The sequence below is a fragment of the Equus quagga genome, chromosome 11 (genome assembly GCF_021613505.1).
Source record: "Equus quagga isolate Etosha38 chromosome 11, UCLA_HA_Equagga_1.0, whole genome shotgun sequence".
Lineage (NCBI taxonomy): Eukaryota > Metazoa > Chordata > Mammalia > Perissodactyla > Equidae > Equus > Equus quagga.
Genome location: NC_060277.1, coordinates 95,294,922 through 95,352,852, shown reverse-complemented (window position 1 = coordinate 95,352,852; position 57,931 = coordinate 95,294,922). Strand labels below are relative to the sequence as shown.

The following is a 57,931-nucleotide window of genomic DNA, read 5'->3' as shown; positions in this document are numbered from 1 at the left end:
AGTAAATTATTGCGATCTTCGAAGCTCAGCTCAGGCTGTGCCTTTTGCCATAGATCTCCTCTGATCTTCCTCCCACTCCCATTCTCCCCTATCTGTTCCCAGGGCCTCTGTGCTGGCGATCATCGCAGCAATTATTGGAGAGCTGGGCGTGAAGCCCACAGGCTCTGGAGACACGTTGCCCTGGTGTGAGCCTCAGCTTTGTCACTTACTCCATCTGTAACCCTGGCCAATTGACTTAACCCCGTGGGCTCACTTTCCTTGCCTGCTGAGTACCACCTCCCTTGGAGGTCATTCCATACAAGTGCTTGGAACAGTGCCCAGCACACAGTAAGCACTCAGTGAATGCAAGCTTTCCAGTTCTCTTCCCGAACCTGTGAGTTCCTTCAGGGCAGGGAGAGTTCTGGAGTCATCCTCATCCGCATTCTTAGAATGTTACAGAGCTCAACATACGTGTTGAATGCAGGGAGAGAGAATGAACGAAGACCAGCTGTGAGAAATGAGAGGAAGGTCAGACAGCTGACTGCACTGAGGGCAGAAGGGGACGGGGTCTCCCCCAGTCTGAGGGAGGGGCCTGGGTCAGAGGAGGGCCTCAGAGCTGAGCCCCATGGCTGCTTCAAGGGCCTGTGGGGTCCATAGCCCAGGCTTGCTGGGCCTGAGACCCAGGCCAAGGCTATTGAGGGGGCAGCCCCCTCCTTTTCCGAGCTGGCATTGGGGAGCTTGGTGGGGTACGGGGTTAGTCCATGTGGGGCAGTGAAATGAGCTGGACCCCGGGCCTGATGGGGGCTGTGGCCTGGGAGCCTTTCACTCAACCCCAGGGAGGACAATGAGAAGCTGGGCTCCATCCAAGGACCTCTGGGGCCCTATCAGGAACCCTGGGGAAGTTGGCAGCGAAGCCCAGGTGTAGGCATTTCAGTCAAAGCCGACTCAGGAGCCGTCCTGAGCTGGAGGAGAGGTGGTCGCCCCAGCACTCCAGTCTGAGGTGTGGGAGAGGCGGTGTGGGCGTGGGATCTGCACCTTCCATCCAAGGCACAACTGTGTCCCCTCGGTCATCTGCACGGCACAGCCACTCCAGGGAGGGCAGCTGTGTCAGGGCTGCTGGACCACTATTGCCCCTCCCCTGCCCCAGGCTCACACCCCTGCTCCCCAGGGCTGCAGCTACGTGGAAGCAGCCCCGTCCAGTGTCCATCGGTGCCTGACCAAGCTCCATGCCAATGATTGCGAATGAGCACGTGTTAATGCAAGAGATGCCAAGAGAGGGGATTATAATAAAGGGGGAAGTCATAATGTGTCTAGCACTTTCCTCCTTATGGAGCTTCTTTTCATCCTTTATTTCATGTCATCTTTACCCCATGAATTGGTACCATTGTGCCCATTTTACACATCTGAAGAATGAGGCTCAGACTGGTTAAGTGACCTGCCTGGTGTGAGAGCTGGGATCCACACTCCGACATGCTTTCCAAGACCACGACTCACCCTGTGTCAAAGGTCAAGCAGCCAGCCTTGGGAATCAGGAAGCAACGAGGCTCCTTCCTAAGCCCCATCACTTAGGGAACGAAGACTTCAACGGTGGAAGGTTCCCGTGGTGCCCCAGCGCCTCCAAGCTCCGGAGGGCAGCACCTCCACACGGCAGGTGCTGCACACAGTGGCTAACTGCCGTGCTGCCTGTGCGACTCCTGGCTGCTCCCGTCACCCTCCTCCTCATCCTCCGCTCAAGGCGCCTGCCTCTCCCCGCGGCTCCACCCTGGGTGGATGGGCCAGCGCACTTCTGCTCTCCCCTTGGGGCTGTGTGTCCTGCCTGGGCCCTGCAGGGGGCAGACTCACTCCAGAAAGCAGATCAGTGCCTCTTTGGCCACCTGCTGGGACACGGGGTGGAGGGACAGGGCCCCAGACCTGGTCCTACCTGGGCCTGGTCCCAACATGAGGCCCTGTCCAGCCCTCAGCGTTGTGTTGGGCGGCTGGGCGCTCTGGTGAGCAGGGACCAGCTGAGGGCCGAGCTGCAGCCCTGAGAGCCTTTGGGGCCTGTTGTCCCTGTCTTGGGCGGCAGCCTCGAGGGTCCACAGGAGACCCAGAGTATGAGGTGAGGGTATCTGGGGTTTCCTGGCAAGGGAATCCCACTGTCCTGTCCAAGGGAAGCCTGAGGAAGAGAAGGAAGAGCGGTCACAGGAAGGGGGTCGATGGGTTGTGAGGATGCACTGTTCCAGCTTTCCCGTGTCAGCTGCTGGGGCCCTTCTTCCCTCCCTGCCAGCGTCAGCGCTTCTCAGGGCTGCTGGGGACTTGCCCCCTGTGGGACCGTGTTCCTGGGGCTTTTGGTGGCTGGAGCGGAGCAGGGTGTGTGGGTTGCATCCCTTTGATCCGCTCCTCTGGGAGCTGCAGAGATTGGGAGGGAGAAGGTGGGGTGTTGCTGAGACTCGCCTGGCACCTGTTGGGAGTGGGATTTGGGGGCGGGGGTTGGCCAGGAGCTGGCATTTACTCTTCTGGCCCATTTTTATGGACAGCCATAATAACTCTGTGGCTTCTTTCATCCAAAGATCTCAGGCCAGTTTGAAAGCGAATCCGCGGTATAGAGCGTGGTTAATTACAACCTGGAGCCTACAGTCCTTAGCAGGAAGCCAGTGAGGTCAACCCTGCACCAGCCCAGTAAACGCCGGTGGCTGAACCCAATCAAACAGGGAGTTTGGGAAGTTCACTCTGTGGTTCAGTTAAGTGGTACCTGAATCAAGGGGACGCAGAGGCTGAGGTACCAGCTTCCTTCTCCCAGTGGGTCTGGCTGTGCGTCTCCCACAAACCACAGGTTCTCTAAGCGCATCGTGGAGAGCAGGGTCAGCTCTGGAATTCTCCATAAAAGCTGGGTGGGGGGAGTTAGGGACTGAGTGACTCTGAGCAGGAGGCCCAGGACTCTTCCAGACGGGAGCTGTCAGCCAGCACAGCCACGCTGGAAGAGCTGGCCCATAGGCGAGAAGGAAGGGGGCCCTAGGATGCGGAAGGCAGAGCTTGGCACAAGAGAACCGGAGAGGTACGGCTTAAGATGGGGGTCAGGGTGGCTCTCTGGGCCTCCCCCATGGCAAGTGCAGTTTGGAGCAGAACGCTGAAGCCCTGGGAAACCATACTTCAGGGGAGAGAAAGCACCTTTGTATTTTGGGGCACGTGAGAGTTTCAGGGCAGTTCTGGGCCTGGTAAAGTGGGAGTTTCAAGGCCTAATCAGGGTCAGGTCGAGGCCCAGTGGGGATTCAGGACGATGCATGGAGCAGCATGTTGGGAAGATGGATGCCCGGGAGCCTTGTAGACCCAGAGGCTCAGGAGGGGCCCCTGCTCAGGGCCATGGCCAACCTGCCAGCTCCCCCCAGCCCCTGACCTCGGGCTCTGGGCCCTGTGGACGGGCAGCCGGGGAGCGGGGAAAGACCTCGTTGGTCACTCAGTGTGTGTCCAGGCTGTCCTGAGGCTGGCGAAGCCTGGTGACAGCAGGGGGGGGGGGGGCGGGGGTTTGGGGCATAGACTGAGGGGTGGGAAATGGAGCCAAGAAGGACTTGCCAAAGCTCGCCCAGGAAGGGCTGAGTCACTCTGCTCAAGGCAGCTGCCATCAGGGCGGAATGTCACTGAGGTGGCCAGGATAAGAGAGAGGACAACTCAGCACAGTACTTCCGAGTCCTGCTTGCTGGGCGTGTGAGGGCAAAAATGGCAGCCACCGAGAACAGGGGATAAAGGGCAGAAAGGCACGATTTCCCAAGGGGAGCCTGATATACCTGTCCCCATCCAGCTGGTCATGGCGACAGGCCCCAGGGGGAGGAGGGAGGGAGCCGCTCTGACTTGTTTGGCCAAGGCTCTCACCCAGAGAAGCCTCCTGTGGAGGATTACTGGGGAAAATGTAGGACGCCCCGTTAAATCGAATTTGCAGACAGACAATGAACACTTTTTTAGTATAAGGATGCCCCAAATCGTGTGAGTACTTTTGTTTGCTCAATCTGGCAACCCCATCCTTAGCAGGTCTGCAACAGCCCCGAGTCTTCCCATCAAAATAGAGAAAGCGAGACCTTTCTCTGATTCTTCGGACAAATTAAATTGGTGGCTCGAAATGTCTTAATTGAAAACCTTTCTTCCTCCCATAGTGCTTTCTTCAACTTTTTGTACCTGTTACCGCATGTCTGTACTAGAATCTAACGTCAGAGCATTCGATGGAGTTGTCACAAGATACATAGGAACCGTGCTTTTCAGGGAGGGGCCAGGAATCCCCACCACTGTCGCTTGAACAAATTCTTTGTTACAAGGAAAAAGCAGTTGTGCGGGGGAAATGAAGGCGAGCTTGGGTCTCCCGTTTTCTGGGTGGATGCTGGGGAGGGTCTAGAGAGGTTAAGACATGGGATCAGCATTTCTTAGATGCCTCTTAGGGAGGGAAATTCTGAAGGACCTGTGTGCATGGATGTCAAAGCTGGAACGGGCAGCAGAAGAAACCTGGAAGGATGAAGCCTATAGGCCGGCAGGACGCTGTCCGAGAGACAGCCATTGGACTGCTTGAATGATTTTATTCCTGTTGGCGGCCAGTGGTAGGTGACCCGGCAGCCCCGCGGTGCACTGTCTGCTTCCTCTGATGCCTTTGGGGCACTGTGATGGGGTGATGGCTGGCGACCACAGCCCAGAGAAGCAGGGAAGGTGGGAGCCTGCTCTGAGCACTCATCTCCTCCTTGGGCACACTGTCATGGGCTGTGCCTGGTGCCTTCTGTGGAGACTCTGCCCATGGAGAGCCTAGGCTTTCAGATGGAAGCTCATTCGAGGGTGGAGACTTCTTTTTACCGAAGAAGGAGCCACAAACCCAGCAGTTGACTTTGAAGTTGGTGGCCTTCCAAGATGGGCTGGGAGAAGCCACAGTGTTTTCTGTTCCTGCAACAGCATCTCCCCTCTGCCCCCTCCCTCCTAAGCTGGGGTCGTGGGGGACAGAGAGCATCCTTTCTGCACTGTAGCCCCCAAATCAGCACCTGTGCCTGCAGGGAGTAGGGTTTTTGGAAGCTTCTAGAATAAGGGTCAGAGGCCAGAGAATCGTGGTGGAGGGGGCCCCTGCAGCTCTAGACACAGCCCCAGCCATCGCCTTTTTGAGCAGCTGTCTTTTCTAGCACAGCTGGGTTAGGCCTCTGAATCAGTGTCCCTTGAAACCAGGGTGAGTGGTTCGTGCCCCGGAAACAGCGTTCCATGGCGTTCAGACGACACGGCTCGCAGAACAGTTTCAATCTCTTAAATCTGTGAAATGAGTTCCCGTTTATCAAGCATGTTTTAAGGTCGCTCTCACAATCCTGTGAACGTGGCCTATGGTCTCCATTCACCTCTCGGGAAAACTGAAGCTCAGAGGGACTGAGCCGCCTGAACTGAGGTCTCTGCCACCCAGGCCGGCACTCTCTGAGCCCCTTCTCTGCGAAGCCAAGTCCCCGGCTGAGTTGGCCAGAGATGGATGTCCTTTCAGCCTGGATGTGCTGGGATGCCTGCTCAAAGTCCTGGTGACACCTCACCTCTGCGTGGGCCCTTCTGGGGAGCAGCCTTGGGAGGGGGTTAACGCTGCCTCTGCCTGTGGACGGAAGCCCGCATCTGCTCTCTCGTGGTGCGGGTGTGGACGCAAGGGGCGACTGAGGTCTGTGGTGGTTTGTGAAGAAAACAAAACCTAACCGTGTCGTGGGCTGGAACCTCCGTAACTCCTCTTTATTCTGCGGGTCAGGGGCAGAGAAGGGCCAGCGGCTGTTGGGGATGGTGAGGGAGTCATAGACACATCTGGGCGACTCCTGGCCAGCATCATGGGAAATGCTTGGGCCTCAAATCCTGCAATGTCTGAGATGGACAGCCCTCCACCTTGCCTTGTCCAGGCCCTTCCTTGTTCATATTGGGGCTCTGGGGCCCTGGGTGGACAAGGCTCACACAGGGAGTTTGGGGCAGAGCATGGCCTGGAGTCCAGGCCCCCTGACCCTTAGCCCAGTGTATTTTTGATTAATGTTAGAAAGAATGGTCTTAGAATAGGACCCTTATTTGGAAAGAAAACCTGATGAATGAGTACCCCTGGTTTACTCTACACTGAACAGGTGGATTTTTCCAGAGCTGGGCCACCCTGGGGGGTGGGTGGTCACCTGCAGCTGCCCTGGGAGATGAGCAGCTCTGTGAATCCCGGATTCTCTTCTCTGACACAGGCAGAGCATCCTTCCTCTTGGGCCTCACTCCATCCTGTGATGGTCCAGGCTTCCGGGCGGAAGAGCACAGAGGACTTCCTTCCATGAGTGCCTCTCCACCCTTCCTCTGAGAGGTGGCCCTGCAGTCTTCAACACGGAGAAAGTCAGGGGGCTGAGGGCGAGCGAAAGGCCATTTCCTTTGCCCGGCCTGTCACCTGCTCCAGGAGAGGTAGGTGGCTCTCCTCACAGTCCTGGAGACGCCTGCCCGGACTCTGGCCCAGGTGGCCTTCCTGATGCGCCGGCTGAGAGTGCTGGGACCTGTCAGAGCAGCTGACACCTGCTTATTCAGTCACCCTGAGAAAAACCTAGAATCACCTTCAGATACGGATTGCACGGTGGAGGAATTAAAGGAAAGGAGGCCATTAACTTCAGATGTCCGGTGGCCAGAGTTCCCAAACAGAGAAGAACCGTGCCAGGGGCTTGGCCAGGACTGCCCTCAGGACAAGCACGCTGTGTCACAAATGAGGTGAATTGAGGCCTGGGTGTTTTAAGGACTTGCCTGAGTGGGGCCCACAGTGACAGCCAGACTCTGCACTGTTGTCCTAGAGAACAAAGGGGGGCTTATAGAGGTCTGGTCAGAGCCCCAGGCCCATCCTGAGAGTCCAGTGGTTCTCAACTAGGGGCGGTTTTGCCCCCCAAGGGACATTTGGCTAGGTCTGGTGACATTTTTGGTTGTCAGAACTTGGGGGGGGGGTGTTACTGGCATCTGGTGATAGAGTCCGATGCCGCTAACATTTTACAATTCACAGGAGTCCACCACACCAAAGAATTACGGAGTCTACGACATGCGCAGTGGGAATGATGAAAAGCCCTGAGACAGCCCCATCCAGGACAGCAGGGAAGATGGGCAGCTGTGAGGACCGTCGCTGAGGCGGCCGGAGCTCTCTCTGGAGGCCTGATACCTCCACCCCCCATCCCAGGAGGGGCTGCATGGTGGGCGCCCTGGGAGCCCACGGGGCTGCTCTCGGGCATCCTGTCGAGATACCCACTGCACTGGGCGAGGCCTGTGCGCCACAGCCAACCCTCCTGAGTAATTTCAGAGAGAAGCTTATAAAGCATTTTAACAGGCCGGCAAATTACAACTTCAGAAGCACATAAACGCTTCCATAAACGCCAGCCTTGCAAACCAAGTGTGTGTGGGAGAAGAGTGGGCAGGCTGCTCGGGCCTCGGGAAAACCCACGGTGGGAGGCGGAAGCACTGAAGCCACCTTTGCTCCTCGATTCTGAGGTTCCTCTCTCGTGGCTTGCTTAACTCTCTGGCAGTGTTTCATTTGTTCTCCTTGTCCCTTCCCTGTCCAGAGAGTCTGCACTGACCATCTCTGTACCCTGTTCAGGGACTGGGGGGCGCAAGTGGGCTGTCCCGAGGTCCTGATTCTACCTTGCTAGGTTCAGAGACCTGGGGGCCACAAAGAAAATGCCTTCCAAATCAGCCCCACTTGAGGCCTCACACCCATGATCCCTTGCCCAGCACAGCCATGAACCATCATCAGAGACTGTCCTCCTAGCCTAAACAACACCTCTACAGCACCTGATGCTTTTCAAAAACACTTTCATTGTTCTTCTTTTTTCCCCCTTTGGTGAGGAAGACTGGCCCTGAGCTAACATCTGTTGCCAATCTTCCTCTTTTTGCTTGAGGAAGATTGCCCCTGAGCTAATATCTGTGCCAATCTTCCTCTACTTTTTGTATGTGGGATGCTGCTAGAGCATGGCTTGATGAGTGATGTGTAGGTCCATGTCCAGGATCTGAACCTGTGAACCCTGGGCCACCAAAATGGAGGGTGCTAACTTCACCACCACGCCACGGGGATGGCCCCACACTTCTGTTCTTTTTGATCCTTCTCTTATCCATGTGAAGCAGTCAGGGCAGGCTGGTGACCTCTACTGTCTCAATGAGGACGCCGAGGATGCCGGAGAGGGAGTGAGGCACTCAGCGTCACAGGCAGATTATCAGCAGAGACAAGATTTGAATGTAGGTCCCTCGTCCCTAAATTCTGGGTGCCTGCACTTGACCTTGGCAGTGTAGAGAAAGCAGTGGGACAAGGGCATGGGATTTGGTATCTGAGAGCCCTGGTTTCAGATCTAAGCTTTGTTCCTCACAGCCTGTTCACCTTGAGCAAGCTTTTTTTTTTTAAGCATTCTGAGCCTCAGTTTCCACACTGGTAAAATGGAGACAATATTGACCACCTCCCAGGATTGTTGTGGGGTATAAATGAAGCAACTGTCAGCCTGGTACATAAAGAGGTACTCCGTGAATTTTAGTTTACTTTCCCCCCTTTCTCCAGCTCGGGGCCCAGGCATAGGTGAGCAGCTCAGAGGGGTGGGTGTGGTGGATGGGGGTGACAAATGGACAGGCTGGGTTCCTCCAGGGAGGCGTGCAGAGACAGCAGGAACCAAATGTCATTGTGAGGCCACTCCCGATTTATGGGATCTAGAGCAGAGACTTTGAAGAGGCCATAAAATTCATATTCTGCTAGGAAATGACAACAGCTGAGGTCCTGACTTAGCAAACCAAATTCTACAATTATTACGTTTTTTTTTTACAAGTAAGGAATTCCGGATGGGTAGCAAAAATTGCATTCTAATGAGATTAGCTTTCCAGAATGGGAATAGGCTTTCCCGAGACTAACATGCCAACACCCCACGGAGAGTGTATATAAACGCCCAGAGAGGCCTCGAGAGTCCAGAACCAGCGCTCCTTGCTCAGCCGAGACCTCCCTCTGTGAGCATCATGGCCACCCAGATCTGCTCCCCGATCTTCTCCTCCGGCTCTGTCAGGGGCCTCTGTGGCACAGCAGGTGGCATCTCTCGGGTGTCCTCTGTCCACTCTGTGGGCTCCTGCAGGGTCCCCAGTCTTGCTGGGGCTGCGAGGTCGGCCTCCTCTGTCAGGCTGGGCCTCTCCGGTCTTGGGAGCTGCTTGCCCGGCTCCTACCTGTCCACTGGGTGCTACCCCTCTGGCTTTGCTGGGAGTGGCACCTGGTTCTGCGAGGGGTCCTTCAATGGCAACGAGAAGGAGACCATGCAGTTCCTGAACGACCGCCTGGCCAACTACCTGGAAAAGGTGCGCCAGCTGGAGCGGGAGAACGCGGAGCTGGAGAGCCGCATCCGGGAGTGGTACGAGTCTCAGATTCCGTACATCTGCCCAGACTACCAGTCCTACTTCAAGACCATCGAGGATCTCCAGCAGAAGGTAACGGATGACCTGGCCCTCTCCAGCTGGGCAGCCCAACCTCTGGAAGGGCTCTGCCTTATCCCAAGAGACTACAGATGGGACTGTAGCTCTTACGGAATTATCCTATTAGGGCAAGCTTTTCTCTCCAGGGTCTTGGTTTCCTGGGGGACCCAGGCCTCTCTGCTCATCTCTCAACATGCTTGTAACATGTTGTCAGCCATTCCTCCCCTCCCCTTGCTGTCTCAGCTGTAGGAAGGGCAGTAGCATGTACCAAGCCCCTACTGGACACAGGCACTGTGCTGGATGCTCTTCTGTCTGTTGGCTTGTTTATTTCTCATCTGGGAGAGACTTGGGTATTACTGGACCCATTTAACACATGTAGAAGTTGAATTCTAGGGAAGTTCAGCAACTTGCCCATGATTACACAGCCTGTGAGTATTGGATGCCTAGCCTGAACCACATCGGTTGGGTCTCTCCACTCACCCTGCTGTAGCCCTCTGTGCCACTCTGGGGACTGCAGATGCCAGACTGTCGGTCTCTGGCATCCTCGTGATGCCTCTCCCGGGGTCAGTGCTCCCTCTGCACCTGGATTCAGGGCTCAGGGCTGGAAATGCTGAAGGTGCTGGTGGTACTCACAAGCATGGCCTCTGTGAGCTGGGCTGTGTCCTTCCACCCAGCCGCTCAATGCTAGGCCTTCCCCAGCTCATGGGACATCCCTTGCTCCCCAGATCCTGCTGACCAAGGCTGAGAACGCCAGGCTGGTCCTGCAAATTGACAACGCCAAGCTGGCTGCTGACGACTTCCGGACCAAGTGAGTGGGCCTGACCAGGGAAGGTTTCTGTGCGGCTCCCTTGCCTCTGTCCCCTGCCTTTGGGAGCCGGTGAGACGGGATTGAGGCCAGATGGAGCTGTAGGTGGGAAATGTGGCATTGGTTCCAGAACCCTTCCTGGTCGAGGGAAAGGACCACTATGCTGCTGACTCCAAATTAACCACTGCAGCTGAACAGCAGGGCAGGGGTCCGCCTGTGGTGGTCCTTTGCCACAGACTCAGCAGGGTTCTGTGTGTGCAGGTACGAGACGGAGCTGGGCCTGCGGCAGCTGGTGGAAGCCGACACCAACGGCCTGCGCAGGATCCTGGATGAGCTGACCCTGTGCAAGGCCGACCTGGAGATGCAGGTGGAGTCCCTGAAGGAGGAGTTGGTGTGCCTCAAGAAGAACCACGAGGAGGTGAGGCTGGTGCTGGGTGACCTCTCAGTTTCCCCTCCAGAGGAGCCCCTGCTGACCCTTAGGCATAACAGCTGTGACAGCCACCTCCACAGTGACCCCAGCTGACATTTATTGACTGCTTACTGTGTGCCAGGAACTATATGAAGCTCTTTGCATTTCATTATCATTTCATCTTCACAGTAATCCCAGGAGGTATATACTATTACAAGCTCCATTTTACAGATTAGAAAACTGAGGCACAGAGAGGTTAAGTCACTTGCCTAAGGTCACACAGATCCCACACTCCTGCCCATGACACTAAATCTCCATTTGGACTCTAGTGCCTGATAAACAACAATTCAATTTGCCTGGTGTTTGCATTGTCACTCTTTACTCTCTCAAATCCCTGAAGGGGGGGGTACAGGTCCATGAGGAGGCTGGGGCTCAGAAAGGTTAAGCATCCTGTCTAATTTCACACAGCTGGCCACCGAGGGAGGCGGGTTCAAACCCAGCTCACTTAACCCCAATCCAGTATCTTTTCCACAATCTTATGCCAATTCACCTCCTCTGCAGGAAGTCAATACGCTCCGTTGCCAACTTGGGGACCGACTGAATGTGGAGGTGGATGCAGCCCCCACAGTGGATCTCACCAAGATTCTGGATGACATGAGGTGCCAATACGAGGCCCTGGTGGAGAATAACCGTAGAGATGTGGAGTCCTGGTTCAACACCCAGGTGGGCTGGGGCAGCCCAGCAACACAAGCCCCTGGGGTGGGGGGTTACCCTTCACAGGAGCTTCACTGGTGTGACCGTGCTCTGGGCCCTCTCGTGTGCTTCAGACCGAGGAGCTGAACCAGCAGGTGGTGTCCAGCTCGGAGCAGCTGCAGTGCTGCCAGACGGAGATCATCGAGCTGAGACGCACGGTCAACGCCCTGGAGATCGAGCTGCAGGCCCAGCACAGCATGGTGAGTGGCCTCTGCCTGAGTGGCTGGCCACAGTGCGTGGCAGGCCCTCGAGCCCCTCATCTCAGCATGCAGGTTATCATGGGGTGTGATCAAAGCGGCACACAGATTCCCAGGGCTGTGGTCTCTGGGTGGGATCCCCTCTGGTGTCAGCTCTTCCTCTTTCCCATTATAGCGGAATTCCCTGGAATCTACCCTGGCGGAGACCGAGGCGCGCTACAGCTCCCAGCTGGCCCAGATGCAGGGCCTGATCAGCAACGTGGAGGCCCAGCTGGCCGAGATCCGCTGCGACCTGGAGCGGCAGAACCAGGAGTACCAGGTGCTGCTGGACGTCAAGGCCCGGCTGGAGTCGGAGATCGCCACCTACCGCCGCCTGCTGGAGAGCGAGGACTGCAAGTGAGTGGCCCGTGGGCCCTGGAAAGCCGGTGGGAGTGGGGGAGGAATCACCTAGATCGGACCCTCAGTGCTGCACATTAAGGAGTCAGGCCCTGCACGCAGGGAGTCCATCCCTGAAGCAGTTATTGCACAGATGACAGGGGATCGATCCACAGCCTCTCGAGAGAGATTCTTTCTAGCCCCGGGCTTTGGTCATTCCCAGGGGGACAAGCCAGCCCAACACCCAGCGCTCTTCCAGCCATTGTTTTTGGCTGGGACCTTCTAATCTTCATCCCTGCAGCCCCATCCTCCTCCCCTCGGGGATTTCAGAGATGCTGAGGCCCTTCGTTGTCATCACCCACCTGGCTCACTTGATTCCCTGTCTGTTTAACGTGAATGTCAGTCCCATGCCTCGATGCCAAATGCACCTGACACGCTTTCATTTCCTCAGGCTGCCTGCCCACCCTTGTTCCACGGAGTGCAAGCCTGCCGTCAGAGTTCCCTACATCTCCACGGGGCCCTGCGCCCCGGGTTCCCAGGTCAGCGCCCAGATCCGCACCATCACCGAGGAGATCAGAGACGGGAAAATCATTTCTTCCAGGGAACACATGCAGCCCTGCCCGCTGTAACCAGCCTGCCCGGCCCACTGAGGCGGGCCCTGGCCCACAGGAAGGAGGACACCCCTGTGGCTCCTGGCTCTAAATGACCCCCCTTCCCTAGAGGGGCTCCCCGCTCAGCAGGTTTTTCTACCAAAATACTTCTGATGTTGTGTTTCTAGACTTAACTGCTTTTACGCCATGCAAAACTAGGTTTCCCTGGAAATTTCCCCAATAAAGTGTGTTCTCTTGGCATAGCAAACTTGACTCTGTCTATTTTCACCTGCTGACTTAGTGCTTGATCATGGGTTGCAGTAAGCTCGTGGGTTTTGGCTCTGAGTCTTTCCTGGCTCTGAGCAGGAACAATGACAGGGTGATTCAAATATTTAATAACGGGGCAACCCCAGGCCCTGGTTCACAAGAACAGACACTGATCTGATCCAGATGGGCGCTGGCTGTAACCCACAGGCTGGGCCCTGCCCATAGGTGCCCACCTGGGGGTGGCACAGGCCCCCAGGCCCATCCTCCTTGCCAGCCCTGCCTGGATCTGGTGGTCATCTCTGTCTTATTTTCATCTTCTCCTTCCTTGTCCAGCTCCCGTCACCTGCTGGCCCACCCTCAGGCCTGACACTGGGGATAGCTCTGGAGATGGGGTTCCAGGACCAACCGGGGAGAGGCAAACTCTGGGTGGCCAGCCAGGGCCCCCTACCGGAGTCGGGGTGAGCTGAGAGATGGAGGCGGGAGGGCAGGTGAAGCCACGTCTCTGACACTGGAATCAGGGCTGCAGTGAGGGGCAGCAGGGACAGTGAGGTGTGCATGGGTCTCAGGCACAGAGCAGAGCCTGGGGAGCTCGCTGTGGGGCAGCTTCAGAGTGTGTCCTGGATTCTACGGTTGAGCTCAACCATGGCAAGCCCTGGACAGCCCTTTGCTCAGAGAAGTGTGGCCTGTGAGAAGTCCGAGGGCCCTACGTCTCCTTTGTCCCTCTGCCTCAGGTGACTTGCCCCAGGCCACACAGCGGTCAGTGGCAGAGACAGGCCATTGCTCAGCTATTCTGAAGGTAACTCTGGTGCTCTTCCCAGCACACAGTTTCCCACCTCTCTCTTTCAACGTGCGTCTTTAACCACCTGCCAGACAAGCCAGAGGTGCAGCAAACGCATCTCAGACCGTAGGGGAGGATGCGCACAGGCGGAATGGGAGCAGCCCAGGCTGAGCCTGGCTCTGCCCTGGGCGGTGGGTGCCCAGTCATGAGGTCCCTGCTGTTGGCTGGTTCATTTGTGAAATGGGGCTGCCGGGATGCTCCAGTGGGACAATGTGTGTCAGCACCCGGGAAGTCATAGCTATGAGTGTTGGTGTTAAATGAAGACTGCCCAGGCTGAGAGTGGGGAACAGGAGACTTCAGCAGGTGGGCCCAAGCTCTTTGATTTCTTATGTGGCAGGACACCGTGGGGCCTGGTCTGCTTGCCAGCAGCACCCTCGGAGCTGGACAGTGGAGCTGAAGGCCTTGACCCCAGAGGATCTACCGGCTTTGGGGCAAGAGGCCGGGCAGGAGGGCCAGTCCACATGGTCTCACCCTGTCCTGCCCTGCCCCTCTCTGTGCTCCGTACTCCTGCTCTGAGCCTAGGGTCTGCAACTCCTGGCTCACCCGAGGGTCAGGAGATGAGAAGAGGGCGGCCGGCACGCACCGAGCGCATCGCATCCCCGTTTGGGGGACTGTGTCTTCCGTTCTGGCCACGGCTCGAGCTGCCTTGCTACTGCATTGGAGCAGGCACACAGACCACACAGCATCGAGACCTGACAAACAATCAGGCTGCCAACTCCTCACACCGTACAGTGTTCCCTTTTTATGAGCACTCTACAGTTTACAGAGTGCAGTCACAGCCTCATCTCATGCCCTCAGACAGCCCAGTGTGGCTGCAGGCGCTTATGGATGTAGCTTTGCCTAACTTTTATTAAATTGTTCGGAGCGTCTGCATCGGTTAGGGAAGCCCTTCTGCTCTCCACCTCACACACCCCCTTAAGCGAGTTCCAATTTCAGTCACTAACTGATGTGCACATGAATTCCACACTGTTGTGGACTGGGCATCGCACAGCAAGTGGCAGACTCAGGACACCTTCTCAGATCTTTTGACTCCTGTGTCATTGCCCTTTCCTTGACATCAAGAGAGAAAGGATATGAAATATTACATTTTATCAAATTTCCCCAGTGTGAACATAATACTTTATGTCAAGGCGGTCTGATCAGCTAGACCAAATAGTGGACAACAGGCACAGTCCCCAAGGAGCTGATGGCCGAGCTGTGGAGACAACCCCATGCACTACCACCCAGCACCAGGGATGGCCGGCGGGGTGTGGGGCAGGCTGTCCCGTTCTCAGGCGGGGGAGAGATCACTGAGAGCTGAGGAGACCAGGGAGGGTGTTAGGGGAGAAGCGGAACTGATGGAACCCGTGAAGGACGGGCAGAAGGAGGAAGGAGGGCAAAGGGTATTTAAGAGCATGGCCAAGGGTATCCATGGCATGTTCTGGGGACAGCGTGGACCCCATCTGAACAGAGTGCAAAGGCCCTGTAGGATTATGGTTATTATTATTACATATTATTATGTTATGTGTTAAGCTACTTGCTAAACCACGTTAGGTCTTGCTGATAAGAGGGTCTAGGTAACTATTTTGTTCTATTAAAAAGGATGCTAAGAAAGAATGGAAATAGACCAGAACAATTTACATGCTACTTCATAGCTTTAAAAATATTACTTATATGTTTTATAAAATTATCCAAAAAAAACTTATCAAGAATTTGTAGCCACACTTTCAGTGCTGAATTGACTTACGGGCTCTGTCCCCCTTTGGGCAGAATGGCTTTCAGCCCCGGGAACACTTCGTTCTCTGCCGAAGGGGCTGGTTAGTCTGGGCAGGTGCTGGCCGCCTGCAGAGATGCCAGGCTCTCGCCATCACTGAGGCTCGGGTTCCCCATCTCTAAGGGCAGGGACAGTAAGACGGACTTTGGAAGTATCTTCCCTCCCTGCTCCCTGCCCACTTTTCTCTCCTTTCTTCCTCTTGCCCTCCCTTTCTATGCTCCCTTCCTCTCAGAATCCTTTCTTTGCTCCCTTAGCACAACTCACCATGGGTAAAGCAATCATTCATTCATTCGTTCTGAAGCCCAGCACTGTGCTCGACACTACACAGGTTTCAAAAGAAGCACGAGGTCAGTCCTTGCCTCCAAGAGTTTACTGTCTCCCTGGGAAGATGGGGTTGAAACACAGGACAATTTGAGGACGGTTCCAATGAATGGAGGGCCTGCGGATCCACCACCACTCACGGCCATGGGTGTTCAGAGCCAGGACGGCACCACAGGGCTGGAGCAGGGAGCAGGCTCCAGGGAAAAGGCTGGGCTGGGGCTTGGCCCCCAGTGACCATGGGGATGGCCTCAGGCCTGGAGTGGGAAGGCCTGGGCTTCAGGCTCCCTGGGAAGACCATGAGAATGTTGGGTCAAGCACTCACCATCCTGGGAGTTGGCACCCTTCTTTCCCTGGCTGAGTGGCAGGGTGTGTGGGAGCCTTAAAGGAGAGGGTGCACCTTGAACGGCTGCACAGATGCTAGTTCTGCTGGCTCTGCTGCTCACTAGCTGTGTGACCTCGGGCAGGCTCCTGAAACATTCTGAGCCTCAGTTGACTCATCTATTAGATTGGGATATTGGTGACACTGATTTCATGAGGTTGTTGTGAGGGGTGAAGGAGAGAATGCATGGAGAGAGCTCAGCTGCTGTGCAGGGCCTGGCAGGTACTAAGCACTCTGTGAATGAAGGCTATTACCATTAGCCTCATTAATAGGGCTGGGTCAGGGAGAGAAACCCCTTCCGGGCAGCACAAGTGTGGAGCCCTGCCTGGGAACCCATGTGACCCCTGGAGGTATAAACAGCATGGGGCTTCCTAGGCCTTCACTGCTGTGGCTGCTCTGGGCTCTCTGGCTCCTGAGTGGCCCTGTTGAGCCCAGAGAACATTTCTAGGAGGCTGGGGCTCAGAAGGGCTTGGGCGGAGCCCTGTACCCACATGGGTGGGAAACACAAATGCTCAAAGAGGTGCAGCCAGGCTCTCAGCTCAGCTGCGTCTTTGCACTGGGGCATGGATTTCCAGGGAGGAGAGGCCGAGGCAGCCAATGGGGCCCTGGATTGGGCTGGGCGGGTGCCGGTCACACCAGGTCCCTGGGCGTGGGAAGCGCACAGTGACTCATGGGAGATCTATACTGGAGGGCCCCAAACACATGCACCTGGCCCATGTTTGGTTGCCTGTGTGCTCAGAGTCCATCCCCACTCCCTAGCGACAGCTGCTTAGCATCACCAATCTGAGTATAACAAGACCCCACCTGTGTGGGGACTGGCAATCAGCAGCTGCCGTGACTGAGCACTCACGACGAGCAGGTGCTGTTCTAGATGCTCCAAACTCATGTAACCTCGCAGCAGCCCTGGGAGGTAGGTACCATCCTCCTCTTCCCAGTTCACAGGGGAGGAAAGGGAGATGGAGAGAAGCTAAGTCACACAGTTGCTATGTGGTGGGGCTGGGATTTGAACCCAGAGAGTTCACATGTAACCATGATGCTGGGCTGCTTCTCCTGGGACACTGTGGCTGTTGGCCATCCTCTTGTGGAGCCCACCCAACTCCATCCTTTCTGTTCTCCATGGAGCCCAACCACATCCGGCAGCCCTGATGGGATTCTGGAGCAGAGGTGGAGGTGGGTGGTGTAGTGGAGAGGGCCAGGCCAGACTCGGGTTGGCATCTTGGTTCTGCCAGTCAGTAGCTGGTGGCACTTCAGCAAGCTCTTATCGTCCCCGAATCTTGGTTTCCTCAGCTTTGGGGTGGGGATAACAAGCTCGGGCTCAACATGAGGATTAACACGGTGCTCCGCTCACGGTCGTTCTCCGGATGGGAAGATGATGCATGTCTCCAGAAGAAGAAGCAGGACCCCAGACCGCGGGCCAACCAGAAGGGAAGTCCCATGGGGCTCCGTGTGACGAGGCCCCTCCCCAGCGGCACCCGCCCTCTCGCTCAGCTCCCAGGCCCTCTCCCAGGTCTCACTTGCTTGGCAGATTGGATTTGCTGGGAAAATAACCCACCCTTGTCAAGCTTTCTGGGCACCAGTCCAGACAACCTGCATAGCAGGGAGAAACTCTGAAGGTTAGGCTCTCTGTGCCTCCCGAGCAGGCCTGTGAATCAAGGCCACTCCCCTGTCCCCAGGCAACCAGAGGGAAGGCTTGTCCATTTTTCCGCCAGGGCCTGGGAAGACATACCTCCCTATGCATGGGAGGGGTCACCATGGGCAGGTGCTCAGTTAGTCAGCCTCTGGTCATTCTGGCTGGAGCTGAGGCTACACAAGCAGAACAGATTTCCTGGTGAGGGACGGAGTAGGGATGTGTCATCGAGGCTTTGTTGTATCTGGGGTGACCAAGCGTTCCGTTTTGCCTGGGACTAAGGAGTGCTCTGGGGACTAAGGAGTTCTCTGGGATATGGAATTTTATCACTAAAACCAGAACAATCCTGGTGAGACCGGGATAGTTGATCCCCATAGCCATATTTCCTAGGCCATTCTAGAACCTTCTATGTCTCATCAGGTGTGAGGCACCTGCCTTCTTGCAACCACCAGGCTTGGTCTTCCATCACCCAGGTGCCAACCCAGAGGCCTCCTCTACTCTCTTGGGTCCATAAAAGGAGGCAATGCTGGAGAAAGGCAAGACAGTGGCTGGACTCCCACACCTCTTAACAAGGAGTCTGAGGTCTGGGCTCTGATGACAGGCCCCTTTGAAGAACAGACGGAGACTTGGTCTCCCGGGCGACGTGGGACAATGGAGATGAGTCTCGAAGTAGCCGCCAGTCCAACGGGGCTCCTTTTTTACGAGGCCGGGAAATGTTCACGGGGAGCTAAATAACAGGTTAATGAGGGGTTCTGATGGAAAGTGGTATTAACTTTAATGAGGAGAAAACACTTTGAAAAGGCCAACACCCACTGGGGCAGAGATATAAACCCGGATGAGGCGCTGCTTCTCTGCATCGGGGGTGTCTGGCTTTGGTGATCCATCGCTTGTGTCCGGGCTGCTGAAGCCATGGCTTCCAAATGCCTCAAGGCCAGCTTCTCTTCGGGGTCTCTCAAGGTCCCAGGAGGGGCTGGTGGGGGCTCCGCTCGCATGTCCACCATGTACTCCAGCAGCTCTTGCAGGCTCCCGAGCCTCTCCCGGGGGGCCCGGAGCTTCTCTGCCTGCTCAGTCGGGCTGGGCAAGAGCAGCTGCAGGGCCGCTAGCTGCCTCCCTGCTCTCTGCCTCCCCTCCGGAGGCTTTGCCACCAGCCTCAGCATGGGCGGGGGCTGGTTTGGGGAGGGCATCCTCACCGGCAACGAGAAGGAGACCATGCAGTCCCTGAACGACCGCCTGGCCAGCTACCTGGAGAAGGTGCGCCAGCTGGAGCAGGAGAACGCCAGCCTGGAGAGCCGCATCCGCGAGTGGTGTGAGCAGCAGGTGCCTTTCCTGTGCCCTGACTACCAGTCCTACTTCCGGACCATCGAGGAGATCCAGAAGAAGGTAAGGGGTTCAGAGTGGTTTTCGCTGCCCGCCAGCACAGGTGCCACCAGCACTGGAGTGGAACCCAGAACATCTGTGGTGGTAACCCTGCTCCCATGGGGCACTTCAGAGGTCACACAGCATGGTCACATCTGTGGCCTCATTGCTCCTCACGGTAATCCTATGAGGGAGGTACCACCAGCCCACTTACAGATGAGAACACTGAGGCTCAGGCTGGTCAAGTGACTTATTCAAAGTGATCCAGTTGGCAGTTAGTGGAGCCAGGCCTTGAACACAGGCTCTCTGAACTTGTGTGGTCTTTGGTACCACAGCCCCCCTCTCTGCATTTCAATTGCTTCATTTTTTTTTAAGGTGAAGGGACTGGATTTGATGTGTCTGGTGCAGATTGGGTTTCCTATAACCAACTCGGGGAAGGAAAGCCTGCCAGAAGTTTCCTTCTTGCCAAGACTGCATCCCCTGAAAGTCCCAGCTTGCTCCTGAGAGGGACCACGTATGTTCAGGGAAGCACAGAGGATGATGCTCTTGGTCAAGACCTTCCTGAGCCCCTGGCAGCCTGGGAGATAGGAAGACACACCGGGTCTTCCCTGCAGCCTTTCCACGCGGCCCTCTCTCTACCCCAGGTCATGGGTCACAGGCGCACTGCCTTGGAGGGGAACTTAGAGGTTTCCTGGTCTGAACCCGATAGCACGCCTAAGCCTTCGTGGATCCTCAGCTGCCAAGAGCCCAGGGATGGGTGACCCCCTCCCTCCAAAGGCCACCCAGACCAGCGTTGGGGAGCTCAGGAAGCAGAATGTCCTTTCTTTCCCTGAAGTCACTTCTTTATCTCCCCAGACCCTGTGCACCAAGGCAGAGAACGCCAAGCTGGTAGTGCAGATTGACAATGCCAAGCTGGCTGCAGATGACTTCAGGACCAAGTGAGTTGTCCTGCTCGCCCCTTGGTTGGGGGCTGGTAGAACTGGATGTTGGTGATGCCCAGACTCAGGGTTTTGGTTGCACCAAGTCACTGAGGCATTAAGGCAGGACACACAGCACCAGGCCAGTCTAGGGTGGCATCTGACTTAAGTATAAGAAGGAAATGCATCTTCAGGTGCTCTGATGTGTGCCTGCCAGGTATGAGATGGAGGTGTCCATGAGGCAGCTGGTGGAGTCAGACATGAACGGCCTGCGTAGGATTCTGGATGATCTGACCCTGTGCAAGGCTGACCTGGAGGCCCAGGTAGAGTCCCTGAAGGAGGAGCTGCTCTGTCTCAAGAAGAACCACGAGGAGGTGAGCATAGGGGAGGAGGTGAGCAAGGGGGAGGAGGTGAGCATGGGGAAAAGGTGAGCTTGGGGGAGAAGGGTGAATGAGGCAGCCAGCTGGGAAAGTTAGTGTTGACCCTTGTGTGTGCCACAGGAAGTGAACTCACTGCGCTGCCAGCTGGGTGACCGGCTCAACGTCGAGGTGGATGCTGCTCCACCTGTTGACCTGAACCGTGTTCTGGATGAGATGAGGTGTCAGTATGAGACCCTGGTGGAGAATAACCGCCGGGATGCTGAAGATTGGTTCGACACCCAGGTAGGGACCTAGAAACAGTCAGTGCAACAGAAACACGGGGTGGGGAGGGGGGTGATGGGGTCACACAGAGTGACCCTGGGGTTCTGAATCAAGAAACCTGAATTTGTGTCCAGCTCTGTTTCAACCTCACTGCACACCCTGGGCAGGCTGTTGTCCTCTAAGCAACAATGTCCTCAAGTGTGAAATGAATGGTTGGACTGGGTGATCTGGAAGGTCCTTCTTGGCTCATGACTCTAAGTGGCCTCTGTCGACCTCTGAAGCTGAGTCCCCAGTGTTCCTGACCAGGTGCTGTGTGTATGTTTCAGACGGAGGAGCTGAACAGGCAGGTGGTGTCCAGCTCGGAGCAGCTGCAGTCCTGCCAGGCAGAGATCATCGAGCTGAGACGCACGGTCAACGCCCTGGAGATCGAGCTGCAGGCCCAGCACAGCACGGTGAGCCCGAGACTCAAGCAGAGCTGCTGAGAGACCAAGCCTAGCATCACACAGGCCTCCCGACCTCCGTGCTCTGACCTCACAGGCAGGCTCCAGGGATTCAAGTTCTCGAGCATCAAGGATTTTCTGTGTAGAGAAGAGGAAATGAGGACTCAGCCCCCATTCATAAATCTCTCAGTGGTAAAAGACAGGGGACCTGTAGCAACTGACAAGCCCCGGTAGCAGCTCCTGGGTTTGTGTAAACAGACACGTTCAGAGTAATTGCCAGTTACTCAGAGATATCATTAACAGAGGAGATACTCCTCAGATCAAGTTGGTTACAGGGGCTAATTGGCTCATCTCAAATGAGATGTCTGATTGTGGTTCACCCTGACTCAAAGTGATTCTCTGAGCTTTCGTTCTTGGATTCCAAGGCCCTACTGAGACCCAGATGGATCAAGCACATCTTCCTTGCTCCTTCTCTGACCTCTAACCTTTTTTGTCCCTATAATCCCTGCCCTCAGAGAGATGCTTTGGAATCCACCCTGGCGGAGACCGAGGCGCGCTACAGCTCCCAGCTGGCCCAGATGCAGGGCCTGATCAGCAACGTGGAGGAGCAGCTGTCCGAGATCCGGGCGGACCTGGAGCGGCAGAACCAGGAGTACCAGGTGCTGCTGGACGTCAAGGCCCGGCTGGAGTGCGAGATCAACACGTACCGGGGCCTGCTGGAGAGCGAGGACTGCAAGTGAGTGCCCCTGCATGCTTGCTCGCCTTCTGAATGCAATCCACAGAGCCCTGGGAGACAGCACGGTGCCTGGTTAGAACCCAGCATTTGCAGTCAGGTGCCCTGTATTGTAGTTCTGGTCTTGTTACAAATTCATCACGTGACCCTGGCAAGCCTTTTTCTCTCTGGGCCTCCATGTCCCCATTGGTAAAACAAGGAGGCACGACCAGGTGATTTTTAAGGTGCTCTGAGTTATTGAAAACAGCAACTGGAAAATCATAGTAATCTGACCTTTTTCTTTCTCCTAGGCTTCCCTGTAACCCGTGCACCCCTGACCACTCGCCCTCCAAGTCCTGCCTCCCCTGTCTTCCTGCGGCCTCCTGTGGGCCTGGAGCAGCCCGCCCAACCTGCAGCCCCCGGCCCATCTGTGTGCCCTGCCCGGGAGGCCGGTTCTAAGAGTGACTGGCCCAGAAAGCCAAGGCCATGGTCTCCAGGGCTTGCCCTTGGCCTCTATTCAGCCCTAAGCCTAAAGCCCATTCGCCTCTCTCCATGTGGAGCCCAGGGCCTGGCCCTGAGAACGCTCACGGCAATTCACGCCTTAGAGTTTCTCAATGCCTGTCATGAGGCTGGCTGCAGCTGGAGGCCGCAACTCTTATCATTTCAAAGGGTGCCGGGTCTCTGTTCTCAGGCTGCCTCCTGGGTCAGGTTTTCCTTCTGGGTGCCATTTCAGTGGGTTCTGAAGTGCAAGTGAGGGCTTCTATTGGCAGAACAATAAAGCTCACGTGCTCTGGAAGCCCAACTAGCACGTTCTGGTATTGTTGGTTTGTGTCTCTGCTGGGTGAAGAGGGGTGACTCCTGGGCAGAGGCACAGGGGTCATTTGACCATGTATGACCCTGGGGACGACAGGGTCCCTATGCCCCTGTTTGGGTGCAGAGAGGCCTATACTGAGGCTTTTTGCTCAGCTTTCCTGATGAAGATGCTTCTCCAAGATTCCAATGTGGTGACGGGTGTCAGAGACCTCTCTTACTCCCCCTCTTAGTGTCCACGCTCATGGGATCCCAGAGGAGCATGGATAAGGCTGAGACCAGTACGACTGGAGGCATTTCAGGCCACCTTTAGCCTCAGGCCTGCGGTCCTTCTAAGAACAGCAATATGGACTCTCACCCAGGGAAGCCTCAGGAGCGTGTTTGCATCAACTCCCACTTCACTGCAGCCCTTTCACACAGCCCTTCCGGTTCAGCAAAGCCCCTTAAAATCCACACACCATTAAAAGCAGGAGAGTCTTGTCCTTGAGACTCATCACGTTCTTGTGCAGCCTTGGCATCTGGTGAGGCACAAAGTGCCTTTGGGTACCAAAGCATTTCTGTATGGAAGTGGGAGCTCCCAGCATCCTGGTCCAAATGTTCTCATTTGTGTCCAGAATGTCTTCCCCTAACAGACCAGGCAAAGACCAAGCTCCATCTATTCCAGTGTGAAATGGAGAAGGATGAAGGCAAAACTTTCTGAGATAGACAGAAAGGCGGGTTGTCCCCAGATGTCCATGTGCCCTTCATAAGATGCTGAGAGCTCTGCTAAGGAACTTCAGGGATACTGAGAGAGTTGTAACAGCGCCCAAGGTGGAGAACAGATTGGTGAAAGATGCTGACCAAGGTGGGCCTGAGGCCCCCACCCCTCAAGGGTGCCCAGTATAGTTCACCCTGATTCAGTGTAGATTCCCCCGCCTTTCTAAGCCCCTGTAAAGGAGGCCCTGGGCTTTGAGTTCTCCCAGCCTCCTCTCTCCTGGCTCGCTGCACCACCTCAGCTTCAGTCTTCTTGGAACACCTTGGCTGGTTTTGCTGAGGCTCAGCCACCTGAAGAAGATGGCCATCTTGGGATCATTCAGTCATTCAACAAACCCACACCGAGTGCTTCCCTGGGCCAGGCAGTGCGTTAGGTGCCAGGAACAGGATTGACCCTCACTGGAGGGAGGCCTAGGGATGGCACAGGAAGGACGCCCACTCACTGCCTCTTTTCCTTCCAGGAAAAGAGGAGACCAGCTACAGGGGGCCATGGTGTTAGTGTGATGAATGTGGGCTCCAAAAGTGAGTCAGACTGCCCTAGAGTCAAATCCTGGCCCCACCACTTACCGTCTGTGGGAGCTTTAGCAGGTGGCAGTCCCTTCCTGAGTCTCAGTATCCTCATCAAAAAAACAGAGAATGTGACGCTTAACTGTGCTGTAATCCCTAATGCTTTGCTGAGCACATGCTGGGCTTGTGAAAGCCGATCAACATTGTTGATTCTGTTCTAGCTGGGTGCCTGGATCGCTCTGAGAGTGGGCACCCACCTTTTCCTTGTCCAGGGTTTCATTCATTTCTGAGGTTCGTTCTGAGCAGCAATGCCCAGGGTAAAGCAGGCCAGCCAAAGTGGACGTGGAGTTATATGACTTGTTGTCCAATTCTGACTTGGAGCAAAGTCAGTGCGGGAAGCCACGGCAGCAAGCAGCACACGGATGCTCTCTTGAGCATATGGCTCCAGTGAACTCTGTTTTACATAAACCACACGCTTCCTCTTTACGGCATCCTTTGTGGTACAAGCACCTTCCAAGCTCCTCCTGGCTCCCCCCAAGATATGCTACCCAGATCCTGTGTAGCCGTGCCTCTAATTATTATTTACTCCCTTTGCTTGTGCTTTTAAATTATGATGCTCTTTCCATTCGGCCTGAGGTTCTCAGCCTTGGCTGCACTTTGGAATGACCTGAAGAACTTTAAAAAAATATGGATTTCTGGTCTCACCCCCAGAAATCCTGACTTAGTTGGTCTGGAATGTGGCCTGGCGCTGGAGTTTTTCAAAGCTCTTCAAGGGTTCCCCTGTGCGGCCAGGGCCGAGAGCTCCTGCATTAGTGGGGGGCCTCTGGGCAAGGCAGCTGGGGCAACAGGCCTCTCAGTGCAGCCCGGACCCAGACCTTAGTGCCGTCTGATCCCAGATTGTACTTGTGACTCTTCCTTAGTTCTGGCTTTTTTCTCTCCTTTAATTTCAAACAACTGAACTGAATTTTTAATTTCAGTTTCTGTACTTTTAATTCCAAAGAGCTATTTTTTGTTCTCTGTTCCTCTTTTATAACATCCAGTTCTTGTTTCAAGGATGTAACTGCTATACTGATCTCCGAGATTATTAAAAAAATATATTTATCTATCTTAATAGATTGTTGCAGATTCTGCATTGTTTTGTTTTCCCCAATTTCCTCTTTTTCACTGTTTTCTTTGTTTGCTTGTTTTGTTTTGTCTCTGCTTTTCATGTTGGAAATTTCTCTCAAATGTCTGGGATCCTTCTGTTTGTATGTAAGGACGAGACACTAGAAAGCTGATGGAACGTGCCATGTACACGGGCAGGTTGGTAAATTGGCTTTTTGGCTGGTAGAACTACCTAAATTCAGTTTTTGTAAGTCTTTCCTCTGGAGTCATTTTGTTTTTTCAAAGAGCAGAGGGTAGGAGCTGGTCTTGGGCCAGGCCTGGACACGCCTCCTGCCTGCCCTTACTTGAGTAGGCCCTTCATCCTGGACCTATTTAGCCCAAACTCTCACCAGTATTCCTTCCTGTTTTCTCCCACTTGCTTGGCTTTTTCTGCATCACTTTCCCTTCTCTCCCTCTCCTTTTTCTAATAAATGTATTTGCTCAATAGCTCGCTTTGGCCTCAGAGGGGCTGGGCTTCAGTGAGAGCCTTTGGATTCACAGGGACCTAATCTGGACCCACTGTGAGCCTGCCCTGGGGCTGCCTTTGCTGGCCCCCACTTCTTCCACGAAATGTCCCCCAGGTCTGGCACACTGGCCGGAAATCTAGTCTTTGAACACTCTGCTCTCGTTTTTCGTACCACTCTGACGTGAAACTCAGTCCTTCCTTCACAATGTAAAATACTGCTCACGCCAAGCATCTGAATTTGGTGGTCTTTGCTGAAGATCTCTTGGGGACCATGAGGTGGGACTGTGTCACACAGGTCACAGCCTCTCACCACCTTCCTGTTGCCTCTCTTCCTGGCTCCTGCCTCTCTCTCCTCTCACTCCTTCCTGCCACGATTGCCCTGGGAGCTTCAAACTCTTCTCCTTTTTCTCCCTCTGATGTCTTGCTAGCCAGCATCAAGGCACTTGGGGTCCCGCCTTCTACCCCAACAACTTCTTAATGCATTTTTTCAAGTAAAGACAATTCTTTCTGCAAGAGGAATTCTGGCGGCAAGCGTTAAGATACACACACTCCTATACCTCAGCGGTGCTCCAAAGCGCCTGGAGGACTCGTTAGACACAGATGGTGGGGCCCTACCCTCAGGGTTTCTGATTCAGTTGGTCTGGGGTGGACCCAGAAACTGCGTTTCTAACATGGTCCTGAGTGATGTTGATGCTGCGCATCTGGAGACCACACTTTGAGAACCCCTCCTACACCTGCTTACAGTAATTATATTGTAATTTATTTTGGTGAGGATTAAATGGGCAAATTAATGCCAAGCACCCAGCACAGTACCTGGCACTTATGTATGTTACATAAGTACTGGTTATGATTTTAAAGGGTGGTCCGATGAGTCTCATTCCACGTGGTTGCTGTCACAGCTCCTTCTGTCTGATGCCACTGTCTTCTCTAAACAGTTAATCCAGACAAAGGAACTGGAATTTACGATTGTTGCAGGAAATCAAACTGAGAGATAATCTAGTCTAACCCTTTCAATTTGCATGAGGAAACAGAGGCCAAGAGAAGTGACTTTCCCAAGATCACACAGCAAGTTAGAAGTTAGCATCTCTATCTTGACTTTTCTTAAGCAACAAATTTTGGGGACTATGGCTGGGTGGCATTTGCCCTTCCCTGCCGTTTCACCAACACTTCTAGAAATACATGAAAAATAAGAAAGTACTTATACTCCAATATTTTACTGAGAAGATTAATGAATAAAAAGTGTCTATGTAACACACACATCTTAGACAGGAAGTGTGTGAGCCCACAAGTACTACAGGCAGGACTGAGGACTCCTGGTCTTGCCCATTGCTTTCTTAAGGAATGCCCAAGGCTTCTATAATTGGGGACATGCTTCCAGACTTAGCTCATCTTGGGGCTGCATAGTGTGGCTTCTCAAGGGAGCTGGTTCATGCTGCTTCCGGTCTCCGAGGTCCCGGAGTGAGCCCTCCCTGGCCACCACTGCAGAAAGCAAAAGCAGAGTCTGTTCCAGCCTGTCCAAGCTCAGTCTGTTCAACAAACAATCATCGAACTTGTGACAACTCTGCATGTGGAGCAGCAAGAAATGGAGGGGAGGATCCAGAGATGCTCAAGACGGAGCATCTGCCTCAGGGAGATCTTCACGACACTGATCTCCTTTCCCAAGAGTATGGTCCTCCCGTCTCTGTTTCTCAGTCGTGTCCAGTTGGAAGGATGTCCCTGGTTCTTAGGCTCTCTGTCTGTGTCCTGAGTTTGTTCTCTCCTCCCTGATTGTATTTTCTTCCTCTTGGTAGGAAGACAATGCGTGCTAAGAAGCCTCAGACGTTCTTTCTCCTTTCTCCCTGGATTTATACCACTGCCAGTATGGGTGCAGCTTCTGTCTCCTACACATTTCCTCTTTAAGGGGCCAGGCCTCTTCTGACAGGGAATGCTCCCATTAAAAGGAGCAGCCACTGCCCCACAGAACTGTGGCCTTTCTCAGGGCCGGAGCCGGTGGGGGCGCAGGGGGCAAGGCCACTGGTGGCCCAGGGCCAGGCTGCTGTGGTATCCTGGCAGCCCTGCCCTGGTAATGAGGGCCCAGGTGTGGAGGCGATCCTTTGAAGATGTGTCCTGCAGCCCTCCCCTGGTGATCAATGACAGGAGCCCAGAGTCCTGCTTTAGCCAAATGACAAGCTTGGCCTCTTTTATGAGGAAAGAAACTCCTTATTGGAAACCAAATTAAAAATTAATTAGCAGCTTCTTCTGGGGCTGGGTATAAACATCAACATCCATGATGACTTTCTAGCAGGAGCCCCCTCACTCCAAGGGTATAAAAAGGCCCAAGCAGGATGCGGTCTTGTAGACACTGGTGATCCAGGTCACTGCAGCTGAGGAGAAGGGGCCTCCCCAACATGACATCCACCTGCTCACCGGCCTCCACCAAGAGCTGCCCCCGGCCCTCCTCTGTGTGCTCCGGCAGCAAGAGCTGCCGGCCTGAGCTGTGCCTGGGTTATGTCTGCCAGCCCGTGACATGCATGCCTTCCGTCTGCATGCCCACCACCTACCGGCCGGCCAGCTGCCTTTCCAAGACGTACCTCTCCAGCTCCTGCCAGCCCAGCAGCTGCCGGCCAACCAGTGGCATCTCCAGCTCCCTGGGTACCTGCAGCTGGTACTGTGAAGGGACCTTCAATGGCAACGAGAAGGAGACCATGCAGTTCCTGAACGACCGCCTGGCCAACTACCTGGAGAAGGTGCGCCAGCTGGAGCGGGAGAATGCAGAACTGGAGAGCAAGATCCAAGAGGCCTGCCAATCTCAGGTGGTCACCATGTGTCCTGACTACCAGTCTTACTTCCGGACCATTGAGGAGCTCCAGCAGAAGGTGAGGGCAAGGGGTGAAAAGACTTGTTGGGAAGGCGACGGGAAGAGCTGGCATTCCAGATTTGAATCTCATTAATTTACTAAGCTATGTTCAGAGAAAAGAGACTTCCCCAGGGCACGGGATTATCTCATAATTTGAGTGCTCAGCCAGGCCCCTTAACGAGGAAAGAGGCCTGGGATGTAGTCTCAGTTCTCCCATTGATTCACGGCATGACTGGGAGGTCCCTTCCCTTTTCCAGGCCTCAGTTTCCTCATCTGTAAAATGGGGATCATAATGGTCCTTACCTAATGGGGCTGTCGAGAGGATTCCGTGAGTTGATGCAGGTGAATTGTTGAGCGCAGCCCCTGGTACGTGGTGAATTTTCAGTAAATGTCAGTGCTCGTTAAGGACTCTTCTAACTGTTGCATGAAAGACATCAGACTTAATGAGATTTTTTCCTTTCACATTGCTCATTGCATCCAAAATGGGCATTTGGATTTGTGAAGACCCAGGTGCTTAAAAAAGAAATCTCCTGTTCTCCAAGGACTCGTCGTTCATTAAATATCCCCCAGAGTTCCAGGGGCTTCCACAGGGATGGCTGTGAGGCTGCAGGGCCCATCAGCTGTTGTCTCCTCATTTGGGTTCTTTTTCCTTCCTCTCATCCCAGACTAACCCCCTCTCTGTGCCTTGGTCCCCAGGTTCTGTGCACCAAGGCAGAGAATGCCAGGATGGTTGTGCACATTGATAATGCCAAGCTGGCTGCTGATGACTTCAGGACCAAGTGAGTTTGGCTGGGGGATGGGGGGGTCCCCTCTCCCTGTACAAGCTTGGGCAGCTTTCCATTAGTTTCACAGAGAGTTGGAAAAGCACCCGCAGGACAAGGTCTTCCCTGAATTCTGTATTCAGTTTCACCCCTCTGCTGCTGACCCTGTCCTTGCACAGGTCCGAGACGGAGCTGGCCATGCGGCAGCTGGTGGAAGCCGACACTAACGGCCTGCGCAGGATCCTGGATGAGCTGACCCTGTGCAAAGCTGACCTGGAGATGCAGGTGGAGTCCCTGAAGGAGGAGCTGCTCTGCCTCAAGAAGAACCACGAGGAGGTGAGCCCTGAAGTCAAGTTAAGGTGACCCTGGGAAGCGGGGTGGGAAGAATGTGGGCTTTTGGGTTGGGTAGATGTGGGTTGAAATTCCCAGGCCTGCAGCGTATTGTTTCTGGGACTTTGCCCAATTTATTTAACCTTTCTGAGCCTCCTCAGCTCAACTCTGTCATGCAGTGTTGCTGCGAGACTTGAATGAGGTCATGAGTGTCAGACATCTTTCACTTGGTCAGTGCACAGAAATGCTAGCAAGCTTCCTTCTGCATTTCCTGCATGTGCGTGACAGCCACACGTTTGTGGAGACGGCATTTGTTTTTCTCATGAGAGCCACATACCCGGGTAGAGCGGTGCACTAGGGCCGGAGGGGGTTGGGTTCTGGAACCCATAAGGAATGGCCTGTCCATCTCTGCTAGGCTGGATTGCTGGTGGTGACCCCCATCTCTTCTAAGAGACAGTTGAACTACAGCGGTTTTCTTCTTTTTTCTGTCTCAATCCTTATTCCTCTTCCTCTCTTCTGTCTGCATATAATATACTTAATCCAAAAGCCACAGGTTGACCCTAGGCTTTCCGAGTTCTCCTCATCTCCTGCAGGTCCTCGGAGGGAAACCCCTCCCCGCTGGGCCCCTGTAAAGCCCACCTGGGCTCTGTGGTTTTTCCCTCCTTCCCTGGGTTGACTCTCAGCCTCTTGACTTGGGGTTTGAAAGAACAAGTGCCTCTGAGTCCTGGCTGGGTTTCCTTAGGCTTAAGTGTAAAGTAACACTCAGTCATCACTACTCGCTGAGCGCCCTAAGGCACCTGACTCATCCCAATTAAATCAGAGGACTGGGAACCCCACCAAGAAGTCACTAACGAGGCATCATCACACACTCTGGCAGCCTCGGCGACAACTTTCTCTCCTTGGCAGCCGGGCCTGGGGAGGTGCCTGAACCGAGCAAAACCAGGCTCCTGCTGCCCTCCTTCCCAGACGAATGCAGGCTGGGAGTGTAGCCAGGCACACAGGGCACAGGTTTCCCATTTTAGCCCAAATGGACCAAACAAACCGTGACGCTGCTCTTGGCTTCCGCCAAAGCAACAGGAAGCGTTTAGCTGGAGTGCTTCTCCCATCACGGGTGTGTCCAGCTGGAGCTGGAAGACCAACCAGACACTGCAGAGTGGACTGCGGTCCTCAAAGGGCCCCTCTAACCTAGAGATCTTCTGTTCCATCTTTTCTCGTCTCCCAGGGGAGATGAGCTGGGATTGTGTGACTTGCCTGGGGCTCTTGTGCCTTTTTAGGAAGTCAGCGCCCTTCGATGCCAGCTTGGGGACCACCTTAACATTGAGGTGGATGCCGCGCCCCCTGTGGACCTGAACAGGATGCTGGAAGAGATGCGGTGTCAGTATGAGACGGTGGTGGAGACCAACCGCAGGGATGTGGAGGAATGGTTCAACACGCAGGTGGGCCTCCCGCAGGTGGGCTGGCCCCCCCCCAGTGTCCCTGAGAAGGCATTCTCAGCCTTTCTTGTGTCCCCCATCACAGATGGAGGAGCTTAACCAGCAGGTGGCCACGAGCTCTGAGCAGCTTCAGAGCTACCAGTCGGACATCATTGATCTGAGACGAACGGTCAACACGTTGGAGATTGAGCTGCAGGCCCAGCACAGCCTGGTGAGTGCAGCTGGGTGGGCCCCTCTCCCCCAGCTCTGGCTCCCGGGCAGCACCGAACGTAGATGCAGGCATTCAGGAAAGAGGAGGAAGAGGAGGCCCAGATTCAGCCACCACAGAAGCTTGCGCAGCTGACCTCTCCCAGGGGGGGCTTTCTCCCAAGACCAGGATCAGAGATAAAAAGGGCATGTTTCACATCTGACACGGGTTAGGTGGCCACTGTCAAACACAACTCCCTGAGAAGGCTTGTTATGAGCTTAGCCTGCCCTGCCTGTCTGAACCCACGCTCCTCGACCCCACGTGCGGGGCTGTTACAAATCCCCATGCCAGGATGGATTAAATCAGAGTCTCTGGAGGTGGGGCCTGGGCCTGGGTCTTTTAAAAAGCCTTGCACGTGACTCTAATGTGCAGCCAGGGCTGAAGGCCACTGATCTCAATGACGCCAAGGGGGAGGCGCCAGGCGAACTCAGAGCCACAGCCTGCAGCCAGGCAAAGCTGAAGGAGGGAATAAGTGACTCAGGATCACACAGGCCTGGGTTCAAACCCTGGTCCGTCACTTACCAGCTGCTTAGCCTCGACCTTTCTGGGCTTCAGTTTCTGCAGTGACGTAGGGAGGTGTCATTCCCAGCCCCTGAGGGAGTCTTGGCTCTTCTTGGTTCTTTCTGAACTGGGCCGTGGAAAATAGGTCTGCTCCTCGGGGTTATTTTGTCTTTCCTTTTGCCTTAGAGGGACTCTCTGGAAAATACCCTGGCAGAGACCGAGGCCCGCTACGGCTCCCAGCTGGCCCAGATGCAGAGTCTGATCAGCAACGTGGAGGCCCAGCTGGCCAACATCCGCTGCGACCTGGAGCGGCAGAACCAGGAGTACCAGGTGCTGCTTGACATCCGGGCCCGGCTGGAGGGCGAGATCAACACGTACCGGGGCCTGCTGGAGAGCGAGGACTGCAAGTACGTGGGCCCAGCCCAGGCCGCACAGAGACACGTGGGTCGGGGTCAGCCGAGGCCATAGGAAGCAACTGGATCTACCCTAAGATAGAACCCTGTCATGATCAAGAAGTGATTAGGAAGCTAGTACGATCTGAGTCAGGCAGGTGTTTACGCTGCCATCCCCAACCTGGCCTGTTGCAGACCATTCTGCTCGATTCCAAGTCGACAGACTCCTTCCTGGTACCTACCACGTGCCAGGCACCATGGGGGACGCCCAGGTAGAGGACAACAAGGCATCTGCTCTCAAGTGTCTGGGGAGACAGGCAGACAGGCAACTGGAGGTCACACTGGTGGAGGCGGGGGATTGTTGGCGCTTGGGAGGACAATAGGGAGCTTCCTGTGATGAGCTGCGGTGGGAAGGAGGACAGGAAAGTCAGCTGGGGCCCATTTGTGGAGAGCCATGAAGGCCTGGCTGGGGAAGAAGCGCTTTATTTTATAGGCAGGTGGGAGGCCTTTTTTCAAGGAAGAAATGATAGAATTTGCTCAACTATTTCCGCCACTAGAGGGCAAACACCTAGAACTCAGAGACAATATGAAATATTTTTATCCCCTGCTCCTGGCACGTAGTAGACGCTCAATAAACGTTTCTTGACCAAGTCAGTGAGAACTCAAAGCTGCTCTTCAGGAAGATGGCACAGATGGCAGCAGGAAGGACTGAGTAGAGGAAGCAGGCCCTGGCGGTGGTCTAGGTGAGCAGTGGGGGGGCTCTGTCAGGGCAGAGGAGGCACCCGCCCCCAGCCACTGTGCAGGGAGGCTCCACAGGGCTTGATGGCTGGCTGGGCGCAGGACACCTCTGGGCCATGGACCACCCGGTGGGCTGATGACTCTCGCAGGCAGTTTCTTATTCTACATTCAGCCTCGCTTCTCTGTCATTCAGAATCTTATCCTCCAGGACAAGGGTTGCAAAGTCAAATGTTTTTCAAGGCCCAGGCTATTAACATATATGAGTGACATGGGTCGCTGTGAGACTGCGGAGAAGCAGGGAGCTGTGCCCTGTCCAATGAGGGCGCCGCCCCCTCAGGGCCGTTTCTACCCTGTGAGACGCAGCTCCGGTATCGCTGGATCTTCTGATTGTTCAAGGGAATCTGGACTTCTTTTACATGTTAAATTCTCCCGATTTTTAAATATTTTCAACAAATTAAAAAAATATATAGTGCCGGCCAAATGAAACACATTTCAGGCCGGATGTGGTCCTTGGGCTGCCTGTGCAATCTCTAGGCTGCTTGGCCTCCATCCAATGTTCAGCGTGTTGTTTCTAGTTTTCAGCCCGCAGCTGTCCGTCTCCGAGATCGTCCTTTCTCCTTGTGCTGTGTATTCCTTCTATATCAGTTGATTAATTCACCTTATTTAACACATTCTTATGAAGCGCCTGCTCTAGGCTCAGTATATGGGGTGGGCAAGTACACACGGCTGCTGACCTCCCTCCCTAGTGGAGAGACAGACCATAACAGAACAGTCGCAGATCACTCTGGAAGGAGGTACATGGGACCCTAGGGCGATTGGACACAGAGAGATCAGAGGAGGTTTCAAGGAGGATGGGACAGTTGGGTTGAAGGAAGCCACTCTTCATCCCAGAGCAAATGGGAGCCCTTGAAGGTTTCAGGCGGGGGAGGGCACGATGAGATTTGTGTTTGTAGACGGTTACTCTGGCCACTGAGTTGACGATGGTTAGCAGGGGCGAGCGTGGGGTTGGGAAGACTAGTTAGGAGGCCGTTGGGGTTACACAGGCGAAGATGATGGCGGTTGGGACTAGGGAAGCTGGGTGGAGAAGGCGCACAGTGGGGTTGAGAGGCGTCGGGGGCAGAATTGACCGGACTTGTTGCTGAGTTGGCTTCCTTCTAACCCCGCCCCACCTGCTTTTCCTCCGAAGGTTGCCCTGTAACCCGTGCTCCATGCCGTCCTGTCCCCCTTGTGCGCCCTCCCCCAGTGTGCCCCGCAGTGTGGTGCCATGTACTGTCGTCGGTGTACCTTGTATTACCTGCCCTCCCGGCCGCTACTGAAGTTCCTCAGCACCGGTGGATCCTGGAGGGACCAGAGCTGGGCGGCTGGTGCCTCCTCAGGATGAGCCTGACCACGGGTGGGTGGCCGCCAAGACAGCAGGGTCCGCCCGGGCCAGCAAGGAACCAGGCACCACGTGCGGCGGTACCAGGAGGAGGGCCGTCCGCAATGCGCCTGCATCCTGCAGGGGGCGCCCTAGCCCCCACCGCTTAGCGCCTGCTCGGCTCACTTCCCAGGCAAATCGCTCTCTTTGCTGATGCTTCTGGTTGTCTCCGCTGCTTCAGGAGCACGTGTTCCGAGTTACCTGGAAAATAAAGCCTCATTTGGTGGTCCTGCAAAGACATCGTTCTCTGTTTGTCACTGACGCTGCTGTATCTGACAGCCAATTCTACACAGTTGGGCTCAAGAGGAAAGTGGCCGATTTCTATATTTATTTCTATGTCCCTTCTGCTTCCACAGGGGCTTCAGAGGTGTTCACTAAAAAGTCCCGCATGCCATAAACCAGTTAAAACTGGGGGATCGGTCCAGAGCCAAGTAATAAAAGAACAGAGGGAGATAATTATGGCAGAAACCCTGGCCAAACTACTGTAATTGAGAATAATACTGTAATAACCCCACCCCTAAACCTCATTACAGCTGGTACAATGGGATCATTCATTCAAAAGATCTTCACCGATTGCCTCGTACGTGCCAGATTCTACATTACGGGCTGGCTAATCCACGTGGTAGTCTCCCAGACACCTTGTTAATAATGTCCCATTTAATCCTTGCAACAATCTATGCAAAACATACCATTATTTTCTTCCCTTTATAAATGAGGACACTGAGGCTCAGAGAGGTTAAGAAACTTGTGCAAGGTCACACAGCTAGTAAGTAGTGGACCCAGAACTCAAATATAGATCTTTAGGCCCCAGAGATGCTCAACCAATTCACATTCTGAGTCCTCACTATTTGCAAACTACAGCTGGGTGCAGGGGAGACCAAAAAATGCAAGTGATCCCCACTGTCCAGACACTTCTAATTAAAGAGGGAGCCAAGACCAGTGTGTGTAAGGCCTCATTCCTTCTTCAATAAGGGTCTAATAATAATAATAAAAATAATAATAACCATTGCTACCACTTATTTAGCACTTATGATGCAGCTGGTACTGTGTTGAGCACATCACATAAATTAACTTGTGCGGTTTCCTGAACCCTGTAAGGCAGGCATCGTGTTCATTTTACAGATGGGAAATGGGGATGTGGAGAGTGGTTTAGTCAGTTGCCCAAGGTTACATGCAAGGACAAAAGTTTGAACTCGGGTCTAGCTGCTTCCACTGTGGCATTATTCTAACCACTCTGCTACATTGCCCAATTCCTACCTAGAAGGAGCATGTGCTGACAAAGATTGGGAGAAAGTACCAGCTTGGGGAGAGCAGAAAAGGCTTTATGTAGCTGGTGGCATTTGCGATGGGCCTGGAAGGTTGACTAGAATGTCTACAGAGCAAGAGAGGTATAGGTGTGTGGGGTCTGCAGGAAAGCAGAAGTCACGCCGAGGAGCCTTGAGTGGCTCTGCTGGCTGGAGCAGCCAGTTCCTGTGAAAGACTGGTGGTCATAAAGGTCAAGTGGTAGGAAGGTGGGAGCCTGTGGTGGGCCTTGGTTTGCCCACGAAGAGCCTGGACTCCGTCCTGAAGGAGGTGAGAGGGCTGCTGCAGGATCTGAGCCCAAGGATGACATGACCAGAGTGGTATTCTAGAAAGCCTCACCAAGGAGGGTAAACAGGATGGCCAAAGGCAGGGAGGAAGCTGAGGAATAGAGTGAGGAAGATGTGAACAGGGTCTCAACTAAGGCAATGACAGTGGGGATGGAAGAATAAGGGATCAGTTTGAGAGATTCAGTGAAGGACCTGAGGGTATGATTGGCCAAGGCAGATAAAGAGGAGACAGCCAGGAACAGGAATCTCGAACACCTTTCTGAACATCACCCTCCAAACGCATAGTTCTTCCTCAATGAGCTGAGGTGATGTTTCTATTAAGGATCTGCCTTCTGGACCTGCCAAGAAGTGATGAGAAGTGGATTGGATCCTGAAGCTGCCTGGGGCTCTCTGGACATGATCCTGCATGCATGTCTGGCAGACAGGGTCATGAGCCTGACCGGAGACACAAACACACCGCTGAGCCAGGCGGGGGAGAGGATGGCGGCGGTGGGGGGTGGTGGAGAGGATTTCAATGAGCTGGAAGGCCAGGGAGAGCGGCTCCTGGCCAACTGGGTGTTCTGATGCCTGAGTGCAAACTAGCCGTCATTCATTCCAATCCCTGTGCAAAATTTGTCTAGAATGTACTTAGCTTGGTAAACATAGCAGACTGAACAGAACCAAATCTTTGGCTCTAGAATCTTAGGCCTGATCTGTCCAATATGGTAGCCACTAACTTCATGTGGCTATTTAATTTTTAATTAAAATAAAATTAAATAAAATCGAAAAATTCAGTTCTTCAGTTGCATTAGCCATATTTCAGGTGCTCGGTACCTACATATGGCTAGTGGTACCATACTGGACAGTGCAGACAGAGAGTATTTCAGAAGAGAATATTGCAGAAAGTTCTATTAGATGGCACTGTCTTAAACTGTCAGAATCACCAGGAACCTTACGGACGATCTGGCCCAGGCTCTCACATTTACAGACGAGGCGTCTAAGGACCAGCGAGATGGATGGAAAGATGTGCTCACAGACATGCAGCCAACGGGCAGGAATTGAAGCCAAGCGCTCTGACGCCAAGCCTAGCGGGTCTCTCCGAGCACTTTATTGCTTTCTCCAAGCACCAAGGTTTATTATTCTTTCAGGCTAACAAATGTTTCCCCTGTGCCCTTCTTTCATGTTCCTAAGAAGAAACATTTTCTCTGAGATGCTGAAACTCTCCCCTGGGAATACAGTTCTCCTTTAAAAAATAGCTAGCAACCACCCCCTCAGACTCTCCTTGTCTTTTGGGGCCTCAGGCTGTGGCCAGAGCTGCAGCAGGAGCAATCACGCAGGAGTTGCGGACACTCTGGGGACTTCTGCAGGCTCCTTTCCCCAGCATGGATTGTCCAATCTAACCTGGTCCCTGTTTCCACACCCGTGTGTCACTCCGACTTGCCAAGACCTATCAGACCACCCAAATGCCTGTTAAAGATTTTACAGGAAACCAAGCTGCACAGCACAGGGCCACGAGCGCCGCCCCCTGCTGGAGACGGATGGCCACCATCTTCCGTGTTTGGAAGGTACTCCAAGATAGAGACGTCACGAGCTAAGCTCCCACCTGGCCCATCTCTCTTATTTGACGGATGAGGAAGGCGTGGGCGTAGATCTTGAGAAATGTTTATGCCCACCAGCACCAGGACCTCCTGGAAACTGGACCCAGTGCTACGCGTGGGGATTCTCAGAGGAGCTCTGTCCTCATATCAAAGCATTTGGATTTAATTAACTCCGGTTTATAGCGAAACTTAGGCAAGGCCACGGTAAAGTAATAAAACCTCTCACATATTTGATGTCTGGGAGAAGTGCCCACAGGCAGCGGGATCCTCCTTGAGTGAGGATGGGAAAGAAAGGGCCAGTGTTTCAAAGACACAACTTTCTCTGAGGCCATTAAAGAGTCTGGGCCTCACTTCTGCCCGTCTCTGCCCCAGAGCAAGGCCCCTTCCTAGGGGTAGGGAGGACGGCCCACTGGGCAGAGCTGCCTTCAGGAAGCCTGGAGAATGGCCCAGGGGTCAGACACAGTGACCGGGAGGCTGGGTGGTTTGCGGACTGAAATGCACTGAATGGTACCCTCCCTACTACTCTGGGAAAACTTTTATAATATGATCAAAAAATGATATGCCAGGCCATACCTGGGAAAATTGTTAACAAGAAAACAATTCTCTTTTGGGTTTCGTAAATTTAGTATATGAATGCAATGATCTCAATTTTGCTAAACAGAAAGTTCCTAAGATCATTTGATGTCTATCTTTTTGAACAATTGGTCGAGATAAGTTTATTTCCATATAGCCCTGTCTCTTAGTCATAAATAAGTGACACTGAACACACCAATGAGCATCTTGCCATAATGGCAACAGTCAGTGTCTTTGGCTTCAGAAAACCTGGGCTGGGATCCCCATTCTAGCACTAACGTGTGTGCGATTTTGGTATATCGCCCAAACCCCCGTGCATCTCAGTCTCCTTTTCCCCTTGGGAAGGAGGACTAATTCTCCCTTCTACGCACAATTGGGACAGGATGCATGTGAAAATGCCTCTCGTGATGCCTGGTGTATTGTAAGTGCTCAATAAATGCTGGTTAAAGAAACTCTGCTTTTCCAACAAGTGCTCCCATCTTCTGGTTCTCCTCAGTGTCTACGGCAGCTCAGTCACTTTCTGAGCCATTGGAGCCCGTGTTTCAGAAACACCAGGAGCGGCAGCAACACCACCACATCATCACGTGGGCAGCTTTGCTTGGCTCCAAGGTTAAAGAGCATCTGGATGGACTTCTCATCTTGGTCTAACCACCTTGGTTAGTGGAGGGTCCGTGTCTGAGGCCCAGTGTCCAGTTCTGGAGTCTACCTGATGGCGCCTTTCCTCCGCTCCAGCCCTCCGGGTCCAGAGCGCACTAAAGGTCTCCCCACGTGCTCCGAGGGATCCACTTGTTAGGCCTCATTTATTGTGCTGCGCAGAGCAGGGGTCGGTGAACTACAGCTCGCAGGTCAAATACAGCTGTTGCCTGTTTTGGTAAATAACATTCTCCTGGAACGCAGCCACACCCATTCGCTTCCGAATCGTCTATGCCCGCTGTGTGCCACACCGGCAGGGTTGGACAGTTGTAGTGCAAAGAGACTCTATGGCCTGTAAAGCCAAAAATATTTACCATTTTCCCCTTTAACAGAACAGGTTTGGGGTAGAGGAAAGAGAATGTCCTGGATTAGGAGCCCCCAGTCCCAGCCTGGGCCTTGTAGCTGACTTGCTCTGTGCCCCTGGGGAGCCCACAGCCCTTCTCGTCTCCAGCTGAAGCAGGAAGGGGTTGAATTTGCTCTCTTGGTTTGGTTCTAACACCTTAGCACCCCTTCATTCTGTTGTTCCGCCTCTCTGGGGGCTCCCCCCTGAGGCTAGAGGCCCCCACGCTCAGTGAACTCTGCCTGTGAGATGACTCCTGCATCTTAAAGGCAGTGCCACTCCAGAGGGACACCAGATGGTCGCTCAGGGACCAGAATTTAACTTCTCCATGGGGTATCTTTAAAGAGATGACATGAAACATCCCTTCTAGCAACAGAAGCCTGTAACACAGAGTCCAAAAGCAGCCGCCTCTCTCTTTTGTGAGGTAGGGAGTTACTTATGGAGCCTGAATACCTGACTGTGGTTGTTCTGACGGCAGCGGACATGAGGGTGTCACGGGGGAACAGGTGTCGTGCGCCTGCTCCCACGGTGGGTGGATGAAGGGTCTGGGTGACACAGCACTCTCACACTCGGGTGCTTGACCCTTGGAACCAACGTGCAGCTCAGCTTCCAGGACCATGGCTTCTAGCTGGACCAGAAACCCTTGCTCTTCGAGCTCTGCAAAGAGCTGTTTGCAGGCTCCCAGCTCCATGCAGCCAGCGTAGGGACTCTGTGCCCAGCGGCTGCCCAGCCTCCAGCACCGCACTGGGGCCCACCTGAAAGAGAGTGGCCAGTCTAGTAACCATCTTTCCCGAGCCTGTGGTTCATGGCCAGTCCAGCCTGGCCTTTCCTGTGGTCATCCAGCCTTGTCCTCTCCAGGGACCAGCAACCCTGCTAACTTGTAGATACTTGTAGCTGGCTTAGTGAGAGCTCAATGGCAGCAAGAAGGAGTCCATGCAGTCCCTTAATGACCACCTGGCCAACCGCCTGCAGAAGGTGCGGCAGTGGGAGCAGAGGGAGGAGCTGGGGGCTGAGGTTCAGCAGTGGAGCAGATGGCAGGTTCTCAACATGTGCTCCGGTTACTGCTCGCACTTCGAGACCGTTAAAGAGCTGCAGTAAAAGCTAAGGCGAGGCCTAGGGCTCTGACATCAAAGCAGGGAAAAATGGGTGACTATTGGTATAGGAGAAATGGAGGGGTTGCCTGGGGGATGGCATTCCATAAATGTTCATGGAGATGAATTGCGGGTGCCAGAAATAAACGTTGGTGTCAGAGGCCTGACTGCTTGGTCCTACCCTCAGTTCCATTCAACAAGCACCGCTGCTGAGGACTGTGATGAGAGGACTCCAGTCAGGACATGGGTTTATTTCTTCACAATCCAGATCCTGCCTTATTTAAGGACTTGCCACCACTCATTCGAGGGAGCACAGCCGGCGGTGAGTCGCTGTCCTGGGTGCTGTGGAGCAGACACGCCCGCAGAGTGGGGTGTCTGCCCTTCAGCTTGGTGTTCAAGGCCACTCTGGTTGGATCCTCCCTGCTTTTGGTAGCTCACCTCTCTCTAATCTTCTTGACACATCCTGTACTTCTGCCAAACTGCTTCGCCACCCCCAAAACATTGGCTCCCATGTGTAATGTTCTCTTTCTCACCTTTGCCTGTCCCAATTCTAGCTGGGCTCCAGGGCTGGGTGGAAGCTTTTGTGGAGGCCGGCCCCATGGGGAGGGCTCTCAGCTCCTTTGAACAAGCCCTAGCCCCGTATTTGAACACCTCTCATGGCACTTTCATCTCTCTCTCCTGCTTTTGGAGCCCCTCTTCTGTACAAGATGGTGGGAAGGATGAAATACCTAGCTTCCTTTGAAAGAAAATATGAACTGTGTTTATTTCGTATTTTCATTTCAGTGCTGATATTCAGCTGGGGGGCCCATGCTGTCTGTGCGGTGGTTTCTACCAGTCTCCTTTATGCTCGCTGCCAACACTGGTTAGAATATTTCTGATATCACCCTTGATTCCACTAGACGACAAGACTGAACTGTCAGTTTTCACATACGTTATTCCTTTGAGCCCTTTCAGCACCCCCTGAGGTGGATATTATTATTTCTATTTTATCTAAAAATAAAGTGTGCCTTTCTGAAGGGCTCAGCAGGTGTCAGGAGCTTTGCTGTGCATTTGTGCTTGGTTGCGTTCAATTCTTACAGCGATCCAATAAGCAGGTACCATCACTATTCCCAGTGCACGGAGAAGACTTCAAATTTAAAGGAGCTGGAAGCTGAGCCTGCAGTCACAGAGTGGTGACATGGGGCCACTTAACCACGCATTGGTGCCTATGAGGAAGTGGGATGAGGAGACAAAGGGAGGTCAAGTGGACCAGGCTCAGGGTCACGTGCATGGCTGTGCAGGCGAGGGGCTTTCCTCTGACCACCTTGTTGCTGCCCAAACCTGACGAAGGCAGCTCCATCACTCCCCTTCCAGATGGATCTACAGCAGGACGAGGGGTGGAATCCCAGCGGGGTTTGTACTGTCACAGAGCTCAGCCTGCTCTGCTGTGACTTCACTGCCAGACCTGAGACTGTAAAACTCCCAGAAGAAAACCCAGGAAAAAAGCTCCTTGACATAGGTCTTGGCACTGATTTTTTGGATATGACACCTACAGCACAAGCAACAAGATCAAAAATAAAGTGAGACTGCATCAAACTAAAAAGAGAGCATGCCCTCGTATATTTATCAGCCATGTCTATTTTGTTTTTCTGAAAACGCTAAGCTTTTTAAAGGGGGTGATGGTGGTGTTTGGAGACCCTGAAGAGGAAGGGAACTGGCGCTTGTGAAGTGCTTCCTCCGTGCGAGGCATTGTGTTGGGACCTCTGCCCACTGGTATCCTTTGCTCTTACCAGTAGCCCGGTGTGTCAATATTATTGTAAATATTCATAGGAGAAAACGGATGCATTTAAGGGTTAAGTAACTTGGTTGAGGTCAGGCAGCTCAGAAACTGAGGTTTTGATATTTTCTATTTCCATTGCTGTGAAACAATAGAAAATATGAACATTGGTCTTTTTCCTGGGTTCCTGGCACAGAGCGCCTAAAACCCTTGTGATTTCCTAAGCGATAACACTAGGAGCATCTTTTGTTCTAATATATGGTCTTTGATCCCAGCTCCTGACTCAGAGTTCCTAAATTCTTTGGAATTTTCTTTGGAATTTTGGGTGATGAGAGGGTCTGTTGTTCTAATGAGGGCACTCTTGGTGGGCTCCTAGATGGGGGCTGCTCACCAGAAAGACCAAGCTGTGATTAGAAGCTCGGGACTTTCCACATCACCCCCATCCTCCGGGAAGGGAAGAGGGACTAGAGACTGAGTTAATGATCGATCGTGCCCACGTGATGAAGCCGCCATAACAATCCTCAAAGTATGGGATTCACAGAGCTTCCAGGTTGGTGAACACATGGAGGTGCTGGGAGAGTGGCTCGCCTAGAGAGGGCATGGAAGCTCCGCCCCTTCCCATAAACCTTGCCCTGTGTGTCTCTTTATGTGGCTGTTCATCTGTACCCTTCATTATATCCTTCCTAATACACTGGTAAACGTAAGCAAGTGTTTCCCTGAGTTCTGTGAGCCATTCTAGCAAATTATCAAACTCAAGCAGGGAATTGTGGGAACCCTGATTTATAGCCAGTTGGTCAGAAGTACAGGTGACAACCTGGGACTTGCCACTGGTGTGTGAAATGGGGGCAGTGTTGTGGGACTGAGCCCTTTTGTAGGATCTGACACTAACTCCAGGTAGATAAGGTCAGAATTGAGTTGAATTGTAGGACACCCGGGTGGTGTCACAGAGAATTGCTTTGTGTGTGGAAAACCCACACATCTGGTGTCAGAAGTATTGTGGGTGTAAGAGTAAAGAACAAAACAGGAGTGTTTTTTCTAGACAGTCGCAAAGGAAACTAGTTTCAACTTTGATCGGCTCTTGGGCCACCAACAGGGTAATGGGAAGAAAGATGGTGACATGTCTAAGGACCTTGGGGTGAGTGTGGCACCACCCCCATAGGCCCAGTGTGGAGCCTTGTCACAAATGTCACCCCACTCTAAGGCAAGGACTTGTCTTTTATAGATGTGCTCCTAGTGTCTAGAGTATGTCTTGGTAGGTGGAAAAATAACATTGATAAAGAAACAAACTTTGTGGATTGTGGGACTGGATCTAAGAAATCAGACGGTAAAATCCTATCTAATTTGAATTAAAAAGGTGATGAATTGCCTTTTCCATTCATCAAATCCTCAAGAGTTGCATACTCAGAATAATAAATTGATATGCTCAGCCTCTTAAGCGACTTCATGGTTTTCTTTACCTACGATTTTCTCTGGCACCATTTCCTAACGCCTAGGAGACATGGGAGTACGAGGCTCTACACGCAGTTGTTGTCTTCAATCTTTGTGTCCACTGCAGTGTGTGACGGATGTGTTCCCTTACAGGGCACAGACCGCTGGATGCCCCCAGATGTCTTTCTGCAGCATAGAAAAGGTAACTGTGGGTTATGTGCAATTTCCAAGTGCTAGCCTGAAACTCCACTTCTTTCTCTCCCGCTGGTTGAGATGCACCTGTATATAGCAATATCAGGTTTGAAAAGAGCATCCCAAGACCACAGCTCCCCATTTCCATCTGCAGTAGACTCCCTGCATCCGGAGACTGGGATTTCTGCAGTCAGAATCTGTGCACAGAACTTTGCACACACAGGGGAACGAAGGAGGGCTGACAGCTTCCACCACTCACACCTTGTCTTCACCACTTCTTGGCACTGAACCTAACTCATATTTGGTCACCAAGGACCACAAGGACTCTTTTTAAAGGGTTGGGAAGGAAGACAGTCGTCGGAGTGACGGTAGGGATCCTCACCCCACACTCACCTCCTTTGAGAAAAATGCAAATCAATGGAACAAAGGAACTTTACAAAGGGACACACAACATCAATGCCATTATGCAAAACGGCATACTCAGTAGAAGCCCAGGCCAGGACCATGATCAGGCTTTAGTAGAGAGGAACATCCTCCAAACATGTAACGCTTCAGCAAGGATGTTATGAAGTAAGAAGTGTGTATTTTGAGATGGAAGAAATCATGGGTTTTAGCCAATGGAATGAATTCTGCCAGAGAATAAGGTCAAAAATGGATTCTATTTAGCAAATCAAATGGCTTTAAAAGTCTAGTTCCCTGGTTTATAGAGAAGCTTGTCGCTATGTGATGAGGCGGAGGAGGGTAACAAAGGAGTGTTTGAAGATGTGAACTATGCAGGTCACACCCAGAGGCCTCTGAAGGACAGATGGCCTGGCCAGGTAACGTCTTCTAATTATGGTGCCTGTAAAGGGTTTTTCACAGATTTCCCGGGATACCCAACTGGACAGAATTCTCGACTTCTGTATTTCTTCTTGATAGAACTCCAATAGCCTATGTTTCACATGTATGTGTCTGGTTTCTGTAGAGATATCTGTTCAGCTTTTGCTTGATGCTCAGAGAACTGGCAAATCTTCATTTTCTCAAAGATCTAGTGATCATCCCTTGGGGATCTCGCTCTACATCAGGCCTTTCTCAGTTCTATCTCCTGTCACAAATTTTGAGAAAAAACCTCTGGGACCTTAGGAGTCAGCTGTTTTGGTTCCCAAGTATGAAGAGCTAGTAGGGTCTGGGATGCAGTATTACATTTTGGAGACAGCTCTCCCCTGGGCATCGTCCTGCGTGGTCCTTGGAGAAACCCTGCCTTATTGCTTAGGTGCCACAACACCTGTATTTTCTGAGACACAAAGAAGAATACAGAATGTCAGATTTTTGTTCTATCTCTTAATTTCAACTTCTAGCCCAGTTTCTAGGCCTTATAATCCTTCTTAGTTCTGACAATGACAGAGTTGTCCTCCTGCCGGGGGGTGGGGTGAGGGATGTGCTGGTGGTCAAGGTGAAGAGGACAGGAATAGGCTCTGGAATGGAAAGAAAGTGATACTGAGAACAGGCTTTGCCTCTTTATAATAGGGCTGATCTTAGAAAAATGACTTCACATCTCTGGTCCTCAATGCCTTATTTATTTCTTTATTTGGTAAGAAATAAGATACGAGTATCCATCTCACAGGAAGGTAGTAAGGATTAAATAAGATCATTGATCAATCTCCTAACACAGATGGTAGGTGCTTGATAACAGGCTTTAGAATCAAGGAAGTAAGGCAGGAGGAGGACCCACAGTGACTCTGATAACTCAATGCCCTTTGAGTTTCATGGCCAAGTTCTTATTTGGGATTCAAAAAGATTGTTGTTCATTTTTCTCGTTTCTGGCTTCTTGAGTTCACGTTTCCTGGTCCAGATCAGGCACGGTCTTTAAGGCCACCCTCATACTGCTGAGCTTCTCAGACCCCTGATATAGAACCCCTACGGCTATCCAAGTTGTGGCTGCTTCCTGACGGTCAGGAACTATATCATGCTTGACCAGTTGTACATCAGGTGTGTGGGTCAGAGCCTGGCACACAGGATGTGCCAGGAGATAGGCATTGAATGAAGGGACCTATCGAAGTCTTATTGCCCCTCAAAGTGAGTCTGAAAGACGAACAGATGAAGAAAAAAGAAACGTAGAACTTCTTCATAACCAAAACCCATAACATCTACCAACCAAGACCCAGTTTCTTCCCTGTATAGGGGACACTCGTTTAGTCTTAACTCAGGTAAGCCCCACTAGTCACAGGGGTTTGTCTCTCCTGCTGCTTCAAAGACCAACAGGAATAGTCATGCCCTCAGTGTGGGTACGTCAACAAGGAGGCCAAACCGTGTCAAGGTACAAACATCTGATGGCTAAAAGGACTTCTGTTTTTAAAAAAGTAATAAAAAGCTTCTGTCCTCCCACCAACAGCCAAGCTGATATCAAAGAGCCGAGACATTCCTTTCATGAGGTGAGGAGCTCCTAATGGCAAACTCAACATCTGCGTAACAGGATGACAGCACAGCAATAGGTAGAGAACCAGGGCGGTGAGGTGCAAGAATTGAAGCAACACCCACCTGGGCTGGATGTAAAAGGGCCAGGAGGGAAGGGGGTTGCCACACTCAGTGGCTTGGCCTTCCCAGCTGCAGCCTCAGCCCAACACCATGACTTCCTCCTGCATCAGCTCATCCCACTGTCTGGGCAGCACCAGGACTTTTAGAGCCAGAAATGTCTCCGTGTGCTCCAGTGATGTTGGGGACCAGCCTGGGGCTGAGGTCAAGGCTGCCTCCCTGTGCCTCTCAGCCACCCAGGCACATGCCAACCGAGTCTGTGTGGGGACGACCCCTCTGGGCCGACCCAGCCTCTGTCTGCCCCACAGCTGCAACGCTGCTTGCCCCTTGCCAGGGACCTGTGACATTCCTGGCAACATTGGCACCTGTGGGACCTATGGCGAAGGCACCATGAATAGCCATGAGAAGGTGACCATGCAGTTCCTGAACAACTGCCTGGCCAACTACCTGGAGAAGGTGCGCCAGCTGGAGCGGGACAACGCGGAGCTGGAGACCAAGATCCTAGAGTTGAGCAAATGCCATGAGTCCAGCGTGTGCCTGGACTACCAGAACTATTTCTGGACCATGGAGGAGCTCCAGCAGAAGGTGAGGCTTGGAGCAGCCTGGGGTATGCTGGGTCTGAGGAAGGCGGAAGGGCACGGCAGGCAAAAGACCACTGAAGGCTCAAGGGGCTTTGGGTTCTTGGATTCTCTTGAGCATGAATGTAGCCGTCACTCGTAGAGCTGGAGCCCGGAGTATGATGTTTTGTGTGTGAACTGTCTCCCTCAGATCCTGTGCAGCAAGGCTGAGAACGCCAGGCTGATTATCCAAATTGACAATGCCAAACTGGCTGCCGACCACTTTAGAATCAAGTAAGTCAGGTCGAAAGAGGGCTCAGAGCGACTCCTTCCTCCACCCTGTCCCAATGCCTAAAAGCTTGCTGAACGAGCGAACTACTGAGCTATCTCCTCCTTCCTAAATTCCCCAAATTAAAACATTTTTATTATAACCCAAACTAATAGAAGGCGGGTGAGAAAAGACACCATTAAATGAAATGTGTGGCAGAGCCCAGGGTAAAGTCTCCTTCATTTATTTCTCAAAAATGGTTGTAATGAGGCAGCCGGAGTTCATTAACCAGGAGCAAAATAAGGGGATTTCAACAATAAGTGAGCAAGGATGGCCACTGACTTTCCTGTGAAGGTCAGGGGAGCGGCTTACACATGGGTCAGGGTCCCGATTTATGTATGGAGCCCTCGGGTCCTAGGTGTTTCCGTTAAACAAAGGTGAGAGATGGAAAAATAGCCCAACACAAGGCATAGCCAATCAATGGCCAGGCACCTGGCGATTGCTTATCTTAGTCAACCCATAGCTCGTGCAATGGCACGAATCCCGCACTAGGTCCTAAGATACATGACCTCAGGCAAGTCAGTTCATCTTTCTGAACCAAAGTTGCCTCAGTGCACAATGGTAAAAACGAGAACTGCTGTGGATGCTCACCATCATAGGCCGTTTGAGAGGAGGGGCTGTGTCTAGCGCGCCTCTGAGCCCAGCTGTATCTAATTCATCTCCGAGCTCAGTGAACACATGAGGATCCAAGCTGGTGAAGGAGGTGGGAACCGGGGGCAGCCGAGAGGGGCTCTCCTTGGCATCTTGTTAGCGTTGCACCTCCTGTGATGGAAGGCACGAGAGTGAGCGCGCCCTGCGCCAGCTGGTGGAGTCGGACATGTGCGGGATGCACAAGCTTCTGGACGACCTGAGCCTGGCCAAGGCCGACCTGGAGGCCCAGCAGGAGTCCCTGAAGGAGGAGCTGCTCTGCCTGAAGAGCAATCACGAGCAGGTCTGGTGCTGTGGGCTGCAGACTCACGAGGGAGGGCCTTGGGCAGAAAAGGGAGCCCCTCCTACCCAGTGGCTGTAGGATTAGAACCCAGGCTCACTTGGCCTCAGGGTAAGGGTTGATCTGGGTCTGAGAGTCAGGCTGACTCTGTGGGATGTGGCAGAGTGGGAGTTTGTCCCCCAGAGTTTTGCCCTGTGAGTTTAGGAAGGTCTCCAGGTGGGCTCTTCCCATTGGATCCTGGGCAAGACCTGTCAGAGCGTGTGTGTGGGGTCGCCCCTCATGCTGCTTGTCAGGGGAGGGCTTCAGGTGCCACCTGCTCTGTCAAAGCCCTTTTCTCATTAGGGCATCCGTCCTTCTGTCCCTGCAGGAAGTGAGCAGTCTGAAGAGTCAGCTGGGGGACAAGCTCCGGATTGAGCTGGACACTGAGCCCCCCGTGGACCTGGGCAGGGTGCTGGGGGAGGTGCGGTGCCAGTACGAGGCCATGGTGGAGACCAACCGCCGCGATGTGGAGCAGTGGTTCCAAGCTCAGGTGAGGGCGATGCTGCCGAGCAGGGAGGGAGCCCGGCCGCCGCGCGGGCAGGGAGGTGATCCCGTGTCCCTGTGCCCCTGTGCTGCAGTCTGAAGGCATCAGCCTGCAGGCCACATCCTGCTCCGAGGAGCTTCGGTGCTGCCAGTCAGAGATCCTGGAGCTGAGACGCACCGTGAACGCCCTGGAGGTGGAGCGCCAAGCCCAGCACAACCTGGTAGGGTCCTCCTTCGCCCTCACCGCACTGTGAACGCCGCAGGCCACAGCCTGGGAGCAACATTTTAGAAACTTCACTAGTCAGTTCTGTTAACAGTAATTTAGAGCTCAGGATCTGAGTCCCTCTCTCCCCGGGGGCGATGCCTTGCTGTCAAGGTTAGTTTGACCCAGAAAAATTGTTCCTGTTAAAAGTCAACTCCACTTCTTTTAGAATAAGATGTGGTGGTTCAGGCTCTCATTCCATAAGATTTTAGTGGGTGTCTACTTTATGTCAGGTATTAGGGATACAGAGATGAACATGACACAGTTCCTCAAGTCAGATATTTTTGGGAAAAGTGATGGTCATATTGACAGCGAGTTCTCCAGAGCTCTGGGAATGTCCTACGAATTCTTAGAATTTGCCCCACACCTGGTGAGTGTGGCCGTGATTTTCACTGCTGAATTTTAGGTCACCTGTGTCTCTTACCCCATCATTTCCCCTTATAGAAGGACGGTCTGCAGAACTCCCTGTGTGAGGCCGAGGCCCGCTACGGCACCGAGCTGGCCCAGATTCAGAGCCTGATCAGCAACGTGGAGGAGCAGCTGTCCGAGATCCGGGCGGACCTGGAGCGGCAGAACCAGGAGTACCAGGTGCTGCTGGACGTCAAGGCCCGGCTGGAGGGCGAGATCGCCATGTACCGGAACCTTCTGGAGAGCGAGGACTGCAAGTACGTGAGATCTAGGCAGTTCCTGGCCAAGCAACATACCAGACTGTCAGGCGACGCCTCAGAGATAAAGTGCAGTGCTTGTGGGAGGAGAGCTCACCGTAAAGAGCAAGCCTCTCCGTGCACGCTCGCTTAGTGACTCATTCAGGCCTCCTGGGTGTGCAGACTGCACTGTTGATAGATGTTACGTAAATAGTAACCGGGTCCCTGAGCCAAGTCCCTCCAGAGGATTCCTGGATGAGCAAAGACACAGATGAGAGTGGATGTGGGACTGCTCATGTGGATTCCATTGGGCAGGGGGACTTGTCGGTGGCAGACCTGTTCTTTACCCGTTGGGTCTCGCCCTTTCCGCCCATAACTGAGACGTCTTTCCGTTGGTTGTGTCTAACTCTTCCTTCTCTCTCTCCCTGCAGACTCCCCTGCAACCCCCGCTCTACACCTGCCTGCTGCGCCCTTCGTCCACGGTGCGGGCCGCCCTCCACCGGTGGAGCCAGTGCTGAGAGCTGATTCTGCAAGTCTGAGTCCTGTGCGGGAGGTTGACGCTGGTTGCACTGGGGCTAGGATTGCCCTCACCTTACTTGGTCTTCTTTCCAGGAAGCCATTTTCACTGAATCAAAGGGTAGCAGATCTTCCAAGCAGTGGCTTCCTATTTGTGCCTTAAGCTGATTTTTTTTTTTTGCAATGTTACAATTATCTTCCACTTAAGCTGCTATTTTTTCCCCAGTGTCTCTTCTGGGATTTTGGTTCTATTCCAGTGCTTCAAAATCTCCTAAAATGTAATTGGGCTCCTGTATTAAATGGTCAATAAATCTCCTTCCTGTATCAAGTGCTATCCTTCCTGTGTGTGGCAGTGTCTGTGGGGTGCCTGGTCCTCAAGCCCTCAGGTGGTCATTGGCCCTGATGTGTTGCTGCCGGGATCTCTCTGGGGCACTGGGGTCTTAGCCTCTGGATGATGTGTCCTTGCCTTGCCCATCGATCCCTAGAGACTAGGAAAGGAAACCACGCTGGTTGCCAAGTTTGAATTCCTTCGGAACACCTCGGAACCAACATGCCCCTACCGTGCTTTTGGCATCTTCAGTCTTCTGGTATTTTGTCCAACAGCAAAACTGCACAACTCAGAGTTCCAATCTAGTCAGAGGGAGGTTGTGTTGAGAACCGCCTTGGCCAAGTTACCAAGTTTTTTCTCTTATTCAGATTGGCCCCTTCATGGAGGCACAGTATTCCCACCTGCTTTTAGAGATGGAGGCTCAGATTGGGCCCTGGGGACAGTTGTCTTGGTCCTGGCCCTCTTCCGGGATGGAATTTTCTCTAGAGAGACACTGCCACTGATGTGCATGCTTGTCTCCTCTGCTGCTGCCTTCCAAGTGCTGGTAGAGGGGACTGCAGTTGTCATGAGAGCTCTGGGTGCCTCCCTGCCTCTTGGACGTGGCTCTGACACAGGCCAAGGTGGTTCACAGCCAGACCTGGTGGAAGAGTGGAAGGGGAACAAGACCCGGGCTGTGTTCCTTCCATGCTGTGCTGGTCAATGCACAATGTGGCTTTTGGCAAGTGCTGAGTGTGTCTAGAAGAGTGAAGCTCTCAGATCTCAGCTTGCCCATGTACCCTGGTCCATAGACCAATGCAAAGCCGGTCCTTCTTCGTGGAGCATAGTATGGTGGAAAGAGCATGTGCACCGGACTCAGGCAGACCTGGGCTCAAATCCCACCTCTGTGACACGAGCTGAGTGAAGACGCTCTCTTAAGACCTATTCCTCAGCTGTAAAATTAGAATACCTGTATTTCCCTCTCACTGTTGTTGAGGGACAATCTACAAAATATTCCTGGCACATAGAAGATGCTCAATGGATATCGGTTTATGGGGCTCCCTGGGAACCAGCAGGGACAGTCTTCTCCTGCAGGGAAAGAGGAGCTAAAGAGGAGGGAGCAGAACCATCAGCAGCGTCAGGGGCCAAATATTCCCAGGTTGGTGGCCTGGAAGTTTGGCCAGACTCCTGTCCGCTTATAAGCAATAATGAAAACCACCCACTGTTGTTACCGGAGCTGTTTCTCACTCCAAGTGGCCTAACAAAAATCCAAAAAGCATTCTCTGGGCTGTCATAGGACAAGAGTGCCCAGTGGACTCTTGTGGGCTTCCTTCTAAAAAGTAACCCCTAAAAGTCATATGTTTTAAGGAGTGGCCATGACCCCTTCATGTGACCGGGCCATGAAAATCTGACCTGTCCTCTGCTTACCTGGCCAGATCACTCCCTGAATGAACCCTAATTATGGGACCCCCATGGCTACCAGTTGTGGCAGGAAACGCTATTCAGACACAAGGGGACTGCAGGCTAGGGAGGCTGGTAGGTGGCCAACCAGCCCGGCCCAGGCACCTGGATGTTGTGGTTTTACTCACATCCATTGTTACTATCTGAGGGCTCAGGATTCCCTCTGGCACCAAATCCAAGGACTTCTCTTCTTACAGGGTGATTCTCCCGTCTGCAGGTTATGTTCCTCTCTGCCCTCCCTGCGTCACGTTACCCTCACGGCTTGGACTGCTGTGGGTCCTAGATGCTGTATCTGGTTTTGCTTTGCCCATAATAAGTTCAGCCAGATTGACTGATCATTTTCCTGCCCCTGAGGCTTTTGCTCCCTTGGCTTGGGACCAGATCCAGTTTTGAGCCCCCTGGAAAGCTCTAAGCCCACTAGCCCTGTTTCCCAGCCCTGCACTCCCTATGTGCTGATTTATAGTGTTTCTTTCCAGGCTTCACATAGTAACATGGGTCTCTCTAGGCCCCTCCTCTTATCGCCTGTTTTTCAACTCCAAATTCTATTTTCCCCCAATCCCAGCAAAGTGTTAAGGAGTAGGATGGCTAGTGCAGGCCCCTGGGGGCAGATGCTGGCAGTCACTGAGAGTGTTCTGGGAAAGGACCCACATTTCTGTCCCCACCACTGTCTATACCGAGAAGCCAAGAAAATCAAGATGGAATTCCTGACTTTCCAGAGCATGAGCACTTTTAATTTAGACACTGTTTTTTTTGCGGTCCATGAGGTGTGATACCTAAGGTCGTGCGTCACCTTCCCCTCAGCATCTTCGCTGCGTCTTCCTGACTAAGAACAAAATCAAATCCCTCCCTTCTGATGGCCGCTGGTAGTAACCTCCATGAGCTCATCTTACTCAACCATTTTCCTTTGTCTGTTTTTCATCTAATTCTGTTCTCAACCTTTTTCTCAACCATGCCTTGCCGTTTAATAAACACAGAAAAACCCCTCACCTCCTCGCTTAATGTTGTTTTAACTTTCACAAACTCGTCTCATGACTAAAAGCCAGCTCGTGTAGAATACAGGTTGTGTTTGTTTTCATAGGACACTCTCTCCAACGAAAATATCTTCCCTATCACCTGTTTTGGAGGTTGCCAATGCCACCTCCCCTGTGGCAAGGGGGAGGGGACTCTCCCACTCCTGTCAGGTATGAGTCCCTGGGCTAACTCAACCGCCCTGCCTGCCAGGTGGAAGAAATCTCAGCAGCTCGGGAGAATTTCTCAGTGGGTCTAAAGAGCCCGGGCTGCTCTCTCCTGGCTCCAGGCCTTGACCTCTGACCCCCAGGGGGGCAGTCCCACTCAGCTACACTCACACTCTGCAAACTTGAACTCAGCTTCTCCCCCTGAGCCAGCTTTTTGCCTTGACTTCCCTTCCCACCACGTTATTGTCCTAGGAACCTAGGGGTGACCTCAAGGACACTTTTGCTGTCCCTCCCTCCTTTGACCCCAAATACAACAATCTGCTCAGCCTTGCAGAGTTTCGGTAGAGTCGTTTTGTAACATCTCTGCCCTCCGAACCTTCCCTCCTGGCAGCACTGCTGGGGGCTGGATTTGGTTTCCATCACCTGCTGTCAGGGTTCGTGTAAGAGCCCCCTCCTGCCCTGTCTCTCCTGTGCCGAGTTCACCCTGCAGACACCGCCAGCCCTTCCCTCTGTCGTTGAACATGTCTGGGCTATACATTATATACTACGCACTGCATTCGTACTAGAGAGCCTGCAAAGTGGAGATATGGCATTCCCACCCCTGGGTGCATCCTGCACACTAAACTCATTTTCCTAAACTGCTACTTTGATCATCTCTCTTGTCTGCTCGAAAGCCTCCAGAGGACTCTGATCTGCCTTCTGCTGTATTTCACCAGCTCTTTAGACAAATGTGGGGCCCAGAGCAAGACCTTGGCGCCCACTTGTTGAATGAATCTAATGGATGGACTGGATGTCTGTGGCTGCTGCCTGGGGGCCTGGGCTTGGCGCGTGGGTGGCCTGGTAGAGCAAAAAGAACCTGGGCTTAAGGGTCTGGCAGCCCTGAGCTGATGTTTCAAAGACTGTGCTTTCTAGCTCTGTGAGCTCAGACAAGTTATTTAACTGCTCTGAGCTTTGTTTTTCTTATTCTTCAACATGATACTTGAAACTCCTTTGCAGTGTAAGGATTAAAAGGTGATTATATATAAAACATGTGGCACAATACCCGGAGGCACATAGTAGGTAGTCAAATATGGTGGGGTATAAGGACTTTGAATATATAGATGTGAGTGAGTGTGTGTGTGTGTGTGTGTGTGTGTGTGTGTGTATTGAGAGAGAGAGAGGCAGAATTAAATGAAATCCTGCATGTTGAGCGCCATGTGAGATTCCGAGCATATGGTAGATGTTAGTGCATCTCACTCTCTTGACCTTTCTCTGTCCTCTGCAAATGTTGTCTTCATGTGGACTGGCTTCTTACCACAGGCTTGACAAACACAGCACAGGTTTCCCCTCCTGTCCCTCCCTTCTCCTTCTGTCTCAGATGTTCTCATGAAACAAACCTCCGCGAAGAAGAGCAAACCAGGAAAACAAACAAAACCTGCTTTTTATGTTGAAGAAAATGAAAACAACAGATTTGAAATGTGGTCATTCAAACACCGGCTCCTCCTGAACTAAATACTGTTTTGTTACATCGCGCTTCACCTACATGGCGTGACAGTCAAAGCTTGTCTATTTCTGTAGAGCGACGGCTCTGTTCTCACAGTGTGGTCCTCAGACCAGCAGCCTCGGTGTCACCTGGGAACTTACTAGAAATGCAGACTCTCGGGCTGACTGCAGGCCTACTGAATCAGAAACTCTGGCCCTGGGCCTGGCAATCTGCATTTTTGCAGCCATCCAGTTGATTCTGAAACAGGCTAAAGTTTGAGAATCACCAGTGTAGATGTAATGAAAATATAAGGAGCATTAATCTAGCATAAATTGCATAAATCAAGCATAAATTAGCATAATTTCAGTTTAACATGCTTTAATTCTTTGACTCTTTGACTCTTTAGGTCTACATTTCTGAGTCATTGAAATTTGTTTCTTTTGGGGCCCGCCCCTCAGGGCCGGCCGGCCTCTGTTGGCTGCATCTTGTATTCCTGAGGTTGCTGCCCTGCTCCTCCTGAGCCCACAAGGCACATTTCTGCTTCCTACTGTTTGTGCTCATCTCTGTCTAGAAAACCCTCTCTCTGTCTCTCTGCCTGTCCAAGTCTTACGTATCTTCCAAGCTCCAGATCAAGTCTCTTTGATGCCCTTCCACATCTCTGACTCTCCATGACCTCTTCTTCCTCTGGGTTACATGACCTATTTCTCCTGCTCTGAGCTTTTTGAGAGGTGAGAATTTCTCTGACTCATCTCTGCATGCCCCCCTGCCCCTTGGTGCCTTGAGAGGGCTCTTCTGTGACAGGAGCTCATGAATATTGGGTCATTTGGAGTAGTCACTGGGACAAGGTCACTGATGGTGGTGAACCATACCTTGGTGAAAACTGCCCACATCTGTACATAGAGTCGTTGTACCAACAGAGTTGACACAAGAGCAAGAAGCTTTGCCGGGCTATCTCGTGGCAGCCTCTTGATCCGAACTTATCAGAAATTCCATTCTAGGGCACCCTCCTAAGAGTGATACAAGCTACGAGGAGTGTAGTCAGAGGATTACACTGAGGATGGCGAGAGGGTTTAGAACCATGCTAAATAAAGAACTGAGAAGAGAAACTGCGCATCAGTCACAAGGAGCTGATGGTCTGCCAGGTGGCAGAAGGATTGGATTTATCCTCTGTGGGACCCCATGGGTAGAACTGGAAAGTAAAGGACAATCTCTCTGACTTAAACTTGCTAACATACCCTCAGTGTCCAGCCTTGGTGCCCGTCTGGCACAGAGTAGGTGTTCAATAAATATTTGCAGAATAAATGAAAGAGCAAAAGAAATCAATAGGTAGGAATAACGTGGAGGTGGACTTGTCTTTGCCTAAAGAACTTTCTAACAATCCCCTATGTGGCAGGCCCCTCAAGGCAGAGCTAGCTGTTCTTTATCTCTTGATTCCAGTGTCTTGTACAAAGCCTGGGAAACTGAGCCACAGACTCCAAGTTGGCCAATGATGGAATGGGCCATTCTGGAAAGTGGTGGACTAGATAACGAGTTGGACGGAGGTCATCAGAAGGGGTTTAATGCCAGAGGGTCCTAGACTATAGGACTTCGAGATCCCTTTGGCTTGGAGATTCCATGTTTTAGAGCCAGCCAAAAAATGCACTGCTGTCTCTAGGCCCTCCTGGTGAATTCATTCATCTTAGGAATGGGGTCAAGGTAGCGTCTTCCTTAGCACAGCCTGGAAGCTGGTTGGCTGCTCTTTTCCAGGGTTTTTGGAATGACTAGCCACTGGCTTGTTTGTTTTAGGAACTGAGGAGGCCATAAAGCTTCTGATCCTCTGAGTGTGTGTGAACATTAAGGAAATTTAAATTTTGTTCTAGAGTCCCCTAAGTAATGGACAATCAAAGTAGGTGCATTTCAAAGAAACGCAAGAAGTTTCAAAAGATGAAAAATCAAAGTTCTTAAGGGTGCATCTTCTTAAACAAGCCAAGAAGGACTCAGTCAGTGAGAGGACTGATGTGTAAGAAGGGAAGATGCTGGAAAGGAGGGGGAGGCCCTGAGAACAGACACCATAAAGTATTAATCACTGCCCGCCTTAATTAGCCTATAGACTCCAACAGTAGGGAACACAATTTTATTTCTTGGGAATCACAAATAACCCAGTTTCATTCACAAGTTTTTTCCCAACTTCCAAAACTGCTTATCTGTTTCACATTTGCACAGAAAAAGTCTTAATTACCAAAACCACATTGATATGTTTATTTTCATTTTAATTCAGTCCAAAATACTTTAATTTCTGATTTGATTTCTTCTTTGACCCATGAGTTGTTGAAAAGTGCGTTATTCAGTTTTCAAACACCGACATCAATTTGGAATTTAGGTTTCTCTTTCATTGTTCTAGCCTTGTGTTTCCCCCTAATATTTATACAGGAAAATTCCATCCTCTTTCTGTTACTTTCCTTCAAACAGAACCTGGATATTTATTTTCCTTCATATTGAGGAGAGTCAGCTTCCCGGGGCAGATCTCTATCTTTGACTTGCCTCTAACTGAAGATTATATATGGGATGGTCCTAGCATTCAAGGCTTCCCACAACCTGGACTAAACGTAACTTTCCAGTGCTGGCCTATGTGTCTTCATTATAAGTGTCAACGCAGCTAGATAATTTTCCATTTCCCAAAAACATTTGATTCTGTTCGTTTTGTTCTCTATGAGAGATCCTCTCTTCCCCAACCCCTCCTGGAAACCACCATTCAACACATTTTAAATGTTGCCTATTCCGTGAAGATTTTTTCTGGTCTCTCAATGTGCTTTCTTTTACTGAAAATCTTCACAGCTCTTTTATTTTTAAAATTTTTAAATACTGTCTCTTATTGCCTTTGTAACATCAAGGTCATTCACTTTCTTATCCCTCTTGTTGGAATCTAAGTCCTTCCCTCCAGGCAGGCAGCGGCCCACCCTGGGCCCTCCGTGCATGTCTGCTGAAACAAACGAATTGTGGTCTCTCCCTTTCCTGGATGCCTGATTGATTAATATTTTAGACTTTGCCAGGATGGGAACATTCCAAGGTAGGAAAGGATACTGGAGCAAGAGAGACTTTAAGGAAGTTTTAGGAGTCTCTGTTCTTGATTATTTCACAGACATACGCTGACAGAGGGGAAAGAATTCATAGCCGCAGAATGTGGGCTTCTCAAAGAAGACCTTGTTTTCTCTTTTTCCAGGACCCTGCAGTGATGGAAGCATCCCATGCGGGTCAAGGCCTCTTTCATGAGCTCATTAACTCTTTATAGGAGACGAAATCACTGACTAATAGAGTGATTGTACAAGAATCAACGTAAATATTAATGAGGAAAATGCCAGTTTTCTTGCACCACCACCCACTACAGGCCTATATAAGGTCTAGAGGAGAGGCAAGGTTTCAGCTTCAGGCAAATCCGGCCGTGGGCAAGGCAGGGGTCTGGCCTCTTAGCACCATGTCTTCCAACTGCTGCAGGTCTCTCCTCAGTGGGCACGTGTCAGAGGCCAAGGCTGCCTCCCTGTGCCTCTCGGCCACCCTGGCACATGCCAACCAAGTCTGCGTGGGGACGACCCCTCTGGGCCGACCCAGCCTCTGTCTGCCCCACAGCTGCAACGCTGCTTGCCCCTTGCCAGGGACCTGCGACATTCCTGGCGACATTCCTGGCAACATTGGCATCTGTGGGACCTACGGCGAAGGCACCCTGAACAGCCATGAGAAGGTGACCATGCAGTTCCTGAACAACCACCTGGCCAACTACCTGGAGAAGGTGCGCCAGCTGGAGCGGGACAACGCGGAGCTGGAGACCAAGATCCTAGAGTCGAGCAAATGCGATGAGTCCAGCGTGTGCCCGGACTACCAGAACTACTTCCGGACCATGCAGGAGCCCCAGCAGAAAGGTGAGGTTTTTGGTGCTCCCGATCAGGGGTTGGCAAACTACAGCCT

General features: G+C 52.6%; 5 protein-coding genes and 1 long non-coding RNA gene across 8 annotated transcripts in view; all 6 read left to right on the top strand.

The window, feature by feature from the left end:
- The first annotated feature begins 1,968 nt into the window (after nucleotides 1-1,968).
- On the top strand, nucleotides 1,969-7,819 carry LOC124246295 (uncharacterized). The gene is made up of 3 exons (XR_006890459.1): nucleotides 1,969-3,013; nucleotides 6,159-6,663; nucleotides 6,947-7,819. It is a non-coding gene; the product is annotated as an uncharacterized LOC124246295 (long non-coding RNA).
- Nucleotides 7,820-7,926: 107 nt separating this feature from the next.
- On the top strand, nucleotides 7,927-18,359 carry KRT36 (keratin 36). The gene is made up of 7 exons (XM_046677149.1): nucleotides 7,927-9,384; nucleotides 10,095-10,177; nucleotides 10,436-10,592; nucleotides 11,145-11,306; nucleotides 11,411-11,536; nucleotides 11,709-11,929; nucleotides 12,360-18,359. Exons 1-7 carry the CDS (start codon nucleotides 8,926-8,928, stop codon nucleotides 12,535-12,537), a joined length of 1,386 nt encoding a protein of 461 aa, XP_046533105.1. The 5' UTR covers nucleotides 7,927-8,925; the 3' UTR covers nucleotides 12,538-18,359.
- A 135-nt stretch (nucleotides 18,360-18,494) lies between these two features.
- KRT35 (keratin 35) lies at nucleotides 18,495-22,554 on the top strand. Its single transcript, XM_046677152.1, has 7 exons — nucleotides 18,495-19,063; nucleotides 19,895-19,977; nucleotides 20,174-20,330; nucleotides 20,457-20,618; nucleotides 20,924-21,049; nucleotides 21,553-21,773; nucleotides 22,061-22,554. The coding sequence occupies exons 1-7, from the start codon at nucleotides 18,593-18,595 to the stop codon at nucleotides 22,206-22,208; spliced, it is 1,368 nt and encodes a 455-aa protein (XP_046533108.1). The 5' UTR covers nucleotides 18,495-18,592; the 3' UTR covers nucleotides 22,209-22,554.
- A 4,941-nt stretch (nucleotides 22,555-27,495) lies between these two features.
- Nucleotides 27,496-34,321, top strand: KRT32 (keratin 32). Of its 2 annotated transcripts, XM_046677155.1 has the most exons (8): nucleotides 27,496-28,283; nucleotides 28,961-29,043; nucleotides 29,205-29,361; nucleotides 30,630-30,791; nucleotides 30,874-30,999; nucleotides 31,723-31,943; nucleotides 32,584-32,671; nucleotides 33,853-33,938. In XM_046677155.1, exons 1-7 carry the CDS (start codon nucleotides 27,816-27,818, stop codon nucleotides 32,642-32,644), a joined length of 1,278 nt encoding a protein of 425 aa, XP_046533111.1. In that variant the 5' UTR covers nucleotides 27,496-27,815; the 3' UTR covers nucleotides 32,645-32,671; nucleotides 33,853-33,938. The 2 variants fall into 2 exon arrangements, with proteins under 2 accessions (XP_046533111.1, XP_046533110.1); XM_046677154.1 differs by lacking the exon at nucleotides 32,584-32,671 and having other exon boundaries at nucleotides 27,501-28,283; nucleotides 33,853-34,321.
- An 11,484-nt stretch (nucleotides 34,322-45,805) lies between these two features.
- Nucleotides 45,806-50,968, top strand: LOC124247647 (keratin, type I cuticular Ha8-like). Of its 2 annotated transcripts, XM_046677151.1 has the most exons (7): nucleotides 45,806-46,418; nucleotides 46,602-46,684; nucleotides 47,493-47,649; nucleotides 48,014-48,175; nucleotides 48,264-48,389; nucleotides 48,875-49,095; nucleotides 49,506-50,968. In XM_046677151.1, the coding sequence occupies exons 1-7, from the start codon at nucleotides 45,927-45,929 to the stop codon at nucleotides 49,597-49,599; spliced, it is 1,335 nt and encodes a 444-aa protein (XP_046533107.1). In that variant the 5' UTR covers nucleotides 45,806-45,926; the 3' UTR covers nucleotides 49,600-50,968. The 2 variants fall into 2 exon arrangements, with proteins under 2 accessions (XP_046533107.1, XP_046533106.1); XM_046677150.1 differs by lacking the exon at nucleotides 49,506-50,968 and having other exon boundaries at nucleotides 48,875-49,320.
- Nucleotides 50,969-55,765: 4,797 nt separating this feature from the next.
- Nucleotides 55,766-57,931, top strand: part of LOC124247663 (keratin, type I cuticular Ha7-like) — a 6,857-nt gene continuing 4,691 nt past the window's right edge. The window contains exon 1 of the mRNA XM_046677176.1: nucleotides 55,766-57,890. Within this exon, the coding sequence (XP_046533132.1) occupies nucleotides 57,315-57,890 (576 nt within the window). The 5' untranslated portion in view covers nucleotides 55,766-57,314. The remainder of the gene's footprint in view (nucleotides 57,891-57,931) is intronic.

Bases quoted from the DNA above. Each gene is read 5' to 3' on its own strand.
- KRT36 (XM_046677149.1), top strand. From the start codon at position 8,926: ATGGCCACCCAGATCTGCTCCCCGATCTTCTCCTCCGGCTCTGTCAGG. The intron at 9,385-10,094 runs GTAACGGATGAC...CTTGCTCCCCAG, and splicing joins TCGAGGATCTCCAGCAGAAG to ATCCTGCTGACCAAGGCTGA. The intron at 10,178-10,435 runs GTGAGTGGGCCT...CTGTGTGTGCAG, and splicing joins GCTGACGACTTCCGGACCAA to GTACGAGACGGAGCTGGGCC.
- KRT35 (XM_046677152.1), top strand. From the start codon at position 18,593: ATGGCTTCCAAATGCCTCAAGGCCAGCTTCTCTTCGGGGTCTCTCAAG. The intron at 19,064-19,894 runs GTAAGGGGTTCA...TTATCTCCCCAG, and splicing joins TCGAGGAGATCCAGAAGAAG to ACCCTGTGCACCAAGGCAGA. The intron at 20,331-20,456 runs GTGAGCATAGGG...TGTGTGCCACAG, and splicing joins TCAAGAAGAACCACGAGGAG to GAAGTGAACTCACTGCGCTG.
- KRT32 (XM_046677154.1), top strand. From the start codon at position 27,816: ATGACATCCACCTGCTCACCGGCCTCCACCAAGAGCTGCCCCCGGCCC. The intron at 28,284-28,960 runs GTGAGGGCAAGG...CTTGGTCCCCAG, and splicing joins TTGAGGAGCTCCAGCAGAAG to GTTCTGTGCACCAAGGCAGA. The intron at 31,944-33,852 runs GTACGTGGGCCC...TTTCCTCCGAAG, and splicing joins CTGGAGAGCGAGGACTGCAA to GTTGCCCTGTAACCCGTGCT.
- LOC124247647 (XM_046677150.1), top strand. From the start codon at position 45,927: ATGACTTCCTCCTGCATCAGCTCATCCCACTGTCTGGGCAGCACCAGG. The intron at 46,419-46,601 runs GTGAGGCTTGGA...TGTCTCCCTCAG, and splicing joins TGGAGGAGCTCCAGCAGAAG to ATCCTGTGCAGCAAGGCTGA. The intron at 47,650-48,013 runs GTCTGGTGCTGT...CTGTCCCTGCAG, and splicing joins TGAAGAGCAATCACGAGCAG to GAAGTGAGCAGTCTGAAGAG.